Source organism: Phacochoerus africanus, chromosome 11, assembly GCF_016906955.1.
Source record: "Phacochoerus africanus isolate WHEZ1 chromosome 11, ROS_Pafr_v1, whole genome shotgun sequence".
Taxonomy (NCBI): Eukaryota; Metazoa; Chordata; class Mammalia; order Artiodactyla; family Suidae; genus Phacochoerus; species Phacochoerus africanus.
In genome coordinates, this window is record NC_062554.1 from 54,402,543 (window position 1) to 54,474,631 (window position 72,089).

Here is a 72,089-nt window from a genome sequence, read left to right on the forward strand (position 1 = left end):
CCCCAGATGTATTATCTTTCCTAGAGTCCAGACTCACTGTCTTATGAAGAAATACCTCTTTAGGAGGCTGGAGATTTCTGAGACAAAATATATATGACTACCCTCCCTAAACCAACATGCCTTTCTTGAAAAGGAAATTATAGTTGATCATACAATTTTTTTTAAGTCAGTATGTTTGGACCGAATCAAAGGAAGGGAAGTTCCTCAGAGGTTTTGGTTTCTTTTTCATATCTGCTCTGGCAGAAGGCTTCATTTTGGGCTGAGCATGTCTTTATTTCCTCATGTTGCTCACTCTGCTGAGGAAAGCCATCTTCCAAAAGCCGTTCCTCTCCCCGCACACACCCACACTCCCACTCTCTGAAGTCATTCTATTTATCCTTCAAACACTAGCCCTCCCTAATGTTTCTACCAGGTTTAGGTGTTCCGATTTGGTCTTCCCATAATCATGTGTTGATAAAAAAAAACTGTTCATGGCAATCATGTACATGGATGTTTTAATGGATGAGCACAACTGTGAGGGTGAAGACTGTGGAATCAGAAGAAGCCAGGTGCAAACCCTGGCTTCACCACTTGGTATGTCTTTGACTAAGTTCCTTACCCCTTGGAGCCTCAGATCCCTCCTCTGTTCAATGGGAATAATAATACTGACCCTGAAAGACAGTTGTGAGATTTAGGTACCGTGTGTATAATGTGCTCAGCATGGTGCACTTAAATGGGTTCAATAAATGCCAGTTATTATTAGCCTTCTGTATCATGGTTAATTGTGCATGCAATTTTATCTTATAGGCCATGAGGAGCCATTAACACTTATTAAGAAGGGAAGTGGCGTTAGAAAGGTGATTTTGGAATCCAAACTAGGGAATACCTAAGGAAATAAAGAGTTGCCAGGTGATTTAGGTAAGAAATAAGCAAAATCAAAATAGTACACTTGGTTATATCAGGGCCAGAGGTCATCCTGGTGAGCTGAGCAGGGGCTGAGTCAAAATGCCCGACAGCAGAGAAAAAAGCACTTCCCTGGATCCTTGCTTCGTTCTCTTACTCTCATTGACCATTGACTGCTCTTTGTTGATGTGCATTTACTTCCTCTTCGGCTGCCTCTGTCTGAGCACATGGCTCAATATCATTGCATCACCTGAGCTAAAGTCCTACTCCATTCTCTCAGTCTCAAAAGACAAGCAAAAAGCCAGTGGCATATGATCCACGTCTCATATTTCTAATTCTCCTTAATTTTACTTCAATATTTGTAGCATACGAAAAACAAAATCATGAGAACAGGCTTTTCTGGGTATAAAATACATGGCCCTGTCCTTTATTAGTCAACTTACAGCATTCTTTTTAGAGGGAAGAAGAAGACAGATTCGAATAGGGCTTAGCTGTTGAAGGACCGCCATGGCACTGTCCTGTTGTGAAGAGGAGGAAAGGAGGGCAGAATAAAAAGAGATTTAAAGGGAGGGATCAGAGTCAGACTTACCGGAAACATCCCAAAGGCAAGATGGACATTTCCTGGGATAAGCTACACAGAAAAGTTCCCTAGAATCTTCTTCCCAACTAGGTTGAAAAATAGGAGAAGCCTCGCATCTAAGCAGCTTCAAGTCACCAGGCTGGATGTGACTAGAGATTCTATAGGGCCCTTGGCAGCCGGGTCCCTTATGCTTTAGGCTATGAGCCTAAGAATAGAAGCTCCATTTCTAGTAGCAAAGAAAAGCCCATCCTGCACTCTTTTAATCCCCACATGGGCTCCGAGAATCCAGAGAGACATCAGGACTCGAAGGCCTTCCATCACGGGTGATGTGCTGAGGCTACTTCCATAAAACCAGCACCCCCGAGACTCCATTACTCTCCTTCCAAAATCTCCATGACCTGAGTTGGCAACAGGATGCAGAGCACAGGGAGCTGAAGTAACCCAATAACACAGGCATCTTAACCATTTTAGGAGAGTGAAAGCCACTTAACCCCCAATGTAATGGCTACGGCTTCTGTCTGAGAAAGAAATAAATTGGTTTTAACTTACGCTGTCTGGGCTTCGGAGAGAAATAAAAAGACAAAATAGAAAGGCAAAATTGTTGAGCATCTCTCGGATCCCCCGTTTAGCTGTTTGTGATTCCAGAAACAAGGAGCCCTGGCACGGAGTAAATCTAATCACATTTAGACACAGCGCCGTAGTAAATAGAAGGGAGAAGAAAGATATTACAGGACTCTAATCTTCTTGGAGGTGGAAGCAGGGAAGAAAAGTGCAGTGAAGGATTATGAAGTTAGCTGACCTGCTGTTAAACACAGAAGAATCACAGAGGTGAGTGTGGCCCCGCGAGCCCAGCGTGGACCTGGCATTAAGTGGGTCTTTAGTGACGAAGTCTGGAGGGCTGGCTGTAGCCTGCAGTGCTGCTGGAGCTTAGCGGGGACTGGAGGGAGCACAGCAGAGAGCCCTGGGCTGAATCTGCCTTTAGTGGCCACCTACAAGTGATTGATTACAAAGAAGTTACTTGAGAGAAGGCTGTCAGGACCTGCCATACTCCTTGTCCCCAAGATGTGCCTCCTATTTAGACTGTTAAAGCCATTTGATCTCCATATGCAGGCTGTAGTGTCATCCTGACATCTGGAACCAATCTTGTCTCTCGTCAGTGAGGGACTAAGAGCCATGGTTGGATCCTCAGCATCAGGGCCATCTGACTGATGATTCACCCAGATCTTGTTCTGCCATTTCAGGAGTTTGATCCCAGCCTAGTTCTCAGATTAGGTGCATTTACGATAATATACATAACATTTAAAGTTATACATATTATATAGAACAATGTCATTCTCAGATTAGTTGTGTTTATTATATGACATATACATATTAAATATATGTAATCATTTATAAATTATATATTATACATAATCATAAATACAGTTAATCTGAGAACTAGACTAGGATACACACACACACACACACACACTCAAGTAGAAGTTTATATCGTACATAAATTTCAAAACAACTAACCCTCATTCAAACAGTGGTTCAAGGAACCAGCTCATTTTTTGGCCCCGTCACCTACCATGGCTTCCAAATCTCACATTCATCTGTATCAATTCGGCAGCAAGATTTGGAGAGTCTGGGGCCAGATCCAGGAGAACATTCTCAGCCTGAAATCGGGGCCTACTTTCCTTTATGCTTCAGTCTAGTTTTCAGTAGCGGCTGTATCCACTCCCCCATATAATTTTCATGCTTTTTGGAACCACCTATGAAAGGTCTTCTTGGATTAGAACCAGGCCTACATGAGCAAGGCTTTGGTGCATTGCCATGGCTATTAATCCTGTGAAATATTCTGCCATGGTAAATAGCAAGCATTATTAACATGAGTGTTTTCAGTTTAGGTAACAGCTGGGAGCCCTGTCTCTCCACATAAAATCGAAAAGGAAGTTTCCTCGCCCACTAATTTTGCAATGTACTCTTCTGACTGTACAAAGACAAGAAGCAATGCTTCAAAATAAGATTCCAATTAGACTAAGTCTTTAGTTACACTTATTCAAACCATCATTATTATTAAACTAACACTACTTACATAGCACATTTTATTTGCAAACGACTCCGTTAGCACTAATTCTTGAATAAAGTAATGAATTAGCAGACATTAACTACAGAGTCGATAGATGGAAGCGTAGTTGTCTTGGGACTTCATCTTAAGGTTAGAAGCCCCATTCCTGTTGGAGTTTCTTTCTTTAACATGACACCATCTCTTTGAGTTTTATAATTCCTTCACCTGAAAATGGAAGACTGTAAAAACTCAGTGCATCTTCTCAGGATCAGATCCCATTTGAGCATTAAGAATAGCCCATGTTAAGGGCCTGCTACATATTCATAGTCTTGGAGAACAGAGATAAAAATATGACTTTTGAAATTGTGATTTGTGATCATTTCTGAATCCATATGTACTCATTAAATGCCAGTGAATACATTTTTAATAACGAGAAGGAATTTGACAAACGACCTGTCTGAGCTGAACAAAGATTTAACACCACAGATCTCACACAGCATGGAAAATACCCGGAGAGTGTTAAAGTCCCATTTGTTAAAGTAAATTGTATTATGTTCGAACTGTCCTTTTTAAGACTGGTTGCTTATAATAATCATTGTCATGGTGCCTTATAGTCCTATCTTAGTCACCAAAGGGGCAATTTACCCCGTATCTTCAAAATAAATAGATCTGATCCTAGTTTTGAGTGCACACATCTCCTAACAATACCTGCACAGGAAGGGAAAACCATTCTTATTGTCACGTTAAGCTCTGCCATAGAACAAAGCTTCAACATTTTTTTTCTTTTGTACTTGTGATCTCTTTATTCTCCTAGGATTTAAATCAATAGAGAAGAAGATAAGAAATGACCTTCATATAAATTAGTTTAAAAAAGAAAAAAAAAAACAAACCTCTATTAATGATTAAGGAAAGAAAGAGAAAAATCAATATTTATTGAATTGTTTTGTGCCAGGCACTGTGCTAGGGCACTTATACTCTAGGTCATTTAAATTTGGGGGTTGGTAAACAGAGCAAAGCTTTTTAATTAACTCTCCATTATTGAAAGGATACCTCTGTTAATTATTTTTAGAAGTCTTAGCCTCAACTTTCTCTCCATGAGCCTGAGTCCAGAACCCTTCATACCTCCTAGCTGGTAATTACATGGAGAATGCAAACTTTTTTTACAGCATAATTAAGAAAATATTCTTGCAAAATAAATAAAGTCAGAACGTGACCCATATCCAAATATAAATGGCTTTTTAATTTTTTATTTTTACTTTTTTTATTTTTATTTATTTATTTTTTTTTTGTCTTTTTAGGGCTGCACCTACGCATATGGAAGTTCCCAGGCTAGGGGTCAAATCAGAGCTGCAGCTGCTGGCCTACACCACAGCTACAGAAATGTGGGATCTGAGCCACATCTGCGACAACAGCAACGCCAGATCCTTAACCCATTGAACGAGGCCAGGGAACAAACCTGCATCCTCATGGATACTAGTTGGGTTCGTTGCCACTGAGCCACAACAGGAACTCCCAAATATAAATGGCTTTTAAAGAAAACAAAACAAAAAAAACCCTCTGATGTTCAAATTATCATCAATTGTGCTACATTCCATTTGTGTGTCTAAGATTTACTTGTAAAGGTTATTGTATTTCCAAAGATTTGTTTTTTTGGGAATTAAAAATATATATATAACTCTGTTATTTAGAGTTCACTTTTAGCAAATAGCAGATATAATACCAAAATAATTGAAAACTGGTATAATGCATAAGTCAATATGATAAATACAATGAAGATAAAGAAATTGGAACCTAATCCTAGGTAAATGCTTAAAAATCATTTAGTGAGTCCAGCTTGCATAAAGGTTGAAAATTCATAACAAGACATGTTAAGTGACTTTCCCAAAGTCACACAGCAGAGAATACCAAACTTCAGGCATTCTGAATTTCTTAACAGAAACCCAAGGATATTATTTCTTTTGCCACCTTTAGTAAGAGACCAGTCATTTACTAGATTCCATTCCCTCATGACAGGAAGAGGGGTGAGTATAATCTTTGTCTGCAATGACATTTATAGGTGTCTCTTGTCCCTATTTCCTTCTAAAACAAAATGAAACAAACCCAATTTGTTAATGGCATCAACCCCCTCCTGGTTACTTTATCTCATGGTTTCCCCCTTTTTTTTTTGCTTTTTTTTAGGGCCACACTCACGGCATATGGAGGCTCCTACATTAGGGCTCCAATCAGAGCTACACCACAGCTCACAGGAACACCAAATCCTTAACCCACTAAGCAAATCCAGGGATCGAACCCAAAACCTCATGGTTCCTAGTTGGATTCATTTCCACTGTGCCACAACCAGAACTCTCTCATTATCTTCTATATCCTTGAAGACATTCATTTTCTTCCTTCTCAGCACCAAACACCTATAATTATTTTTAGCATGATTGAACACTCTGATTCTTTCTTTATCAATAATCCCTCCGTACTCTTCTTCAGCCATCCAATCCCATGGTTTCCGGTCTTACACCTTTAAAATTTCTTTTTCAAGTAACCCTTTCTCTGATCTTCTCTTTCAGCTCAATTACTCTAACTCTGCCATAACCGCTCATCTAAATCTTCAACTCGTTTATATTAGTATTGCTCATATGTCTAACCATCCCCTGTGTTCACTTCCCTCTTTGCCCATCTTAGAGTTCATGATCCATCATTAGATATAAGCATCATATACAAACACCACCTTCTCTCTTACCCCTTTTCATCTATCCTACTCCAGTAGCAAAACTCTTGCTCCTTGTAATTTGCCACTCTCCGTATTTTTGGTTCCTACATTCAAGCAGCCAAATATAACAAGAGAAAATAATATGACTGGGCTGAATTAGGTTAACTTTATTTTTTTTTTGTCTTTTGTCTTTTTTGTTGTTGTTGTTGTTGCTATTTCTTGGGCCGCTCCCGCAGCATATGGAGGTTCCCAGGCTAGGGGTCGAATCGGAGCTGTAGCCACCGGCCTACGCCAGAGCCACAGCAACGCGGGATCCGAGCCGTGTCTGCAACCTACACCACAGCTCATGGCAACGCTGGATCGTTAACCCTCTGAGCAAGGGCAGGGACCGAACCCGCAACCTCATGGTTCCTAGTCGGATTCGTTAACCACTGCGCCATGATGGGAACTCCCTGAATTAGGTTAACTTTAAATTCGTAATTACAAAACTGTCATGGGTGCCAAACATGTCCTGGAAATCCTACTTTCCTGCCACCAAACCCCCACTTATCTTCTCCATTCTCTCTCTTGTTACAATAGAGGAATTTCTTACTTTTTATTAAAGGCTAGTTTCTTCATTTGTGTCCATCATTTTTCTCTGATTCAAGTTTCTTACACCATTAGTGATTTTTCCCCTTTTCATATATTCAGCCAACAAACCTATATTTCAGATTATATGAAATATAAAAATACCAAAAAAAAAAAAAAGACTTCCTATCGTGGTGCAGAGGAAACAAATCCAACTAGGAATGATGAGGTTGTGGGTTTGATCCCTGCCTCGCTCAGTGGGTTAAGGATCTGGCGTTGCCGTGAGCTGTGGAGTAGGTCACAGACGTGGCTTGGATCTGGTGTGGCTGTGGCTGTGGCATAGGCCAGCAGCTGTAGCTCTGATTGGACCCCGAGCCTGGCAACCTCCATGTGCGGTGGGTGAGGCCTAAAAAGACACAATATAAAAACAAATACATAAAATAAACAATAAAAATGTCTTTGGTTTGATGGAAGCCATTGAAAGGAATCCATATTTTGTTTCAGGTGTGAGTCTGAACAGGATAGTGGCAAAATGTGATTCACATTTTAATAAAAGGGCCATTGTGGAACTATTAAGAGAGAGACAGAGTAAAAGAGGGATACCCATTAATATTTGTTGCAACAGAATAAGGGAGAGAAGATGGTGGCTTGGACTAGGATGGTTTTAGTTGAAGTGGTGGGAAATGGCAATATTTGGAGTATATATTTTAAGCTAAAATCAAAATGACTTGTTTATAATGCAGATACAGGGCTATGAGGGGGAGAGAGGAATTATGAATGAAATCTAGATTTGAGGCCAGAGAAACTGGCTCATTTGCTCTATTTCCTGAATGATTACTCATTTTTTAAATGAATGATGAAATATTTCCATCACACAGAAAACTGCAAAAAATAATATAATAAACTTTCAAGTAACCACTACCAAGATTTACTGAGGATATTATTTTGCCATATTTCTTCAGATGTCTTCCTTTTTGTTTAAGAATTAATGTATTATAGAAATAGTTAAAGTTCTGTGCAACTGCTTCTTCCCTTCCCTCTTTAAAGGTAACTCTTTTCCGAAAGGTGATATATATTATTCCTGTGAGCATTTTTTCAATTTCATTTTTCTCTATAGATAGATACAGATTTTTCAGTACTGTACTGTGTTTGAAAATTTAGATAAGTGGCATCATATTTTGTAATTATTTAGTAGCAGTCTTTTCACACAAAATTTTGTTTGGAAATGTATTCATGCCAATGTAGATTAATTTTATGTTTTACTACTATACATATTATGGTACTGTTTGAATAATTTTTTTTTTTTGTCTTTTTAGGGCCGCACCTGCAGCACATGGAAGTTCCCAGGCTAGGAGTCGAATCAGAGCTGCAGCTGCTGGCCGCAGCCACAGCCACAGCAATGCCAGACCCAAGCCAAGTCTTTGACCTATACCACTGCTTGTGGCAACACCAGATTCTTAACCCACTAAGCGAGGCCAGGGGTTGAACCTGCATACTCACAGACGCCATGTTGGGTTCTTAACCCAATGAGCCACAATGGGAACTCCATAATAAATTTTTTAACTTATTCTCCAGGAATGGAGAGTTAGACTCTCTGCCCTAACTCTCTTACAACAGGGCTTCAGTAGACACCTCGCAGACGTCACCCCTTTTAGGTAGGTGAATTTCTCCAAGTCTATCTCTAAGAAATAAAGTAGCTGGGTCATAAAGAGAGGAATCATCTGTTTTTAATTTTTTTTAAGTATTGCCAAATTGATTTCTAAAAAAATATTTTTCTTGGCGTTCCCATCGTGGCTCAGTTGTTAATGAATCCAACTAGGAACCATGAGGTTGCGGGTTCGATCCCTGGCCTTGTTCAGTGGGTTAAGGATCCAGCATTGCCGTGAGCTATGGTGTAGGTCACAGACGCCGCTTGGATCTAGCATTGCTGTGGCTGTGGTGTAGGCTGGTGGCTACAGCTCTGATTGGACGCCTAGCCTGGGAACCTCCATATGCCACAGGTGCGGCCCTGGAAAAGACAAAAAAATAAAATAAAATAAAAAATAAAAAATGTTTTTCTAATTTACAAAGTCACCTAAAGTGTGTGAACCTTTCTGTTTCCTTGCATCTTCAACAGTGCTTGCTGGTTTGGGTTTCTTTAATTTTTCCCAATCTGTTGCATATGAAGTGATGCTTCAGGGTGTCTTTTTCTCTTTGCTCACTCTCCTCCGGCTTTCAGTCTTGTCACTCCACTAAATCTGCTGCTTTCGGCCATCAGTGATCTCTGTGTCGTCAAAGTGAATGGATGCAGGGAAACAGCACCCAACTCAGCTGATCATTCCCTGTTTGAAACACTCTCCTCTGCATCGTCCAGACAGCTCACACTCTCACCGCCTCTCTGACAGCTACTTTTTAGTCTATGTTCTTACTATCGTCTCCTGTTTCCCAAGACCCAGCTCAGGCCTTCATTTCTGTTCTATCATTTCTTTCTAGGTAACACATTCTTTCCTGTGACCTAAAAGGCCAACTTAAACAATGATCCTACCAATGATGTTGCACTGCACCTCTGAACAGCTAACTTCCATTTCTTATCTCTAGTTTGATGGATCGCAGGCATCTCAGACTCAACATATCAATAGGCAGACCCCTTTATTTCCACCATTGGGCTGCCCCCCAAATGCCCCTCTTGATAAACAGCCCTTCATCATCAATGGATTTATTAATTCAAATGCCTGGATGTCACACTCTGCACTTCTGTTCTTTTAGCCCCTATATCCCATTTCAAACCTGGGTATCTTCTTTTTCCCTCCAGTCTGTGTTCTGTATCTCTCCACTTCTCTCCTTGGTCGCTGCCACTACTCTAGTTCAAGTTTACCACAAACCTTAAGATTGTACTCCCAACCCTTATCCTCAACTCAGCTGTTGCCCCTCAATAGGCCATTTCTGCATAGTAGCCAAAGTGAGGTTTTAAAAATATACATTGGGGAGTTCCCTGGTGGCTCAGTGGGCTAAGGATCCAGTGTTTTTGCTGCTGTGTCTTGGGTCACTACTGTGCTGCAGTTTCGATCCCTGACCTGGGAACGTCCACATGCTGTGGGCGTGGCCAAAAATGTAGCTCAGTTTATGACCCTTTCCTGCTTAAACTTGTCCTGACTTCCTATTTCACCTGTGACACTTTGACTAAATCTCCATCCTTTGCTATGGCCTCAATAACTCCTTCACTGTGGCCTCAATGTCTCTGCCAGCCTCTCCAACATTATCATGCAGCTTTCTCCCTATTTCTCACTGTGCTTCCTTCACACTGGTCTTCCAGCGGCTTCTGGAACATGCTCTTTCCTGTCTTGAATTCACTGTTGTTGCTCTTCTCTTTGACCAAGATATAATTCATACAGCTGACTTCCCATCCCTCAGCTCTCAGTTTAAGTCCAAGTTCCCTCAAAAGATCTACCTGACCTATGATATCTAAGGATTGCTTCCTGCTATTGTTTAAATACATACATTTTAGGAGTTCCTGTTGTGGCTCAGCGGAAACGAGTCTGACTATCATCCATGGGGATGCAGGTTCGATTCCTGGCCTCACTCAGTGGGTTAAAAATCCAGCTTTGCCCTGAGCTGTGGTGCAGGTCACAGACACAGCTCAGCTCTGGCATTGCTGTGACTGTGGTGTAGGCCAGGAGCTACAGCTCTGATTTGCCCCCTAGCCTGGGAAACTCCATATACTGCAGGTGCAGCCCTAAAAAGACAAAAGAATAAAATAAAATAAAAAGGTAAAATAAAATAAAATAAAATACTTCAATATTTCTATACATGCAAATGTTTGCATTCTGAGTTAGATCATATATAAAATTATAGATATGTGTGTATTCATGCATACACATGCATATATGATATACATATGTGCACACACTGTTTAAGGAAAAAATGAAAATATATATTTCTGTATGCACCACACAGTTCATGAATAAAACATTACTTTTGAAGCTTATATGTTCTTCTCCTTCATTTCCTGTTTTATTTTCACATTACATCTTTAATTTATTACAGAATAATTATTTCCATACGCCATGAGGAAAAGAGGCTTGTTTTTCCTAAGAACATACATACAATTGTCAGAAGTATAAATGACTCCCATTTTCTCATTTACCTGCAGTATCGACTCTCTCATATGTCAGATTTCTGTTCATGCCTGGTTCTTCTAAATTCTCCGTTATATCTTGTTGGTCTATTTATTTAAGCTTCCATTAATTCTATAATATCTTAATTTTAATAGTTTTAAAATAATCCTTGGTATCTTTTGGGGAAAGTGTTATGTTTCAGAGATGCCTTATCCACCATTGGCACAATTTTATAATCAGCTTATCTAATTCCATAAAAATAATTTTACTAGTGTTTTTAAAATTGGAATTATATATTGAGGGAAACTGGTATTACTAAGTCTTCTACTGTGAGCAATATATATCTCTCAGTTTAGTTAGGTCTTCTTTAATGTCTTTCAGTTTTAGAGTGTTGCAATAATTCCTCAAGTCTTATACATCTTTTGACAATTATTCTCCCTAGGAAACTTCTATTGTATGTTTCTTTTGAAAATGGCCTCCTTTTAGGCCCCCAAAATAACATATTCTAACTTGTCTTTTGATCCCTGATTTTATATTAGCCTACACCAATGATTTTTTTTCTCTTTTTATAGCTGCACCTGCTGCATGTAGAAGTTATCAGGCTGGGAGTCGAATGGGAGCTGCAGCTGCAGGCCTATACCACAGCCACAGCAACACCAGATCCAAGCCACATCTGTGACCTATGCCACAGATTGTGGCAACACCAGATTCTTAACCCACTGAGCAAGGCCAGAGATCAAATCTTCATTTTCATGGACTCTATGTTGGGTTCTTAACCCACTGAGTCATAATGGGAACTCCAATTTTTTTATTAACTTTAATAAATTTACCTGTAGATAATTTTTGATTTTCTATTTAGATAGTCATATCATTTGAGAAAAATGATAGTTCTATTTCTTTCATTCCAGTCACATTACACTTACTTTACTTTGCACTGACCAGATATAAAGTTGTTCATATGTAGTAATTTAAAGGATACCGACCCTCTGTGTAGCAAACTCTACTCCTTCTGTAATAACTTATAAGGGAAAAGAATCTGACAAAGAATGTATGTGTGTATATGTATAGCTGAATCACTTCACTGTACAGCAGAACACAACACTGTAAATCAACTACACTTCAATAAAATTTCTTAAAATGAAAAATGTAGTTCCCATTGTGGCTCAGTGTGTTACAAACCCACCTAGTATCCATGAGGATGTGGGTTCAATCTCTGGCCTTGCTCAGTGGGTTAAGGATCCGACATTGCCATGAACTGTGGTATTGATGGCAGGTGCAGCTCAGATCTGGTGTTGCTGCGGCTGTGGTCTAGGCTGGCAGTTGCAGCTCAGATTCGACACCTGAGGGCCCAGGAACTTCCATATGCCACAGGTGCAGCCCTACAAAGAAAAAAAAAGAAAGAATATTATTAAGTTTTCTCACCAATTTTCAAGGTTTAGTTACTTCCTAATTTTCCTAAAGTGACTAAGGTACTTAAGAATTAAAAACACATCCAAAGAGATGCTGACTCTACCCCATGAAAGTGGCACAGGTTTGCCACTGGACTTAGAACCCCGACATCCCCTCCCACCCCACTCTCATTCACTAAAGTCACTGCAGAATTTGAACTCATAGAATTTAAGTTATGAGAACAATTCCATCAGCTTCAGCCCAGTCCCCTCTAATGTTCAGCCAAACGCATTAGAAAAGTCAAGTACAGGGATGGTATTGGAAGGAAAAGAGAAGGAATGAGAAAGAAAGAGAGACCTGAATTCCTGTATCCATTCACAGACTGACAAGGAGAAGGTTGGATTCTTTTTAAGAAGGAAAATTGTCTCTGGCATCAGTAGTGATTTTGGAAAAGAAAGCGGGTGCTCAACTGAGGAAAGGAGGCAGAAGGGAGGCAGGGAAAAATGGAAAGACTGAAGAAGCAATTCTTTCCTAGACAAGTTGTTTTTCCAGCTGTTCTCTTTACATCACTTATATCCAAAAATTCCACTATTGGGAGTTCCTGTCATGACTCCACAGTGATGAACCTGACTAGTATCCATGAGGATTCAGATTCCATCCCTGGCCTTGCTCAGTGGGTTAAGGATCCAGCATTGCTGTGAGCTGTGGTGTAGGTCGCAGACATGGCCTGGATCTGGCATTGCTGTGGCTGTGGCGTAAGCTGGCAGCTGTAGCTCCAAATAGACCCTTGGCCATGGAACTTCCGTATGCCATGGGTGCTACCCTAAAAAGAAAAAAAAATTAATTAAAAAATAAAAATAAATGTTCCACTATTGATAATATATATACATATATATCTTCTTCTTTTTTTTTTTACCCACTGCCCCCTCTGTGTACCGTTTCTATCCATTTCCAACCACATGACCAAGGGAGATCCAGGGACATTTCATCTTAGAGCAAGGAATTAACATCTTCCAGACCAATAAGTAATCAAGGGACAGCCCAGAACACACTTTGGTCCCTCAGAACAAATAACCTTACATAAATCAAAGTCCTTTATACTCAGCAATTTCAATTGCTAAATCTTCTCTATATGTGAATCTTTCAGGTAATTAAAACAATAATTTAAATATTATTAAGTGTATATTAGTCACGTTGATGGGAATATTTCTAAAAGGTATTGCAAACATTTTCCTTACTAAACAGAATATTTTTGACATAAGTTAATCTTTTCTTGATGACTCGGGGCCATTGGCGTGGCTCAAATATAGTGCTGCCCTCAGGGGCGACTGTGGGACTGAGAACTGTGTGGCCAACACTTACTGGCCATAGGCTGCCAGACATTTCCAGTTAGTGTACCTTCTGTCTCCTTTCTTCCTGACACTTGTCACTTTTCCATGTGCCTGCTTCTAACAGCTCCCTACTTCGCTGCTTCTAATTTGTCATCCACTGTAACCTGGGAAGAACTGGTGGTTGCTATGGGAAACCAGCCATTTGAGGTTATAAAATCAGTAACCTGATTTTAGCCTGAAGAGGGTTTCATTCTTTGCCTCCAGAATAGGGAAGAGGACAAGCATTGGACAATGATCTTCCTTTAGGGTTCAGAGGCCTGGTTAGGGTACTTAAAACACTGTACTTTTGAAATTGTAGAGAAAGGAAGAGACCCCTGTTATAAGGGCTTGGCGATCTGTGATTCATCTGTTGGGGAAATCAAATAAGGATCTTGTCCTGTATGAACTGTTGGTGAAAGTCCAGCAGATCCCTGACATAGAGCTTGTCCTGGGCTGTGTTCCAAATTAAGCATAATTAGTAAAAGAGGACCACATTCTATCAGGGTTCTAAAAAGGACCTACTTAGGAACAGGCTCTGGCCAAAAATATTTCCCAAAGCCAATTCTTTTTTTTTTTTTTTTGTCTTTTTGCCATTTCTAGGGCCGCTTCTGCGGCATATGGAGATTCCCAGGCTAGAGGTCCAATCAGAGCTGTAGCTGCCGGCCTACGCCAGAGCCACAGCAACGCGGGATCCGAGCCGCGTCTGCAACCTACACCACAGCTCACAGCAATGCCAGATCCTTAACCCATTGAGCGAGGCCAGGGATTGAACCCGCAACCCCATGGTTCCTAGTCGGATTCATTAACCACTGAGCCACGACAGGAACTCCCCAAAGCCAATTCTTTTAAAGACATTTACAGATTATCTAATGAGAAGAAAATAAATGATCTTTTCAATGGTTATTTGCTGCTGTTACACATCTGGAAATCTTAAAGGAAAACTAACATGGAATTTTTGAAAAGTTGCAGGGGATGGATCGAAAGATCTTGGAGATGGCAAATAATCCAAAGATATCATTCTTTGACTGATGAAACTAAGTTTTACATCTATCTGTATGCAGTTAATAACCTTTGGATATAAGTATAGGGATTTTTCTTGAATTAATTCTCAGATTCACAAAATGAGAACTCTGGAAGACAGGCAGAGCAAGCCCAAATATGTAAGATGTAGTATTTGATCCCTGGGTTGTTTTCTGTTTCTCCTTCTTATTCTTTCTACCTCTTTCTACCTCTGCCTTCTATTCTTGGGCAGAGAACAATGATAGGAACCCAGTTATTGAGACCTATATGTTGGAGCAGAAAAAGACAGAAATGTCATTAACTAGGCACTGCCTGATCTTCAAGGACAAAATCTGGAGACACTGCCAGCACATTGACTTAAACTGCGAGAGTGCTGGGATAATGTAAATCTCTCAGGCTGAAGATGTAACGGGACCTCCAGAACAAGGAGGGGGCTGCAGCTCAGGTGAGCAGCAAATGGCACGTTTCTTGTAATAAGTGCACCCAGGAGGAGGTGAGAACCAGGAGGCTGTTGGAAGGTCCTCATCACTGACGGCTGTGTCTACCTCTAGTTCAAATGGAAAGCTGGTTCGGAGGTGCCCTTCATTTCAAGACTGAAGTGGTACAACTCAGATACTCACCTCAGAGAATTGTCCCCACATCGCTGAGCGATGGGATTCCCAGACTTTTCCTAAAGATATGTCTCCCGGCCGCCACTTAACTTAGAGGCTGCAGTTAAATCTCCAAAGCCTACTTTTCTTTTTTTTCTTTTTTTTTTTTTTTCCTTGCTATAGCTGGAGTTTGACAGCCTTGACCACCTGGAGTGCTGGCCCTTCCCTTCCCTAGCTCAGATTCAGGTTACATCCTCCTCACCCTCCACCTTGCACCCTGGGAAGAGGACTTTTTTGGACTTCATCAATAGGGCTCTTTTCCTTTGGCTTCTTATTGATTTTAGCTAACTTCAGGGACTAGCAAGAGCCAAAAATAAAAAAGTGGAAGGAGAATGAAATTAGGGTGTCTGTTCCCTCTGTTCACTTTCTGTTTTTAATTGTATGTATATTTTGTTATGAGGGTTTTTAAAAAATTTATTGGAGGAGTTTCCTGGTGGCTCAGTGGGTTAAGGACCTGATGATGTCATCTGCAATGGCTCATGCTGCTGCTGTGGTGCAAGTCAAACCCCTGGTACAGGAATTTCCACGTGCTATGGGCTCAGCCAAAAAAAAAATGTATTGGAATATAATTTACTTATAATGTCATGTTAGTCTCAGGTATACTGCAAAGTGACACCACCTGCTCTTTTTATTCTGTTTCACCCCAACTTGGCTGTTCTTTTTGCTGGGAAGCCCTCTCATACCTCCCAGTCCTACTCCCTACCCCCCTCACCCTGGGCCCAGGTCTCAGTAACTGCTGGCTTCCTTGCCTTTTCAGTCATTGTGGTACAAGCTCCTCGTTCTATCAAACCCTTGGAGACGAAGCATCCCCTTTGCTTTCCCATATCCTCTCCTCCTCTTTGTACAAGTCTCTTTATTAAAAGCCTTTCTTTACCTGCTTTGAGTCATTTACTTCTGCTCAAATATCTGGCAAAGGTGGAAAAATAAAAAGGGGAGGTTCAGGGGAAGACGTAGACAGAGGCTGGGGACACATAAGTCGTGGAACTTGCTCAGGGACAGCAAGTGCTTGTTATCCCGCCACTGAGAAATACGATTTAGGACTAGCCCTCGGCAAAAAGAGAAACAAAAAATACGTCTTCACTAAAGCATAGTAGAGTGAAAAGGATATTTGAACTAAAGTCAGAAGACCCAGAGCCCAGTCAAAGCTCGTCCTTTTTATCACTGTATAGATTTCGGAAAGGCGCTTAAGCTCCTCAAGCTACTTTTTTCCTATAACATCGTTTGGCCTGAGGATCAGAAGAGATAATAATGAGAGAGCTCTTTATAAACTGTGAGGCGCTGTACGAATAGTAGTTGTTATTGTTATTCCCTTTATTCCCCATTTCCCCACATGCTTTTTATAGCACCTCCTAAGTCATGTTCTGCTGAACACTAGTTTTGATAGACCTTTTTTTTTTTTAAAGGGGGCCTAAATTCTTATGTTTGAGAAATACTGGAAACCGTCTGGTCTGCTTGGAGGTTCATAATACACCTTAGTATGCTAAAGACTCTGACAATTGTGGTATTAAAGAAACTCATTTAACGGAGTTTAATTAAGCACTTCTCAGATTGATGCACCCAGAAGCACCTTATAGCCTGCAACTTATATGATCCTTTGGTAGAACTCGTGTTTCTTGAAACATGCCTGGTAAAGGTAAGGATTTTTCTGTTTACCCTGATCTCTTGCCACTCCACACTGACCTCCTCAGAAGCATGTGTGACATATAGCTCACCCCTCAAAGCTCAAGAGATTAACTAATCCACTGATTCACAACCACATCTTTTCCACCACAAAATCAATGTAAAACATTTACATGGATATTGCATTCACATGAACTTTATGGATATTTATCCAGATCTTGGTGACCCTTCCTCCCTAAAACTTCAAAAAGAATTAAAGTGCATCGGAAGTTCCCACTGTAGCTCAGCAGTAATGAGCCCAACTAGTATCCGTGAGGAGGTGGGTTCGATCCCTCACCTCGCTCAGTGGGTAAAAGATCCGGTGTCGCCATGAGCTGTGGTGTAGGTCTCAGACTGGCGTTGCTGTGGCTGTGGCTATGGCATAGGCCGGCAACCATAGCTGCAATTAGACCCCTAGCCTGGGAACCTCCCTATGCCTCGACCCTAAAAGGACAAAAGACAAAAAAAAAAAAAAAAAGAACGTTAATTTTCTGAATGAACACACCCAGGGACCTGACAAATCATTTGATTCCATTCTTTCATTTCTCTATTCTGACCATGACTTTTTCTTTTTCTTTTTGGTTGCACCAGTGGCATATGGAAGTTCCTGGGCCGGGGATCGAATCCTAGCCACAACCCTGATGTACACCACAGTTGTGACAACACTGGATCCTTTAACTCACCACACCAGGCCACAGGGATCAAACCAACACTGCCACAGAGACCACGATGGATCCTTCACTGCTGAGCAGGAACTCCCCTGACTGTGATTTTTCAAGGCCCAGGCATATTTCACTATGTTTCTCAGTTTTCTCAAGTCCGCTATATGTCCTTATCTATGGACATGACCCTTTAGATGAAGGCTGGCCACCTTCTTCAGACTAGTATTTAGAAAGTAGTAAGAGAAAACATATCCCGAGACCAAAAGGATTTATGGATTCCTGGAAACTGTGGGTCTTCTACAATGCTCTGCTTGTGATTGGGTGAGGCAGTAAATAGAAAGAGGGTTGCTGATTTGCCATTTATTATGGGAAGTGACAAAGTGTGTTTATCATTAAGTAGACAGGAGGGGCCCTGTGAAATCAAAAGAAATTACTTGCTTGTCTTAGAAATGTCAGTACATCATTAAGTGAAAACATGGTTCCTGGCAGGTCTGGCGGGGAAGATTAGTTTAGTTTCCTGTTTATTCCCATTGGCAAAATAAGATCCTAAATATGAACATGGAGATTGGGGATCTGGGCATAATTTTACACAAAGGATGAATGGCCTCTGTCCTCAGGGGTGACTCACCTTTTCATAGCCATGTCATTTGCCTTTGGAGCATCAACGGCCAGCTGTCCCTGTAACTTTCTGACTTTGTGAATTGTTGAGTTTAAGCCCTTTCAGGAAGTGATTTTTGCTTTGCCTCATTCCAAAAGACTGCCGCATTAGAATACACAGGCATCTGGAGTTCCTGTTGTGGCACAGCAGACACGAACCCGACTAGGAGCCATGAGGTTTGGGGTTCTATCCCTGATCTTGCTCCATGGGTTAGGGATCCGGCATTGCCATGAGTTGTGGTGTAGGTTAAGACATGGTTCAGATCTGGTGTGGCTGTGGCTGTGGTGTAGGCCTGCAGCTGTAGCTCCGATTTGACCCCTAGCCTGGGAACTTCCATATGCCGTGGGTGTGGCCCTAAAAAAAAAAGAGAGAGAGAATACACAGGCGTCTTGCTTACATCATCACACAGAAACCAACTTGGGATAAAGCCTTCCACTTAAAAGTGATCACTGTTCAAGTCATAATTATAATAATTAAATTATCTTATGAAGTAATTGTTCACATATAGTCATGTACTGTTAGCAATGTAAAACCTAACTGCATTCAACTAACAAAATTAAAATATTGCCAAGGCAAGAATAGGTTAAACTGGCCCAGCTGTTTCCCTTCTCTCTTTCTCTCACTCTGTGCACATAGACACACACACACCACACACACCACACACATATTCAGGACCTTCTCATAGCATCATAGCATCCGTTTTCCTATTCAGTACCTCTAATTACATACCTAAATCTGCCCAGAAACAAGCCCCCTAGAGGCTCCTTTTTAATGATAAAATCCCAACCTTTATGGAGAGTCTCTCTTTCTTTCCTTTTTTTTTCTTTTTCTTTTTCTTTTTCTTTTTAGGGCTGTGCTTGCGGCATATGGAAGTTCCTGGGCTAGGGGTTAAATCAGAACTGTAGCTGCCAGTCCACGCTACAGCTAAAGCAACATGGGATCCAAGCTGCCTCTGTGACCTATGCAACCCACTGAGCAAGGCCAGGGATCAAACCCACATCCTCATGGATACTAGTTGAGTTTTTAACCTGCTGAGCCACATGGGGAACTCCCATGGAGAGTGTCGTTCTGATTATACATATGCCATTGTTCCTGTGACTATTAACCATGGAGGGCAGGATGATTTTTATCACTCTTGATAGTCTGTCCTTGCAGAGGGAGTCCATTTGATCTAACTCCTGGCTTCTCTGTGCCCCTTAATCACTCTGTCTAGAGGAAAGAAGTGGCTTAATCTGATAGATGAATTTGGGGAAAATGCTTGAGGCATTGTTGGTTCAGCTTCTCTCCTTTCTTTTAGGGGCCAGCTGCCTAAAGGAAGCAGAAATTAATCTCCCCTCCTCTTGAGTCATGCTCTGCTTTGGAGAAGGAGGATGCTGTGCCTGGTCTAGTGCTCTGGGAATGGGGACCATGACTGTTTATTTACAGGATTTAGTTCCTTGGTCCTTTTAGCTCTGACACTAAGGCATATCCTCCCACTTAGACTTTAGGATGGAGTGTCCCAGTGGATGTTCTATGGACAGTCTCAGAAATGCCAAAATATCAGTTTTTCCAGGAGTTAGATTTTATGGATGCTGACACTCCATACCATTCATTATTAGCTATACAAAGTCTCATCTGTTTATCCCAGATTCCATAAAAAGATTACCATTTTCTATATGTGCTCTGAGTCTAAACAACAAAAAAAAAAAGTTTGAGGAGTTCCCATCGTGATGCAGCAGAAACAAATCTAACTAGGAACCATGAGGTTGCAGGTTCGATCCCTGGCCTCGCTCAGTGGGTTAAGGATCCGGTGTTGCTGTGAGCTGTGGTGAAGGTCACAGATGTGGCTCAGATCTGATGTTGTGGCTGTGGCGCAGGCTGGCAGCTGTAGCTCAGTTAGACCCCTAGCCTGGGAACCTCCATATGCCATGGGTGTGGCCCTAAAAAGCAAAAAAAAAAAAAAAGTCTACGCAACCAACTTTTTGTCAGTAATAAAGGTGATATTTGATATTTTGATTTTTCTTGTGGCTGTTTTATCTTAACTTGTTTAGACTACAGCATAAAAGAAGGCTTCTCTTTATTGAGCTGCCTCAGAGATGTCAACCTTGGTACTTATAGAATAATCTTTGCCTAGTTTTTCTTCTTTCCTGAAACTGATGGTACATTTTTCTCCTGATGAATCTTGTCTTCATTAAGCGAATATGCCTTTTGGCTGCTCTCTTGCTGTTCAGTGCCTTCTCACCTGCCTCTCTCCTTCTTTGCAACAACTAGCATTTTCCTTATGTGATTACTGGCTTCAGCATATGCCCATGATTTTTTTTTAAATGGTGATTGGTGGAGTTCTCGTTGTGGCTCAGTGGTAACAAACCCAAGTAGTACCTGTGAGGATAGGGGTTCGATCCTTAGCCTCACTCAGTGGGTTAAGGATCTGGTATTTCCATGCCTCTGACATAGGCCAGCAGCTGCAGCTCCAATTTGAATCCTGGTCTAGGAACCTCTATATGCCATGGGTGTGGCCCTAAAAAAAAAAAGTAAAATAATAACCAGTATTTCTCAACAAAAGTATGTGGTGAATAGCATGGGCTGTGGAGTGAGATAAACTTGGTTTAAATTCTCAATCAGGACTTCCCATCATGGCGCAGCAGAAATGAATCCGACTGGGAACCATGAGGTTGCGGGTTCAACCCCTGGCCTCACTCAGCGGGTTAAGGATCCAGCATTGCCACGAGCTCTGGTGTAGGTCACAGACTCGGCTCAGACCTGACATTTCTGTGGCTGCGGCATAGGCCAGTGGCAACAGCTCTGATTAGACCTCTAGCCTGGGAACCTCCATATGCCGCGGGTGCGGCCCTAAAAAGACAAAATAAATAAATAAATTCTCAATCAAACACTGCACTTGACCTTCAACAAAATATATAAATCTTTAAGAACTTCAGTTTCTTTATCTGTCTTATGAGGATATTAATTGTGCCAATTGTGAAAATAAAATGAGATTAAGTACACATACATAGTATGTGATATAATGTGTGACTTCTAGCATATATTTGATAAGCATCAGCTATTATTATTATTGGGAACAGAGATATGAAAGAGGTTAAGAACTTGGAAATCTTAGGGAAGTCCTATGATCTCTACTAACTTACTATGTTTGATAATAACAGCTTTGTTATCTTGTTATTCCAGAGGTGACTAGATGAATTATAAACAGCATTAAAATAAAAATAGTATCATTTTCTTTGTGTCCCCTATTACTAAAAAAGAAAATGAGAAGATGACAGGGAAAAACACAAAAACGCAAAAAGATTATAAAATTCAACAATCTGAGGTCACTGAGTTGTTGGTTCACAAATTGGCTCCCATATAAGGAGGGGAGGGAGAAACAAAAGAAAGAGGCAATACGGGTGTATGTATGACTGAATCACTTCATTGTACAGGAGAAATTATCACGATCTTGGATATCAACTATACTTCAATAAAACTTTTAAAAAAAGAAAGAGGCAGCCACTCCAGATTGGTAGGTGACAGGTTTAATCAATAAGGGAATTTACATACAAAGCTTGTCTTAGCTCCACACCCACCTGCCAGAATCTTAAAAGTTCATAGAGAGGCCTTAACTGGGTTCAGTCACGTATGCTGTCCAGATGGTCTCAATAACACTTTGTTCTCTCAAGTCCGTGTCCTTGGAACAGCTCCCACTGTGGGAACAGTGGGCAGAGTATACATTCCAAGGACAGGGAGGGAGGAGGAGCCTCCAATTGTCTGGGTCCAGCTCTTGGACCAATCAGCAATCATATTCTCTCCATGACCTTCTTCAACATTCCACCCCTCGTGACAGAGCCCCAGGATCTGAATCACTGACTTATTAAGTCCTCTAGGCTGGGGGCCGGATCACTTGGGGTGTTCACTTGTGCCCTCCTGTGATTTAATAAAGATGATACAGCAGCAGACCCATCAGTTATGAACACACAATTCTGCTTGGATAACGGCACCAGTATCTCCTTGTCAGGCAGCAATTATGTCCAGGGCCATTGCATTTTGGAGGCTGGAGTCCCTGTGTGGCTCAGTGGGTTATGAACCCCGACTAGTATCCATGAGGATGCAGGTTCAATCCCTGGCCCCACTCAGTGGGTTAAGGGTCCAGCATTGCAGTGAGCTGTTATGTAGGTCACAGATGTGGCTTGGAACCAGTGTAGGGTGGCAGCTACAGCTCCAACACGACCCCTAGCCTGGGAACTTCCATATGCCAAAAATATGGCACTAAAAAGCAAAATAACAATAATAATAATAATTAAAAGCAAATTTTGGAGGCTAGCTTTTCTCATTAGAGACATATCATTGTTCAGTAATGCAGGCTTTGCTGATTATCATTGGAAGCTTGTTGGGTGAATTTAATAAGGATTTTTATGTTTGCTATAATATCTTTCAGGCCAGTGGTGTGGACATAGATGGTGGCCACACAATTGAACCAATGGAAAACAGAATGTGCCCACCTGGCCTTGAGGAGAGGTAGGTTGGTAGCTTTAGGAACTTGACCTTGTTTTATATTCTATACATGGTTCGGCTTGAGGAGTAGATGGACTGTGGATGGGATAGGCCAGACCAGGATTCTTTCCCCTCTTTCAATGGTTCATGTTCTATTACAGGATAGTGTGTTTTAACAGGTCCAGATTATAGAAGGACAATAAAATCTTTTTTTTTTTTTTTTGGTGTTTTCTAGGGCTGCACCCACAGCATATGGAGGTTCCCAGGCTAGGGGTCCAATCAGAGCTGTAGTCACTGTCCTACACCAGAGCCACAGCAACTTGGGGTCCAAGCCCTGTCTGTGACCTACACCACAGCTCACGGCAATGCTGGATCCTTTACCCACTGAGCAAGGCCAGGGATCGAACCCGCAACCTCATGGTTCCTAGTTGGATTCGTTAACCACTGAGCCATGGTGGGAACTCTGAAGAACAATAGAATCTTCCTGGAGAATATCCCCTTCAATCTGGCTTGAGAAGAAACTCACCCATCCAGGAAGGATGTCTCATTGCAAATTTCAGTAGATAACTCCCTTTCCAGGGATGATGGGCTTGGTGTTCTCAATAGTATAATCCACAATGAGAGTCAGGACAATAGCTAATTACTATGACTTTTTATGCTTTTTTAGTATTGGTTGCCTTGACAAGGGTCCTCAGGCTGGCATATGGCATACAGGCCTTGCTGGTTGATTATATAACTATTAAATCGCAGGGTAGTACCTTCGTTCAACCAGCCGAGGTGTTTTTAACCTGTTGGTGAATTAATCTGCTCCTTTACTATTTCTTGTTTCTTTTCCATTAACCCTGTCGCTTGCAAGTTATAGGGGAGAGGGACCCTCCAATCAATGTCACATTCTTTTGTATATCATGACTTTCAAAATGTGACTTCAATCACTGTCTATTCAATGAGGGTAACTTTACATAGTATGCATTTCCTTATCCTTTAACGGTGGTAGCCTGATTTGGGAGGTGAGAGGTAAAAGCTTGCATTAGGTCAGATGCAGCATCCACACCAACTGGGGCATATTTAGAGTCCTCACTGGAGGATGGACCCTAGATAATCAATTTGTCAACCCTTCACCAGTTGGGAATTCCAGAGAATGGCCAAAGGAGACTCTTGGTAATTGCCTTGGGCAAGGTTTAGAACATGCAGGACATGCTCTTATTGAACCAACCAAGTTGCTGTATTTTGAGTGCAATCTGGCATATTTGGCAATATGTCATCCTACCGAGGCACTGTGATATCTGCTCTTTCTATGCACCCCATCTGCTATGTTTACTGAAGCATCAGTTGCTGAGCTTTGTACCAGGGCTGGGCATCAGCTTCCTGGTTTTCGTCTTGGGTGTCAGCACCTTATGAACCAGGATGTGGAAAACAGAAAGAATGCAAGTTTTCTCCTAGAAGTTTCGGGATATATTTACCATCATAAGTTTAGGATGATTACCATTTTTTTTCTTTGATATTTGGTATTGAGTGGCATGGGACACTCATTTGTTTCATTGTCAATCGTCCTAATACTCTTGCCTTTGTTCTCAATTTTTCAAGGGATTCTGACTCTTAACATCCTAATCAGGCTTTGTCACAAGCACTAGGACATTAATACAAGGCAGTTTTTGTCCACCCAGCTTTGCAAAATGACACACAATTTCTCCTACTTATTCTGTTCTTGCACCTTGTTTGCCAGCCCTGAAGCTAGAAGAGTAGTGGGCAAATATAGGTTCTTCTCTAACTTCAGTTCTTCCTCCAACTTTCTTACTTGAGTTTCAGCTTCTCATTGGGCATTGGTGACCAGCTAAACTTCCCACAGTACTGGCCAACCCACTGTGGCAATCATTCATTTTCATTTTTGACATAGTGCACTCTGCATAGTTCTTCAAAATAAACACATTAAAACAGTCAGTGTCTTTGGGGGTCTTCCCATATTCACACAGTGATCCACAAACATCTAACACATGGGCCACCCTCTACACATAGAGGTTTATGGCCAACTTGCGATTTCCCCTGCAGATGCCTTTCTCAAGGCTTATATATTTGGTCTCCAGGCTGGCTTGCCAATTGGTTTGCAAACTGGCTCCCATACCTGGAGGGCAGGGAGAAAGGTACACTGAAGAATGAGGCAAACCACTCCAGACTGGGTGGCCAAAAGAAAGTAGATCTCCACACTCACCCACCAGAATCTTAAAAGTTCATATAAGGGCTTAATTGGATTCAGTTCATGTATACCATCCAGGTGGTCTCAGCAACATCTTACCCTCTCAAGTCTCTGTGTACTTGGATAGTGGTACTACTTTGGGAACAGTGGGCAGAAGGTGAGGGGAGAAGGTGAGGAACCTCCAATTGCCTAAGACCAGCTCACATGTTAACCAGTGAGCACATCCTCTCAATGACCTTTTCCAAAGTAAGGGTGAGGGGAAACAACGCTCTACATTGCAAAAGTTCTGATGCAGAAGGGTGGTGGCACCTTAAAAAATATGCACGAGTTGAAAGTTCATTTTCATTTGGAGTAAAATAAGGATTCTAGCCTGGGAGGGAGCATCCCAGAGAGTTCTGAAACACTGTTCCAAAGAGATAGGTGGAAAGGTCAATATATATGTAATTTTGGAGAAGGGGGGAGGTACATGCAACCAAGCACAACTCTTACAGAAGGTAAAACGACTCGTCTCGTGAAGTTTACTAGTACTCACGAGGAACAGACGTCACCATGAAGGATTTTAGTACTTTTCTAGATACAAGGAGATGTAAGAATTGGGCTCATAAAATCTGCTCCTGACAATATCTCACTATCTGCAGACCTGTTCTGCCGGTTTTCCCAGAGCACAGAACACCTCCCTCCTGATCTCCACCCTCCAGCAGCTGCAGCAGCTCGTGATTCCACCCATGTAGAGGCAGATGGCAAGTGCCCATCTCCAGTTCACAGTGGAAAAATTTACAAAAAGGTAGAAAGATTTACATTAATAATCTCATTCATGAACCATGAAGAACTCATTACTGTAGATCATGTAAAGAAAATTAAGCTGCTAAAGCATTTATCAAAATAATCACAAAAAATATCACACAATGGGGAAGACTTCGGTTCACTCTGAAACACTTATTTCTTAATGATGCCTGGAAAGGGGGCATTATTGGAAAAAAAAAAAGGAAAAAACCTTCCATATGCACATTGCCTTTAACTGTTCAAAACACTTTTGCATCATAGATTTTATTTTGACCACGTAATAACCTTATGAGGTATTTGGTCAGGAATTGAAATCTCCATGTGAAGAATAAAGAAATCTAGATGAGGAGAACTAGAAAGGATACTGAAACTAGAGATAGCCCTCCAAAGGGATGGCGTAACTGAGGCTCTGTGGTCTCACCTTTCTCTTAGAGATGCTATTATCATATTTATTGAATAGTCTTTTTTTTCCCAGTGACCCATATTTTATTATTACCTGACATTTCTCTTCTTTAAGATAGAATTTAATTTTATAGAGAATGATGGAAAGTGTATCTTATTTAATACAGCAGCCATGTTGAATATTTTTAAAATGATGGCATCAAGATAATCATAAAGTTTCCGCATCTTGAATGTCCTATAATAGCTATATATTAGCCCATTTAACCTTCACAATAAGCCTGCAATATAGGTATTATTAACCCCATTTTACATATTAAGAAACCACAAAAGTATGAATCCAGGTTTTTGGATCCTCAAAACCTGTTATTTTTATGCTCACACATTATCTTCCAGAATGAGTCTTTAGAGTAGCTATTAAGAATGGCCCAGAGCTTGAGCAGCAAAGAGTATTGAATTTATCTATAAATATCCTTGGCTCACCCTCAAGGAAATGTGAATTCAAAAGGAAGTATGATATGTGGAAAAGCTTGATAAAAGCTTTAAAATTTGGAAAATGTTTCAGCTTTTTCAAGAGATGCATGCAACATGTACAGAGTCTCCAAGAGCCACTTGGACTTGAACTACAGTTGTTCCCAAGAATCTAACCAGAAGTCTCTGGGAAGGTAAGAAATATTTGCAGAGCATTTTCAATGACTCATAAACCACTGCTCTTACAACTGCCATCAACCCAGCCAGAGCCTGTAAGGAAAGCATGCTGAAGTGAAATTAATCAGATTCTGGTCAACACACACACACACACACACACACAAACACACTATAAAAGGCAATGAGAGCAGGTCAGGATGAGGGTAAATGAAAACCATATCCCATCATTTTATTTCTTCTCCTTTCAAGGACATAACATGTATACATAAATTTTCTATATATTAGATATTCTGAAGTTAGGAAAGAACCAGAAACATCTTTCTCAAATTATGTCTTAGGAGCCCCCAAATAGCTACCTTTTCTAATCTGACACTTGCTTTCAAAAAGTCATAGGCATCAAGTTTTCTTACTATGAACATGCTTTCGATGAAGCCTCAGGTATGGTTTAAGAAAGACAGGTATGTGGCAACTTCAAACGAGTCAATCTTGATGTACTTGCCACCTCAGGAAAATAAAAGAGGGTTTGGTATTATAGATCATAGAGGTAAGGGAGGGAAATAAACACTTTGAGTATGACTCATAATATACTATTATTTTAGTCAGCAAGTGGTCCATCACTGTGCTAAATAGTGGGAGGAAGATGAAGGAAAAACTAAAGAAATCTTGTCATAAGTAAATTGAATAAACTTGATGGAGTGACAAGGCTTACATCAATGAAGTGATCACTTATGCTGTGGATGTCACGTGACCATCTTCTTTCCCAGGAAATCACAACCGAATTGGACAAATAATCTAAGGTGTGAAATATAATCAGAAATGCACTTAGAGGACTAGCTCCTGACATGACTACCATAATGAGTGCTTTGAGTCATAGTCAGACTTCCTTGAGTGTTTCAGCAGAACCTTTCTGGAGCAGGGGAATGCCTAAAAGAGGGAAGTGGGACGTGGGGTACAATTCTGTTACTCCTCCCTGCCCTTTTGATCTTGTTTTATCAGATGGTCTGTGGGCGCCCTTGTCCTTCTTCATCCATTGACAGAGCATCCTAGACATTCGTAATAAGAAATGCTGATATTCTAGACCTGAATCCCTTAGGTCTGACACCTTCCACTGCTCAGCATTTGAGAAAAGCCATGTCTGTGCCTGTCTCCCTGCCGGCTTTCTCTCACTACAGATTACTCCTTTTTTCTTCTTTGAGCCTCCATGCTTTACATCGCCTAAGGATAAGCCCGGCACTTTTTACCAGCGATGATCCAATTAGCAGAAAATGGAGCAGCTCAGCTTGCAACAACACACAGACACTGGTATGAGCTCCTCAGAGAAAAAGCAACACTTTAGACACTCTTTATGCATAGCTGCCTATCTGTTCTGTCTGTGATCTTAGAGCAAAGACTCAGGGAACTGTCTTAGCTGCCCAAGGTTACCATTCAAGTCTGGAGTGGATGGAAAAGAAATCATACATGGTTCTGTTGGTGCAAGTTCACTAAATACCTGCCACAATCTGGACCTTTCTAACAGCCATTTACTATTTTTTTTAAAGACTAGGCAGTAGAAAAAGAGAATTTTACATGAGGATAAAACTCCCAAGAGAAAGTGTGTTTATATACTGAACTACGACCAGTATGCATAACTTCTCACATTTTTTTATCTTGAAACTTAGGAAATTCTTCTTCCTGTATATAAATTGCCTGTGGGTTAAAGATGAGGAGACTGTGTTTCCCTTTTTGGAGTAGATCAGAATTCAAAATGATCTTAGTCGATTCAATTTTTTTTTTTTTTTTTTTAGGAATTGCTCATGCAACAGTGTTTGTTCAGAACTGGAGGAGACACAGAGAAAGAGGCTTCTTTTCCTGTTCTCTAGGGCTATATGTTTAGACGAGATACTTGACTTTTACACATTCTCAATTTGTAATTTCCAGACGTCAGTTGGTCTAGTGTTTTCCAGCAGGGTCAGTATCACCACCCACTGGAGATTTGGGGGTTTTCTTTGTTTGTGTTGTTGTGTTTAATGATTGGAATGTTACATTCTGGCGTGGGAGGTTGTAGTGATACAGAAATCATCTTAGGGATCAAAAATGTTAAACATCTTGCAATGCTCTTGAAAAGAAAATATATATATATTTAATTCAAAACGCAAAAGCAACCTTCTCACTCATAACTGAGGGAGCACTGTGTAAGCTTCTCCATACCTTGAAGTTCTTTGCCTTAGCAAATAATAATTTAAAACAACAAAGCAGCTCTTCTGTGCTGGGGATAGCATCAGCCAGTTTAGGTTAAGCTATGATGCAATAACAAACAACCCCCCAGTCTCGATGGCTTTGTATCAATTAACTTTGTTTCTCACACATACCCCATGTTCATTTGGGAGTCTCTTAAAGTTCTTATTTGTGTAACTTTATATTTGGGATCCAGGCTAAAGGTTTGACCCTGTCTTGGACAGTTTCAGTTGGGAGTCAAAAGAGGATGTTGTGGAATCCTGAGATGCCTCTAAAACTGCTTAAAAGCAGTACCTTTCATTCTCACTCCCATTTCATTGACTAAAGCAAATCATACAACCAAGTTATTAGTGAAGCACAAATACATAAGTCCTTTTTCAGAGATGCAGCAAATGTTTCAACCAAAAATACAATGTATTTTAGGATAAGTGGAGTGGTGGTTGAGGTTTTGACTATGACACAGCTTCTTTAAAAGGGCTCGAGAAAGAAAATCCACTTCTGATCACTAACCCAGAACAAGTTAATTTTCTGACTCCCTTCAATTCAAGCTTCAGAAGAAGAAGGTGAGAAACTTATAGGAAAAAATTTAAAAATCAGATCAGTTTGGTCTATGCCAAAGTATACATTTTTATTGAGACGCAATTTACATATAATATTGTGTAAGTTTAAGGTGTACACTGTGCTGACGATATATTTGTATATTGCGGGGTGATTACCATCATGACTTGAACTAAAACTTATGTCACATAATTATCATTTCTTTTTTGTGATTGAAACATTTAAGCTGTAGTTTCTCAGCAAGTTTTATGTTTGTAAGACAATTTCATTATCTATAATCACCATGCTATGAATTTGAGCTCCACAATTTATTTATCTATTGGTTGCAAGTTTGTACCCTTAAACATCTCCCCAGTTCCCCCAAATCCTAGTCCCTGGTAACTACCATTCTCCTCTCTGTTTTTATGAGTTTGTTTTTACCTTTTTTTTAGATTCCACTCTAAGTAATATAGTATTTGTCTTTGTCTGACTTATCTTACCAAATATAAGAGCCTCAAGGTCCATCTACATTTTCACAAATGATGGAATGTCTTTCTTTCTCTAGGATGAAGAATTTTCTGTTGTATAAATATATTACATCATTTTTATCCTTTCATCTCTTGATGGATAGTTAGGTTGTTTCTCTTGGCTATCATGAACAATCCTACAATAGACATAGGAATGTAGATTTTTTTTTTTTGATATCCTGTTTTTATTTCCTTTGAATATACATGCAGAGGTGAAAATGTTGAGTTATATTATTATGGCACTTCTAGTTTTTTTGAAAAAAGCTCATACTATTTTCCATGGTGGCTAAACCAGTTAATATTCCCACCAACAAGGCACAAGTGTTCCCTTTTCTCCACATTTTTTCCAAGACTTACGTCTTGTCTTCCAGTTGAGAGCCTACTAACAAGTGTTAGGTGGTATCTCATTGTGGCTTTGATTTGCATTTCCCTGATAATTAGTGATGTTGAACATCTTTCATGTACCAGTTGGTCATTTCTATGTCTTATTTGGGAAAAAAAAATATCTATTTAGATCCTCTGCCCATTTTTAAATTGGATTGTTTGAATATTTGTTGTTGTTTTTGAAGTTTTATGAGTTCTGTATACATTTTGGATATTGACTCCTTATATGATATATGGTTTGCAAATATCTTCTCCTGTTCCATAGATTTCCTTTTCATTTGTTGAGTATTTCTTTTGCTGTGCATAAGCTTTTTCCTTTGATGTCACAGGTTTTAGTTTGGTGTAGCAGACTAAACTGGTCATCTCAAACATCTTTTTTCTTCCTTTCTTTCTTCCTTCCCTCCTTCCTCTCCCCCGCCCCAGCCAAGCCAGGGATCAAACTCATGCCACAGCAGCAATTCATGCTGCTGTAGTGACAATACCAAATCCTTAACCTGTTGCGCCTCCTAATTTTCTCAGTGGTACTACTATTATCCCAGACATCCAGATTTAAATCTTTGCATTGTCTCAGTATTGAAAAAAATGTAAGAATTATTTGTATTTTTGTATTAATCCTCCTTTACCTTCATTCAACTCCATCCAAATTCTCACCACTTTCTGTTAATTATCCATTGTCATTTTCTCTTTTTATCTTTCCCTCATCATAGAGGTCAAAACCACATATTTTCCAAATGAGAAAAGTGTCTTATGCACAAGAAATAGAGTAGTTAAGTCACCTTTCCAGAAAAATTTAAAGGCTATGAACATGAATCCGGAATTGTTTTATGTTATTAATGTTAATGCTTATTGTTAAAAATTTTGATAGTTTTATTTTAAAACACTGACGATACATGATCAATGGTGTTATAGCTCTGAGATGAATCCTACAGTCATTATAGAGTACATTGGTGATGCTAAGTAGACACACTCAGCTGGCACATTTAATGATATCGCTAACATTTCTGTACACAACAGAATTTGATTAATGGGGAAAAAAACTTCAAGTCATGTTTTCTTTCTTTTTTTGTCTTTTTAGGGCCACACCTGCAGCATATAGAATTTCCCAAGCTAGGGGTCGAATCAGAGCTGCAGCTGCCGGCCCACATCACAGCTCACAGCCAAGCTGGATCCTTAACCCACTGCGCAAGGCCAGGAATCAAACCAGTGTCCTCATAAATACTAGTCATGTTCATTACTGCTGAGCCACAACAGGAACTCGTAAGTCATGTTTTCTAAAAGAACTTACTACCTGTGATTGTAAATGGGTAAATCTCAAAAATGCTTAGGAAATTATATCGACAACAGTGTTTAAAATGCCATCCCTTGTAGAGTCACACTTTATCAAAAAAATTCTTAATAAATGATGTGTTTAATTTATCCTAGTTTTCAGTTGGATTCAAAAAAACAAAATTTTCCTCATACTCTTTATATCCTTTCCTTGTCTAAGTTGAATATGATTTCTCATGGATATACTGTGATACATGGTTTGGGGATTTTTTTTCAGTCTTTTAAAATTTTGAGAGGAAATTTGAAATTCTGATTTTTACAGTATTCTTACAGGAAATGAGGAGTCTCAATATAAAAATCTCCTTGAAAGGTGCATAGTTTTGGGGTTCCCATTGCAGCTCAGTGGTAATGAACCCAACTAGTATCCATGAGGAGGTGGGTTCAATCCCTGGCCCTGCTCGGTGGGTTAAGCATCTAACGTTGTTGTGAGCTATGGTATAGGTCACAGATGCAGTGCAGATCCCACACTGTTATGGCTGTGGCGTAGGCCAGCAGCTGTAGCTCTGATTCGACTACTAGCATGGGAACTTCCCTATGCCACAAGTGTGGTCATAAAAAAAATTTTTTAATTAAAAAAAAAAGATGTATAGCTTTAAAAGAATGAAATAAGGATTAAATAAAATTCTTAATATTTTCATGATCCTAATACTAGAGTACTGACACATCAATCAAATTTAGATTTAAAATACAAGCTAGTAATATTTATTCTGTGTTAGATTAGTATTGAAATTTTACAAGCATTTATTATCTCAAAAATTTTACAAGCATTTATTATCTCATAATGTTCTTCTTGAAGTTCTTTAACTAATACAAAATCTCCTCATATTCACTTTTACTGTCAATCTACTTACTATTTCTTCATCCCCTGAAAGTTATTATTTTTTTATTATTAAAATTAATCATTTTGACAACCACTATGGTGCTTTATTTTATTGATTTATTTTTTTACATCTTGTCTTTACCCCTTACTGGCTATATGCTGTTTGGCAATCAATGAACCTCTGCCTGAGGTTCCTCATCTATTAAATAAGCAAAACATATGAAGTTCTTAGGAAAATTCCTGGCCTATAGCAGAACTTTATATATGCCTGAGGTGATAAGCTTTGTTCCTGATGTGACATGCTTAGCTTTGTTTGCATAGGTTACAGCAAAGTTGTTACCCTTATTTATAGTTGAGGAAGGCTCAGACTAGTCCAGATACTTTTGTTAAGTAAGAAAGCTGATTTTATCCTATGTCTATGAGACCCCAAGCTTATTTTGTCCATCTCATGCTCAAGACCAGCATATTTTGTTCTCAAAACTTAGAAAAACAAAAATAACATAGAAAAAATGATATATTTCTGTAATTAGGAATTTCGAAGATAGTGCTAAAAATATTCCCCATATTTTTCATTTAACCACAAACTACTTTTTTACTATTATTTATATTTCCCTGGACAATATGTCTCATTTCCCCAAGAAGGTTGTAAACTTTCTGAGGGGAAAGACTGCATTGTGTGTACTTTTTGTTATCACTTGCACTGATATATGAGTAAAATTTACTAATATTTGAGTAAAATATTATGATAATAAATTAAATACATTTTTAAGAGTTTAAATTGATTCAGTTAATCTTAAAAAAATACTGTGATGTAGACAGGAAGGGGAGTATACTTACTAATGAGAAAAATTTTTGTCTTTTTAGGGCCGCACCCATGGCATATGGAGGTTCCCAGGCTAGGAGTTAAATTAGAGCTATAGTCGCCAGCCTTCACCACAGCCACAGCAACACTGGATCCTTGACCCACTGAACAAGGCCAGAAATCAAACCTGCATCCTCATGGATGCTAGTCAGATTCGTTTCAGCTGAGCCACAACGGGAAATCCAGTAAGGAGACAATTTAGCAAGAGTGAAGTCAAAGAATTAATCTAAGAACACATGTTTCCATCAAAAAACCTGGGTCCATTTTTAGTAGTAAATCCTCAGTATATATATGTTAAATAAAGAACTTCATCCTAGGGAAGTATGGTGAGGATGGAGGAAAAAAAGAAAGAGTTGCTTATTGAATTTCCAAAATATTCAAAAATTTTAATGCTTTTAGGACCAGAAGCTACTTCAGAAAGTTTCAAATGACATTATCATCATTATAGTAATGGACAACTTGTATCTATTTAGAGCTCACAATATCCTAGCACCACATTAAATGTGTACAGGAATTATTTTATCTAATACTTATTATTCATATACCTATGGAGTAGAAGTATCTTTTTTTTGTCTTTTTTTTTTGCCATTTCTTGGGCCGCCCCCGCGGCATATGGAGGTTCCCAGGCTAGGGGTCGAATCGGAGCTGTAGCCACCAGCCTACGCCAGAGCCACAGCAACGCGGGATCCAAGCCGTGTCTGCAACCTACACCACAGCTCACGGCAACGCCAGATCATTAACCCACGGAGCAAGGGCAGGGATCGAACCCGCAACCTCATGGTTCCTAGTCAGATTCGTTAACCACTGCACCACGACGGGAACTCCTAGAAGTATTTTTTTAAACTTTTACCTACACATGCAAATTAAAAGTCACGAAAGAGTTGAACATTAAGAGCACTTCAGAATCTCTCCTCGTGTCCCCTCTCAGGCCACACCCCACCAAGAGTAACCACTATCCTGACTTCTAACCTCACAGTTTCGTGCCACCTCTACTTGAATGCCATAGAAATGGAGTTGCATGATGCTGTGCTCTTTTGTGCTTAGTTTCTTTTCAAAAGCGTTGTATGAGTAAGATTTCCCCCACATTGCGACATGTACGATAATACATCATCATTGTTGTGTTGAAACCAAAACACCTCTAACTTGAACCCAGCCTAAACCCAGATTGGGACTTGAACCCATGACTTTTTTTGGGGGGGGACTGCACCTTCAGCATATGGAGGTTCCCAGGCTAGGGGTCAAATCAGAGCCGCAGCCACTGGCCTACATCATAGCCACAGCATTGCCAGATTAGAGCCAGGTCTGCAACCTACACCACAGCTCACGACAATGCTGAAACCTTAACCCAATGAGTGAGGCCAAGGAATGAACCTATGTCCTCACGGGGCTTAGTCAGATTCGTTTCCACTGAGCCATGATGGGAACTCCGAATGCATGGCTTTTTACATTAGAATCACCTACCTGGTATCTGGACTTAGGCTCAGGTTCTCAGGTCTTGGCACAGAAGGAGTTCAGTGAGAGATGCAGTGATGGGCAAGAAGTAGATTATTAAGCTAGGATGCTTGGGAGTGATACAAGCAGGCAAGCAAAGAAGCTCTGCCCTAGGATTAGGTGGACTGCGTTTATAATCCAAGGAAAGTGGGGGATAAGAAAAAAAAGACTGCCTTCTTCCTCATTCTTTGAGTGGGCACATCAGGCTCACATCATTAGCTCCTCCTTTGTATTGGGTAAGAGAGTATTTGACCCTATGAGGTGCTTATTCAAATCGTCAGATGAGTGGTAACATATGCTCACGTATGTTGAATCATCTCAGGTTTCTGTATAATGAGTGTCTCCTACTTTGGAAGGTCATCTTTCCCTTAAATTCCTGTCCTTGGCCCTAAGGATCATTGTCTTGTTGAATATAAATGCAGGTCCCATTTTATCTTTCACATAATAACCTGAGGCATATCTCATGCTTTTATTCGTGGTTTTTATAGGCAAGCAAGCCTGCTTTGTTCTATAAGGACTTTCTGATGGCATTCTTGAGTGATTATTAACTTACAGTGGTTTCCCAGAGTTCCCTAGATTTCCCTCTCTCTCTATCCTTTTCTGGGCCTTCTACAACTACCTCTGTAAATGTCCTACTCTATCCCTATCAACATAACATTTCATTGTGTGTTTTTCTACTGCTTCATAACATACTACCCTAAAATACAGTGGCTGAAAGAACAGCCACATTGGAAGTTCCCTTGTGGTACAGCAGCTTAAGGATTCGGTGTTGCAGCAGCTGTGGCACAGGTCGCGACGGTGGCATGGGTTCGATCCCTGGCCCAAGAGCTTCCACATGCTGTGGATGCAGACAAAAAAAGAAGAAAAAACAAAAACAAAAAAAACAGCCACTTTACAATACTTAATAATTTTGTGGGTCAAGAAGTTGGGCAGAGCATGGTTGGGGAATGTTCCCTGTTCCAGTGTCATCAACTGGGGTCACATATTGGTATGTCACTGGTAGGTGAGCTGGTTTGAAGGATTTAAGAAAGATGTCTCAAGTTCTAGTCTCTTGATAGAAATGGCTTGGAGGCTGGAAATTGAGCAGGGTTTTGTGGGGCTCCTGAGCACAAGTTTTCCATGTCTCCCTTTCTTTTTTCTTTTCTTTTCTTTTTCTTTTTCTTTTTTTTTTTTTTTTTAAGGGACTAAGCCTCATTCCACCTCCATGATCCTCCCTGAGAAACAATAGTGCAGCCTTGGGGCAGAGTCCTGATTTCTCCTCCAGGGGTACGCACATCTGTATATTTGAGCTCTTCTGCAGAAATTAAACTCCCAACAAATGGAAGATGTTAACTACTTGATGAAACATTCCTCATTCCAGAAAGAAGGGTAAGCTTTGAAGAAGAATGCAAGTTTGCATCTACCATGCCATGACCCTTCCTTACCTGTGGCCCAATTTTCCACTTGAAAATTGTAGACCACCTCCTAGTCTCTCCTAAAGGGGGCACAGTCTTTAGGGCATTAGCCTGTTCTGGCCTCCTTTGCCTGGCAAACAATAGACGCTATGCATTTTTCCTCCTTTGCCCAAGATTCTCTCTTTGCATTTCTATTCTGCACCAGTGAACAGAGGCTGAGTTTCAGCCACAGGCTGGGCTTAGCTGGAACTGTCTTATTATAAAATTAAAAACTTCTGTTTTATGAAAGACATCTTTAAGAGATTAAGAGAACAAAAAGACAAACCACCAATTAGAGAAAATAAGTGCAAATCACCTATCTATTGTAAAAGGCAAGATAATGCCCACTCGCAATGTCCATGTCTAAATCTCTGAAACCTGTAATTATGTTACAAGACAAATAGAGCTTTGAAGATGTGACTTAGGGAGTTCCCTTCACAGCTCAGTGGTTAAGGAACACGTCTAGTATCTATGAGGATGCAGGTTTGATCCCTGACCTCACTCAGTGGATTAAGGATCTGGTGTTGCTGTGAGCTGTGGTGTAGGTCGCAGATGTGGCTCAGATCTGGCATGGCCCTGGCTGTGGCATAGGCCGGCAGCTGCAGGTCAGATTCAACTCCTAGCTGGGGAACTTCCATATGTCTCTGGAGTGGCCCTAAAAAGCAAATAAATAAATGTATAAGCAATTTTGATGGGAGACTAGTCTGGATCATCTGGTAAGCCCAGTCTAATCACAGGGGCCCTAAAAGCAGAAAAACTTTCCCCCTAGAGTCAAGGGGAGGGAGACTATGCAAGAATGCTCATAGAAATGTAACGTTACTGGCTTTACAGCTGGAGGAGGGGAGACATGAACCTAAGAATCTGGGGAGCCCCTAGAAGCTAGAAAAGCAATGAAGTGATTTCTCCCATAAAGCCTCCAGGAAGCGTAGAGTTTGACAGACCCCTTCATTTTAGCCCAGCAAAATTCCTATAAGTTCTGTAGAACTATAAAATAACAATTTTTTGTTGTTCTAAGTCACTAAGGTTATGGAAATATCTGTTATGTAGCAACAAAACTAATACATCTGATGAAAGACCTGTATGCAATGTATATAAAAAACTTAATTCAAGAATAAGAAAGCAGGAGTTCCTGTAGTGGCTCAGCAGAAATGAACCTGACTAGTATCTGAGGACACAGGTTCTATCCTTGGGCTCGCTCAGTGGATTAAGGATCCTGCGTTGCCTTGAGGTGTGGTGTAGGTTGCAGATGCGGCTAGGATCCGATGTGGCTGTGACTGTGGCATAGGCCAGAGGCTACAGCTCCTATTTGACCCCTAGCCTGGGAACCTCCACATGCCGAGGATGCAGCCCTAAAAAGCCAAAAAAAAAAAGAATATGAAAGCAAAAACCCAACTGAAAGATGGGCAAAAGATTTGCACAGACACTCCACCAAAGACGACATACAGAAACCCAACAAGAATATGAAAGGATGGAGTTCCTGTCGTGGCTCAGTGGTTAATGAATCCGACTAGGAACCATGAGGTTGCGGGTTCAATCTCTGGCCTTGCTCAGTGGGTTAAGGATCCGGCGTTGCCGCGAGCTGTGGTGTAGGTTGCAGATGCGGCTCGGATCCCGTGTTGCTGCGGCTCTGGCGTAGGCCTGTGTCTACAGCTCCGATTGGACCCCTAGCCTGGGAACCTCCATATGCTGCGGCAGCTGCCCTAGAAAAGGCAAAAAGACAAAAAAAAATAGAAAAAAAGAATATGAAAGGATGCATATTGTTTGCCATTAGCAAAGTGCAAATTAAAATCACAATGAGGAGTTCCCACATGGCACAGGAGGTTAAGGATCTGGTGTTGTCACTGTCGTGGCTTAGGTAGTTCCTGGGGCACAGATTCAGTCCTTGGCCTAGGAACTTCCACATGCTGCAAGCATAGCCAAAAAAAGAAATCACATTCTTTTTTATAATCCAAGGAGAGTGGGGGATAGCATTACACAACTAATAGAATAACTAAAATCCATCCAAGTGCTGGCAAGAATGCAGAATGGCATAAGCTCTCATCATTGATGGAAATGGAAAATGGTACAGACTCTGGAAGATACTTTCAAAAATAGTTTGGAAGACAGTTTTTCTCACAAAACAAAACATAATTTTATTGTATAACCCAGCAATAACATCCTTTGGTATTTATTCAACTGATTCGAAAACCTTGTGTACATAAAAACCTGCACGAGTGCTTCTAGTTGCTTTATTCATAACTTCCACAAACTGGAAGAAACTAAGATGTTCTTCCATACCTGAATGAATAAGCAAATTAGTGAGTTATAAGAGTAGAATAGTATTCAGATATAAAAAGAAATGAGCTACCAAGTCACACAAATACATCTTTTAATCTCAAATGCATTTTATAAAGTGAAAGACGCCCATCTGAAAAGGCTTTGTACTGTATGGTGCCATTTGCTGACATTCTGGAAAAGGCAAAACTGTAGAAATGGTAAACAGATTGCTGATTGCCAAAGGCTCAAAGGAGAGAGGGTACATAGCTGAATCACAGGGGATTTCTAGGGTGGTAAAGTCATTCTGTGTGATATTGTAATGGGATGTGTAGCAAACACCCATGGATCTTGATAACACAAAGAGTGAACCTTAATGTATACAAATTCTTAAATAGCATTTAAAAGTTTAGAGAATTTCAATGCTTTTATGGTTCAGGTGGTTAAGTTTTCAGCATTTGTCACTGTTGTGATGCTGTTTCCATACCTGGCCCCGGAAAATTTCTGCCTGCTATGGGCATGGCCAAAAAAAAAAAAAAAAAAAATTGAGAGAATCTTAGAATGGACTTTTGGTTGTGACAAATGATCTAAGTATATTATAATCACATAGAAATGGTGGTGAGGGAAAGATGCTGAACTAAATAATTTTGGAAGTGAGTAGAGTCTTTAAGACTAGAGGCCAAAGGAACTGTGCATAAGCTTTGTACTCTACTGATGGAGTTACTTCCCTCTGCAGTATGGGTTAACGATTCTGAAACCACTACGCATGTATACTGAGACTGAATAATGAAGTTAAAAAATGGTGGAAGGTGAGATCCAAGTTTCTGACTATTGGAGTGAGATGTTACAAATAAGGAAAGGAAGAATCTGCTTCCCTGATCCTCTGACAAACAATCGCCTTCTCTCTCCCAGACTGAATTTTTCCACTCTCTTTAACTCATATCCTAATCCAGAGTCCTGGAGTTCCTATCATGGCTCAGTGGAAACGAATCTGACTAGTATCCATGAGGACACAGGTTCGATCCCTGGCCTAGCTCAGTGGATTAAGGATCTGACATTGCCGTGAGCTGTGGTGGAGGTCACAGAAGCGGCTCGGATCTGGCATTGGCTGTGGCCATGGTGTGGGCTGTCGGCTACAGCTCCAATCCGACACTAGCTTGAGAACATCCATATGCCACAGGTGCAGCCCTAAAAAAGACAAAAAAAAAAAAATCCTCCTAATCCAGAGTCCTGATTTAAAATTTATAGTTCTAGAGACTATATTATTAGAAAATGATAAAACAGGAACTAGAAAAAGTTTTGAGTATGAAGAGAAGTTTTTTTGGTAATTTAACTCTCTCTAGCCATTAGCACTAGTTCTAAAATTGAGATGATAAGCAATTGTACAGGGTTGTTTGAGTTTTATATGAAATAGTGCATGTAAAGTGGTTTACAGGATAAGGATCCAGATGTTAGCTATTATTTTAACTATCATTAGTATCATTATTGTTACATAACCATTATTTTCCATCATGACCTTAGAAAGTTATATGGAAAAAACAGGTCCCTTATTTCCCCGAATCCCTATCTTTCCTATTTTATTTCCTCTATGTTGTTCACGCTACTGTCTTACTTCTAAGTAACTTTAAATCTTAACACACTTTCAGATTTTTTGGGGGGAGAATTATTTGTACCGATTTAATTTTTTTTAATATGGATTCCATCTTTTTAGGAAAACGCAGGGTGAGGGAAAATAAAACATTTTATATCTGCCCACAAATGGAAATTCCTGTTTATAAAACAGATAACCTTTAGAGGAAACATTTTCCTTAGATGCATGATGAGCTCCAGCAGCCTGTTTTGTGCAGAGACGGAGTCCCGATGAGGCCTGGAGAGCCTTGTCCTGTGGGTCAACTCCAAAGTCACAAGTCACCTGGGAAGACAAAGTTGTACACAGAATCCATAAGGAGTCCACTTCGTTGACTCTAACTCCTTTATTGCTAGAGGTCCTGGGGGAAGAGGATCTGTACCTTTCTGCCACTGGAAGATCCAGCAGGAAGCTGCAAGGCTGAAACACTTCGGATGGGTGAGGAATATCTCATCGTTCCTGGAACACCTGTCACACATGAGGTAAATGGGGCGAGCCAGCACATAGGGCTCCTTCACCCCCTGTGGTCCTGGCTGAGTCAGTGGGAGCTCATGGGGTTCTCAGGGGCATGTTAAGCTCAAGAGCATTTGATCGTAGTAATTACCTGGGAACCATCTGACTAATCTGCACACCTAACATACAGTGTTGAAGACATTACTTCTAGGGAGTGATAAATGGCAACTGCTTAATTGTTTGGAGAAAAGGTGGTGTCGTTTCAATTTGGCCTGGTTCCCAGTCTGGATAACCATGAGTGCCTTCCAAAACAGCATCAATAATAACACTCTGTAGACAGCTAGACCCCATTTCATTGATATTTCCTAGGGGTAGCATTTCTTGTATATTCTCAGGAGAGGGCTAGATAGTATTCCTAATCTATTTTTCCCATTAGGGAAAATTAGATATATGAAAGCAATGGCAAATGGTCAAAGTCATACAATGAATATCAATGCTAGAGGCTAAAATGAAACCCGGGTGACCAGCTCCCTAGTAAACTAGATAGCATGAGAACAAATGGCTTAGGATATTGTATTTGAAGAGTTTGGTTTTTGTTTTGTTGGGTTTTTTTTTTTTTTTTCTTAAAACAGGAGTGAAGAAAGATATTGGATATTTACAAGCACCTAGCATCATCCCTTGTACATAATGCTAAGTGAATCAATGATCTTTCCTTCCTCATCCTTTTTTTTTTCTTTTCTTTTTTTTCTTTTTAGGACCACACGCATGGCATATGGAGATTCCCTGGGTAGGGATCTGATCGGAGCTGCCGGCCTACACCACAGCCACAGCAACTCTGGATCATTAACCCACTGAGCAAGGCCCAGGATCAAGCCTGCAACCTCATGGTTCCTAGTCAGATTCATTTCTGCTGCACCGTAACAGGAACTCCCTTACCTCAGCCTTTGAATTTTCGTCTCTGGAAAAAATTATTTAAATCTCCTCTAAATCCTCCAGTGATTCTCTCTCTCCAATAATTAAACACACACACACACACACACACACACACACACACCCCGCCACCTCTTCTTTTCTCTCTCCTAACTCCACCCCCTGCATGCATTCAAGGGGACAGAGATGTTATCTGGGAAAAAGCTAACTAATCAAAGTCAGCAGATGGTGATTCATAACAGATCCAAGAGAAAGAAGAGATGAGAGCTTCCCTTTTTCCTTTGGCCTTTGGAAACTTTAAAAATAGGGGGAAAAAAAAATCATTCCTGGGGGTGAGCGTTTGATTTTCACAACTTCATGTCTCTCTCCTCCTTGGCTGGCCCCACCACCTGTGGGTACCTGACCTGGCAGAGTTAAGGTGAGCCTGACAGGAAGTGCTGAAAGGATGTCGACAGAAAAGTTGGATAGTAGGGCACGCTGTGCTCCCAGCTAGAGTTTTCTCACACACCTGTCCAATTAAGAATCTGGGCCCATCCTGAATAAATTACATGGCAGCTCTGACTCTGAAGTGAAAGGAGATGCTGTGTACTCCTGCTGGAGCCAGACTCCTCCTGGGACTGTGGCAAACCCACCTGGCCCAAAGTCCGAGCAGAGTGGTACTCATCTGCTCCATCCAGGTGTGCGGCAAGCGCAAGGCTGCCTCAGGACACGCCACCTGCTCCAGCCCATGAGAGGCCCAAATGCTCACTCCCCCATAGCTCTGTATGCTTGGAATTCTTCTTCAGGGGTCAAGTGTCTGTACTCTTCTTCATGACACCTGCAAGGTATTTCTGCAAATGTTTGGGAACCCTGCCCTAGCCAGCTGGTTCAAGTTTGAAGCTGTCATCATGTTTAGTTGTCTTCTTCAAGGAAGCGCACTTTCAGTAATGTTGGTATGGTTTGTTTGTTTGTTTGTTGTCATCATTGTTGTTGTTTTTGCTTTTTAGGGCTGCATCTGCAGCATATGGAGATTCCCAGGCTAGGGGTTGAATCAGAGCTGCAGCTGCCAGCCTACGCCACAGCCATAGCAATGCGGGATCCGAGAGCCTCTGAGCCCTGTCTGCGACCTACACCACAGCTCGCAGCAATGCGGGATCCTTAACCCTTTGAATGAGGCCAGGGATCGAATCTGCAACCTTATGGTTCCCAGTAGGATTTGTTTCTACTGTGCCACAATGGGAACTCCTAAATGTCGGTATGTTGAGGAATGCCAAAACACAGAAATTTGTATCATGTTATTAACGTCTTATGCTTTCTGGTTTGAGCACACATGATCATACCTCACATTAGCCACCATGTTCTTCTTTCTTTCTGTCTTTGTGTGTGTGTGTGCACAAACACCCCTACATGCCATCAAAAAAAAAAAAAAAAAAAGGAGGAATTCCCGCTGTGGCTCAGGGGTAATGAACCTGACTAGTATCCATGAGGTTGTGGGCTCCATCCCTGGCCCTGCTCATGGGTTAAGTATCTGGCATTGCTGAGAGCTATGGTGTAGGCTGCAGATGCCGCTTGGATCCCATATTGCTGTGGCTGTGGTGTAGGCCAGCAGCTGTAGCTCTGATTCAACCCCTAACCTGAGAAATTCCATATGCCACATGGGCCACCCTAAAAAGCAAAACAAAAACAATAGCATTGTTTTATTCACAATTAGACATGTCTTCACAGCATCGTTTGGGTTAAGGGAGAACCCAGGTTAAATCCAATTTGTGTTTATGTCCAGGATCCCGATGCTGGTTAGTGAGCTGACTGAGGGGGACGTCAACAGAAAGGAATAAACGTCAGATGTATAACCTTGGCCTAGAGACAATGCTTCAGACATCAGAGAAAAGCTAGAAATTCCTAACAAAATACAATATCTGTTACTCAGATTTGTTCACTGACTTATCTTCCATAAACTTAGAGAAGAAAGAAAAAAATACAGCTACGATTAAAAAACTGTCAAAGGTAACTCAAATCTGTGAGAGAATTAAGCAGACGGGATAATATCGCTAAGTCATCAGTTTAATGAATGAAGCACAGATGGGAGGAAGTCATTTCCCTCTGTCAAGGGGCTCAGCATGGAGGTTTGTTCATGCTGCCACTCCTGACCCGCCTCCACCCACACTAGCACATGAGTGATCATAGCTCTGGAGGCTGAAAGGGCACCGTAGCTCTGGAGGCACTAAGTGTGTGGGTGAGAAGGTCTTAGTGGAAGGGGCTTGAGCAGCTCTGGGGCCATGAGGCAGGAGCCTCCTTGATGTGGGCCTTCACTCTGACACAGCAGCAAGGACAATGAGACACCCCAAAAGTCATACCTGCCGCAGACTCCCCATCACGAAGGACAGTGGACAGTGATGGAACAGGTATCATACGGAACTTCGGAAACAGCCTGAGTATTCCTGAAACCAAGCAGGGCCCTATGAGGTTCCTGGGCACGAAAGCCTTTCTGTGTCCCCCATGTCTTATTTTTATGAAATAGGCCTCATTCAGCTTCCATGACCTTCCCTGAATTCCAAAGGGCAGGTTCAAACAGTTGCTGATCATGGAAAGGAGGGGATGCAGAGACAAGGGAGGAATAGTCAAGGAAAAAAATCTTGCAGCCTTGGGGCAGGGTCCTGGTTCCCCCTCAAGGGATACACATAACAATATGTTTGAGCTCTTCTGCAGAACTAAAACCCCCATCTAGATGGGCAGAGTTATCGTCTTAATGAACTACTTCATTCCAGAAAGAAAGTCAAGGTGCAATAATCTCTAGGACCAGCAGAACCCGTCCTGGGGCCACTTATCACCAGCCTTGAAGAAGAATACAAACTGGCATCTACTCTGACCCTTCTCTGTGGCCCTATTTTCCACTCCAGACTATAAGGCCACCTCCGATTCTCTCCCAAAGAAGGACACAGTCTTTAAGGCATTAGCCTCCTTTGCCTGGAAAAGCAATAAATGCAACTCATCTCCACCTCACTTAAAACTCTGTGTTTCTATTTGGCACCAGTGGACAGAGGCTGAGTTTCAGCAACGTTCTCAGATATGGCTAAAGGTGTTGCTTCGATAGTAGGTGGGCTCAAGTCATAAATACACACTATCACCACCACCACCCCATTTTATTCCCAAGTAGGTATGTCCTAAAGAAAGAATATTAGCCATGGAAGAGCGAAATGTTAGGGCTCAAAATCACCTGAGAAGATTCAGGAGAGAAATTCCCGTTGTGGTTCAGCAGAAATGAACCCAACTATTATCCATGAGGATGTGGGTTTGATCCCTGGCCCTGCTCAGTGGATTAAGGACCCAGCATTGCCATGAACTGCTGTGTAGGTTGCAGATTCGTCTCGGATCTGGCATTGCTGTGACTGTGGCTGGCAGCCTTAGCTCTGATTCAACCCCTAGCCTGGGAACTTCCATATGCCGACCTGCATTTAAGAAAGGGGTGGGGGGGGGCTGTTTTCAGGAGAAACACTGTGGACTATTGAAAGTTATATGGCCTGTAGAGGTAATTCTCTGAGTAAAAACACAGTAATTATGTTTCTTAGTGAATGAATTTTTTATTACATTTGTGCAGGATATTTTTCCAACCCTTCAAAGACAGCCACTTAGGGATGGCAAGGTAATTGAGTATTTATAAGCATGATCTCTGAAGGCTAACCACCTGGGTTTGAATCCTGGCTCTGCGTGTTACTGGTTTGTTTTTTTTTTTTCTTTGTATGGCCCTACCTGTGACCTATGAAAGTTCCCAGGCTAGGGGTCAGATTGGAACTGGAGCTGCAGGCCTGCACCACAGCCACAGCAATGCTGGATCCAACCCACATCTGCGATCTATGCTGAAGCTTACCAGATCCTTAACCCACTGAGCAAGGCCAAGGATCGAACCTACATCTTCACAGACAGTATGTTGGGTTCTTAACCTGCTGAGGCACAAGGGGAATTTCTAGCTGTGTGATTTTGCACAAGTCCTTTATCCTTTCTGTGACTTGGTTTCTCTCGATATAGTAATAGAACTACATAATTCTCTTTTAGAATAAAATAAATTCTTGTGAGTGAATCTTTTAGGCAGAAATTTGTATGGGTAAATCTCTTATACAAGAAGATTGAACTGTTTTTGTTTTTGTTTTTGTGTTTTTGTCTCAACATTGGTCTAGATGCAGTTTTAGAGCCATAACATTTCTAACTCAAAGGATAAACAAACAGGAACATAATGTTTGAATGACTTGGAAGGAAATAGCTACAAACACATACCATACATGTACATTTGAAGGTGACTGCCAGTGAGAGTCAAGAATAATACCTGAGAAAGAGTTCAAAATAAATCAGAACTATATGTGATCCACTGATGCTTTTAAGTAATAATGTGCCAGAAGAATGAAATAGACTTCTAAGGAAGTCAGCAAGAGTTGCTATCCTTGCCAAATATATTTAGAAAAATATTTTAAAGAAGAGGTAGAAAGTTATAATGATTGTGCTCTTGGGTGCCCAAGGAGAAGTTTAGAAGCGCTTCTTTTTTTTTTTTTTTTTAGATTAACTGCAAACCTTCATATCAATAATTCTCATTATTTAAACCAACTTAGAAGGAGTGGCAATCACTGTTTTTCGTCACAGAGTGCCTTAGAAAATTGGCCATGCAGCAGGGCATTGTCAGGCAGATTCAAGTCTCCCTTAGAAGCTTCTGTCTTATTAATTCATTTACAAGACTTTTGTTGAATTCCTACTATTTGGCAACACACGAAGGAGTTGCTGGGGACATGAGTTTACTGAAAGCAGTAAGAACCCAGCACTGAGGAAAACAAATGCCATCAGACAACCAGAGCACAGCTGGACAATTGCCCTGATGGAAGAACGCAGGAGAGGACAGCCACACCTGGTGTGCATGTGAATGGGAGCCCAGGTCAGGGGGTTGTTTCCAGGAAAGGAGAAAGCAAAGGGGACACAAAGCCTGATCTGGGTTCTCATGGATGATTGGGAGGCAGCCAGGCATAGAGGAGTGGAAGAAGAATATTGCACACAAGGGGCAGCCTATGAATTCAGGGAGGTGAGAATGAGCATATTTCTCTTCTAGGAAACTCTGAAATAGTGTGACTGGAGACTGGGTAGGAAGGAGGTGGGGAGAGGTGAGGGTGCAGGAGTAGATGCAAAGAAGACAAGAAATCACAAGATTGTGAGGAACCTTGCATGCCAGTCCAGGTAATTTGGAACTCATTCCTTGGAACCTAAGACAAAGAACCAAGAAACATAGGAAATGGTTGTGGTCAAAGCAGAAGTTGTGAGTGCTTGTTTGAGACGAGGTTACTGACCTCAGTGATGTGGGGTGAACAGCAGAGCATGATGGAACCAGACCACCTGCGGGAAAGCTGAGCCCTCTACTTAGTAGCTCTATGACCTTGGCCGCAATATCTAAGGTTTTTGTGACTCAGTGTCCTCATTTGGAAGCAGCACTTTTGCAGAAGTTTGTTTAATGGATTGAATGCGTCTGTACGCGTACAGCTCTTCAAACAGGGCGAGGCTCATAGTAAGTATTGGATGAATGCGAGCTTCACTGTTAATACAGCAACTGCTCTGATTGGACACTATGGAGCTCCCTTTGTGTAAACGGCAAGGTCAGCAAAAGCTGTGGAGGAAATATCAATTCTGTCATATAAAAATGAGGAAGGGACATAGTAGCAAAATTATCGGCATCCACAACAACTAAACATTCATCAAACCCTTGTTACTCCAAGCAAAGGACAGAGTCTGATGGAGGAATTTGGACGGTGTCAGCTCCCTACATGGCTATACGCTGAAATAAACTAGCTGTTTTAAACTTCCTTTGATATCTAGATTTAAAGCTTTTTAAAAGTATGTAATGTAGGTTTCTGAAACAAAATGTTTAAAGTATGAAGGCAATAAAATTAAAAAGGAAAAATCTTCCTCTTTTCCCTCCTCGGCTTCCTGGAGGCCTCCTTTCCTCCTGTAAAGTAACTAATTGTTATTTTGTTTTCTTTTGTTTTGCTTGGTTTTTCCATCTCCATACTCCCCTCTCTAGAAATGATGTATCATTTTTGCACACAGACAAAACACATATGACTAGCAAACATTGATTGATATTGATAGAGACATGTTTTATATAAATAATACAGGAAGGAGTTCCCGTCACGGTGCAGCAGAAACAAATCTGACTAGGAACCACAAGGTTGCACGTTGGATCCCAGCCTCGCTCAGTGGGTTAAGGATCCAGCATTGCCATGAGCTGTGGTGTAGGTCGCAGACGTGGCCCGGATCTGGCATGGCTATGGCTGTGGCGTAGGCCAGCAGCTGTAGCTCGGATTAGACCCCTAGCCTGGGAACCTCCACATGCTGCAGGTGTGGCCCTAAAAAGCAAATAAATAGATATAAATAATACACACAGCAATGTAATTGTTCAAAAAATGAAACAAGAGGGGCTGCGGCAGGATCGAGATGGCAGACAGATGACATGGAGCCCCCTCACCCTAAGAAAACATCAAAAATTCACTTACATGTGAAAAAATTTTCACTGAAAACTAAATGGAAACTGGCAGGACTCCTGTACAGGCAGGGATGTAAGAAAGACACATATATGATCAGACAAGAAAGGAAGAAAAGCAATTGGGTCAAGACCTGTGCCTCTGGGAGGTGACTTGGAAGAAAAGGAAAATGGCATGGCAGACACCCATCCTGGGGAGTCAGCAGGTCACACCACCACCTGGGTGCCTCAGTCCTAGGGTCCTATGAGGAGTAGGAGACCAGCCCCCTTGGGGTGGAGGGCTGCTGGGACAGATAGAAGGGCTGGGGGAAGCCTGAACTCTACTCAAGAGGCATGCCTGTGATGGCCAGCCTCTGAGACAGAGTGGAGAGGGGTCTGATCCAGTTCCCGCTGGGTGTTCCATGACTGCCTCGTCGTGCACACGCCAGCCCACGCTGAGTGAATGCTCCATCTCCACTTACTCTGTACCACAGCAGGGCACTGGATCTGGGGCATCCATAACCAAGGAAAAGTCTCAACTGTAGGACGAAGGTGTGACCCATTCCTGGAGTGGAACCCAGGTGGGGTGGCAGTGGCCATTGTTAGCACTTACGTAAGCAGAACCTTAGACGCCTCCCAGACTTCCAGGGCAGCTGCCCCATGGCAGTGCACCCCTAGTATAAGCTGAGTGTCCACAGTCTCCACCTGCCCTGAGGAGCAATTCTATAACAGAGAAGAGTGGTGGAGGCTGGAGATAGTGGTCAGTTCTGAGAGCCAGAGGAGACTTGCCCCCAAGGTTTCATCTGAGCAGAGCCATGGGTGCACACGGGCCCAATTTGCTTCAGGACCACTTCTAGAGCACAAGTCCCAGTGCTGGGAGAGGGAGAAAGGATGCTTTCAAAGAACAGGACCAGAAGTTCCCACTGAGGTGCAGCAGAAATGAATCTGATTAACATTCATGACGATGCGGGTTCTATCCCTGGCCTCGCTCAGTGGGTCAGGGATTTGGCGTTGCCGTGAGCTGTGTTGTAGGTCATAGACGCAGCTTAGATCTGGTGTTGCTGTGGCTGTGGCACAGGCCAGCAGCTATAGCTCTGACTTTGACCCTTAGCCATGACTTTGACTTCCATATGCCATGAGTGCAGCCTGAAAAAGAAAAAAGAAAAAAAAAAAGAAAAAGAATAGTACCAGCAGAGTCCAGACCCTCAGGGCTTCTGCTTTAGCCACTTGGGAAGTGACACTGCCCCCAAGAGGGAGGTGATAGACATTGAACACAGAAGTAGCCCTGCTTCACACTGAGCTCCAACTTTATTGCCCCCTCCCCTGCAGCCTCCCTCCCATACCAAGGTGATAACTACCAGCACCTCCTGAGGAAAGAGAGGACTATCATTCACATCAAATCCAGCCCTCCCACCAAAGGTATTAAGCATCGTATCTGTATATTGATGCCTTCACATCACAACACGCCTTCAAGACAGCAATTGGTACTGTTTCACCTAAATTCACAGAAGCAGAGAAAGTTAAGCAAGATGAAGGGGCAGAGGAACGATTCTCAAATGAAAGAGCTAGAGAACACTCCTGAAGAAATAAATGATGAAACGGGAATAAAGTTATTAGATTAAAAAAACTCAAAACAGCGGCAGTACAAATGTTAACTGAAGTAGGCAAAATAATTCATGTAAACAATGAACACTTCAACCAGAAACTAGAAAATATGAAAAAAAAAAAGACCCAAAGAAAAATGAAGAATTCAATAGCTGAAATAAGAAACACACTAGAAGGAATGAATAGCCGACTAAGTGATACAGAAGAATGCATAAGTGATCTGAAAGATAGAATAATGGAATTTACCCAATCAGGACAGAAAAAATAAAAACAAATTTTAAAAAATTAAAAAAAAATAAAAGCAGAAGTTCCCATTGTGCCTAAGTGGGTTAAGAACCTGGCATAGTGTCCATGAGGATGTGGGTTCGATCCCTGGCCTAAGGATCTGGCACTGCTATAACCTGTGGCATAGCTCTTATAGATGTGGCTCAAATACAGTATTACCATTGTGGTATAGACCTGCAGTTGGAGCTCTGATTAGACTGATCCCTACCCTGGGAACGTCCATGTGTAAAAAATTTTTAAAAAGCATTTTAAGAGATTGGTGGGGTAAGCATGAAAGCATTCACATTTTTTAGGGGTCCCAGGAGGAGAAGACAAAAAGAAGGGGATAGAAAATATTTTTGAGGAAATTATGACTAAAAACTTCCCAAATCTGAAGAAGGAAAAAGGTTTCCAGATACAGGAAACACAGAGGGTCCCAAACAAGAGGAACCCAAAGAGACCCAAACCAAGACATATCATAATTATTAATACATAGAATTAATCATATCATAATTAAAATGGCAAAAGCTAAAGATAACGAGAGAATTCTAAAGGCATCAGGAGAAAAACGAGAGTCATATATGAAGGAATCCCCAGGATGCTGACAAGCTGATTTCTCTGAAGAAAGTTTGCAGTCCAGAATAGAGTAGCATGATATATTAAAAGTGCTAAGGAGTTCCTGCTGTGGTGCGGTGGGTTAAGAATCTGACTGTAGTGGCTTGGGTCACTGTAGAGATGTGGGCTCAATCCTCAGCACCTGCAGTGGGTTAAAGGATGTGGTGTTGCTGCAGCTGTGTGGGTTGCAGCTGAGGCTTGGATTCGACCTCTGGCCTAGGAACATCCATATGTCTGCAGGTGTGACCATAAAAAAAAAAAAAAACTCTGAAAGGGAAAAGACTTACAACCTAAGATACTTTAACCAGTAAGATTATCATTTAGAATAGGAGAGATAAAGAAATTACTATCAGACAAAAACTAAGAGTTCGCCCATACTAAACCTACTCTAAAAGATATATTGGGAGTTCCCCTTGTGGCACAGTAGAAATGAATCTGATTAGTACCCACGAGGATGTAGGTTTGGTCCCTGGCCTCAGTCAGTGGGTCAGGGATTGGGTAGTGCCCTGAGCTGTGGTGTAGGTTGCAGACGCAGCTCAGATCTGGTGTTGCTGTGGCTCTGGCACAGGCCAGCAGCTGCAGCTCTAATTTGATCCCTAGCCTGGGAACTTCCACATGTCACAAGTGTGATCCCAAAAAGCAAAAAAGAAAAAAGAAAAGAAGAGAAAAAGAAAAGGAAAAGAGAGGAAGGAAAGAAAGAAAGAAAGAAAGAAGAAAGAAGAAAGAAAGAAAGAAAGAAAGAAAGAAAGAAAGAAAGAAAGAAAGAGAGAGAGAGAAAGAGAGAGAGAGAAAGAAAGGAGGGAGGGAGGGAGGGAGGGAAGGAAGGAAGGAAGGAAGGAAGGAAGGAAGGAAGGAAGGAAGGGAGGAATAAAGAAAGCAGGCAGGCAGGCAGGGAGGGATGGAGAAAGAAAGGAGGGAGGGAGGGAGGGAGGAAGGGAGGAAGGAAGGAATATTGAAGGGTCTTTTCTAAGTGGAAGTTAGACTCTATAAGAAAGGGAATGGCAGATATATAATAAAAACTGAGGATCAATAATTTACATATGCCCATGTCCATCAACAGGTGAATGGATAGACTACATATATATACATACCTACACACATATATACATACATATATACACACACATAGATGATATATGTACAGGCACTATTACTCAGCCATAAAAAGAGAAGGAAATTCAGCCATTCACAGCAATGTGGATGAACCTAGAGAATATTATGGTTATCAAAATAAGTTAGAAAGGAAGGTAGATGCTGTATGATATCATTCATATGTGGAATCTAACAATAATACAAACAAACATATATAGCAAATCAGAAATAAACTCACAGATAGAGAAAATAAACTAGTGGTTACCAGTAGGGAGAGGAAAGATGGGAGGGCCACATTAGGGGTATGGGATTAAGAGATGTAAACTACTATGTATGTATGAAATATCTAAGCAAAACAGATATATTGTATAACCCAGGGAATTACAGTCATAATCTCTTGATAACCTTTAATGGAGTATAATCTTTAAAATCGTGAATTATCATGCTGTACACCTGAAATTAATGTAACATTGTAAATCAAATATACTTCAATTAAGAATAAATAATATGCAAATAAAAGCATAAATAAAAATTATAAAATTCAGAAAGATTTGTCTAATCATCAGCAACTAAAGTGTTTTGAAATCAATATGGAATATTCTTATCCATCACATATTAATATCATATTTAATATCATGTTTTTTCTCTTAACCTTTAATATGCTAATACATTTTGAATATCTTTGTATTGCCTGAATAAAATATGCCATAAATTTTTAAAAATAAAAATGAAACAATATATCTTGTAGCTCTTAATAGCAATATATACAGAACCGTCTTATTTTTTTAAAACTACTGTTTCATAATATGGACATATGGATATGTAACAATTTTTAACTAGTCCTTTATTGATGAATTGATATGATTTTTTCAAATGATTTACTTTTATATGAAATTTTGAAATTTGTATACTTGTGTCTGCATTATTTCATATAAAATGGTACTTACAGGTGGCAATTCTGAGTCACAATTAGGTGAATTTTTATAAGTATGGTAAAAGTATGAACATATGGACTTCTCTATTTCAAAAAATCTCAAGAAGTAAAACAACATGAATGTCAACTATGTAATCAATATTTATTTCATGTAACATTTAGGTTAAATGTAAGATAAAGCACCATTCTCTTTTGCATGTATTTTATACATATTTTGCCAACCCCTTTTGCACATAAAATATTTTTGCCCATTTTTAAACTTAGAATATACTTTCACTATTTTAAGTGTGTATAGGCTTTTATAGTTATATCTTTCCTTTTGTTATATAAGTTGGCCATATCAATGAGTCATTTGGTGCCAAATACTTTTTTGTTTTTAATTGAAGTATAGTTGATTTACAATGTTGCATTAAAGGTGCTGAATTCTTACTCTAAAGTGTAGCTCCAATCTCAACACTATGTTTCTAAAATATAAATTTGGTCATGTCAGTTCAGTGCTTAAAACCCTTTAGTGGTTTCTCACAGCCTCCAAAAACCTACCAGGTCAAACAAATAAACAAACAAAAAAACAAAACAAAATAACGACAACAAAAAAAGAACAGGGCAGGCTCTTTGTACAAAGTCAATTATCCACATTGTAGCCTGTGTGCCCAAAGGGATGTTAGCACATAGCACAATGGGAATGGCCCCTCTGGAATTGCACAGCAGAAACATCCTGACAAAAGAACTCAGAATCTCTCCACTTTAAAGTGCCCAAGTGTCCAAAGGAAAACCCACAAGCATAACTTTGAAGAGGAAAGGGCATGAAATTTGAAATCACATAGGCCGGTACTTGACTCTCGTTCTGTGTTTAAAATGTCACTCAGTGCTCCTTCCCACTTGGACAAAGCAGTGAAAATAATATCATGTATAAGGAACTCCAACAGATTTTGTAATAAGTACATTAGGTAAAACCTACAAATATGTGTTCTCTAATTATTGCCCTTTCACTTTCCATCTTTTCCAGTCATGGGACATATGCCATCATGGCAGAAACCGACTTTAAAGCTTTACAGTTTGGATGAGGAAGCTGCAAACTACACCTCATAGACCAAACACTGCCCACTGCGTGTTTGGGGATGGTCTACTGCTATGAGCTGAGAATAGAGAGACATTTTGAAATATTTTAAAAGTCAAAAGAAAAATAAATTTCATGAAATGTGAAAATTGTATGGAATTCAAATGTCATTATCCATAAATAAAGTATCAGAACACACTCATATTTTCCCTTATATACAGTCTGATTGCTTTCATGCTGCAATGATGAGGTTGAGTCATTATGACACAGATAGTGAATGCTTAAAATATTTGCTATCTGGCCCTTTTACCAAAAAAAAAAAAAAAAATTCCTGACCCCTGACTTAGCCAATGTTATTATAATGTGTTTGCAAATATATATATATATATATATATATATATATATATGTAAATGTACACGTCATATGTGTTTAGTGGTGATGTAAACTATGCGAATTAGCTAAAATATCTTGGACATGCTCCATCCTTGCATAGCTGGGATGTTGAGATGCAGAGTGGCCTATCACCTGCACCTGAGGAAACACCTCAGGCTTGCTCCTTAAGTGGTCCTAAATCTAGCCATTGAATTGAGGGATTTCCATTTGGCTAATAATAACTATAAGCTAACAGAGTCTTGACTTTGGAAAGTTATTGTGACTTCCTTGAATAAATCTTTCATAGCAAACCACCCAAAACTGTCAGAGAGGCGGAAACTCACTGAGCTTTTTTTTTTTTTTGTCTTTTTGCCTTTTCTAGGGCCGCACCCGTGGCATATGGAGGTTCCCAGGCTAGGGGCTCAATCAAAGCTATAGCCACAGGCCTATGCCAAAGCCATAGCAACTCAGGATCTGAGCTGCATCTACGATCTACACCACAGCTCACGGCAACACCAGATTCTAAACCCAGGAATCAAACCTGCAACCTCATGGTTCCTGGTCAGATTCGTTAACGACTGAGCCACAGCAGGAACTCCTCACTGAGCTTTCATAACTAGTTGCTTGAATTTGTGCCTTCTTACTAATGAATAAATGTCTGTGTTAACAATAGAATTTGACCTGAAGTTTTACTCGATTACAATTTGTTAGTGAGACTGTAGATGTGTCTCACCTACTTCAAACTATTATCATTTCCAAAAAGAATCCAAGCATTACACATCATCAAAGTGACTTGGGGAGGTTTCTAGACCCGCTTGATACTTTGTTGACAGGCATTTCATGCTTAACTAGTAAACCATGAAATAATCATTGAATATTTGCACATCCTAAAAAAAAAAAATCTTTAATAAAGCTCTCTCATTTATTTATTTATTTATTTTTGTCTTTTTGCTATTTCTTTGGGCCGCTCCTACGGCATATGGAGGTTTCCAGGCTAGAGGTCCAATCGGAGCTGTAGCCCCCAGCCTATGCCAGAGCCACAGCAACTCGGGATCCGAGCCACGTCTGCAACCTACACCACAGCTCACGGCAATGCCGGATCATTAACCCACTGAACGAGGGCAGGGACCGAACCTGCAACCTCATGGTTCCTAGTCGGATTCGTTAACCACTGCGCCACGACGGGAACTCCAAGCTCTCTCATTTAAACAGATTTAAAATGTCATAAAACAACATTTACTGTTATCTTTCTGTGTTCTAAATATAGAAAGAACTGGAAAATATAGGGGATTGAATTCACTGAAGAGCCTTCAATAGGAATCTTAAAGGATTGAAGCAGAACATGAAAAGTAGTAAGGCAGGACCTGTGGGTACTATTTAAAGGAGAAAGTGAGTCAATTGGTCAAGCCAGTCATCTATTTTCTCCCTCTGTCTTCCTCTCCATCACATGTACCTTTCACTGGGTTTGTAGGCGGCACATGAATAATTGTTTTGTTGGCCTTCAAATGGGAAAAACAAAAACAAAAACAAAAAACCTTTTCTTGTTTAGAGTGATTAGTTGAAATATTGTGTCTCAATTAGCTTGATCAACCTCTTGGGTTTCTAATATTAATTCTTTATGTTTATTCCTCCATTCTGACACCAAGCCCGGGCTTGCTCTGCTTGCCTCTCTCAACAGGCCAATAAATCTGGAGACAAGTCATTGGGCCAAGGAATAATGACTTTAATCAGAAGGCTAGCTAACCAGAGTTCCTATTGTGGCTCAGCAGCAATGAACTCTATCAAACCATGAGAATGCAGGTTTGATCCCTGGCCTCGCTCAGTGGGTTAAGGATCGAGTGTTGCCATGAGCTGTGGTGTAGGTCTTGGAGGCCAGTAGCTGCAGCTCCAATTTGACCCCTAGCCTGGGAATTTTCCATATGCCATGGATGTGGCCCTAAAAAGTAGAAAAACCAAAAATAAATAAAGCTAGCAGACCAAGAAAATGGCAGACTAATGTCTCGAAGAACCATGTTCCCTCAGTCCAAATTGTTGCTCCTTTTATTCAGAAGAAGACAATGGAGAGAGACCCACTGTGAACACTGTGTTGCTGACCAGTGGCTGAGCAGGTCTGCTACTGGTGGCTCACTACCCACTGCTAGCCTACCCGACCCCATTACAATTCAACCAATAGGCATTTATTTACTGACCACAATGTGCTGGGAAATCTGACAAAGAGTAATGCCCCAAACTCACAGCTTAAAAAGATATCCCACACAATACACCACCTTGAATTTACCTTTTTATAGTCCAGATTTTCCCAGGCTCCCCCTAGCCTGTGAGAGGGAACATTAACAGAAATAACTCAGGCCCTTCTGGCTCATCCCCAGCCCCCAACATCTTGTACAGTCAAGTAATCAAGATTCCCCTTCACTCACTATACCCATCATTTCAGAGAGGACTCAATGATATGGTGAAACAAATAAAAGGAGTTATTTTTAACTCAGTGATATGATATGTTATGGTGGGGGAAAAAAAAAAGGAGTTATTTAATCTCCTCATTTGCACTGGTAGCCAGTGCCCATAAACTCCCTGGGGAGGGCTAAGTGGAACCTCAGAATTGCTTCTATCCTGATTCCTCTGGAGATGTTTACCTTATAGAATCACAGGCACGGCACCTGCCCCATTTTGTTTCTAAGGCTTCCCCTGGACACTAGGTTCTCTGTGTCTCACTTCTCACTGAGCCTTCTCCCGGCTGTGTTTGCGCCACCTCTCTCCAGGGTTGCTGACAGTTTTCATGGTAGAAAATCAGGTGCAGGGACAAGATCCAGTCTCGCTTCTCCATGCCACACTCCCTCCAGCTTCACCCACCCTTAGGTGTTTAGACACTCTTTCCTACCTTGCCAACTCAAGAGGGCAAATGGGATCTTGGGGTCTCTCCGGACATGCACTCCATTTGCAATAACCCTTAAAGGTTACTTACACTACTCTTACATAGTGTGAAGCACACTCAATGCCGGGTAAGAGCCTGAGTGATTAAATAACACATCTTTGATCACACAATCGGTAAGTAACAAAGCAGGCATTTGAGTCCAGTTCTTTTCCTTCTGAACACTTTATTTCTCAGCTTCTGACCCTAGGTCTTAAAGTGGTTGTGAGCAAAAGCCTTTGTCCCCTGACTTTTCATCTCTAGCCAAATATGAAAAGAAGAGGAGGACAAATACTCGTCTTTGTCCCCCTTTTTTTTCCTAAAAATGAGTTTCAACAGATGGCCTAAACTGAATGAATATAAATCAAAAATGGAAGAAAAAAAAATTCCAGTTTGATCATAAACTAAAATCACATCCCTTTCATTATCCCCTATTCCTCTAATAGACAATGACTATGGAAGCACATAATTGGGAAGTAAGGCTATTTTACCCCTGATCTGCCACCTGAGGCTTGAAGGAGAATAAAAGCTTGCTCTGGAAAGGATTTAGTGAGGTCAAAGACTGGTTGTCTGGATTCTCATTAATGAATGGATATTAGTTGTTTGAGTTTATGTTGGGACTTCCTACAATACCCAGAATAGCTCTTACCTTAAATCTTAACCATAAATATTACCTTTTTTAAGCACTGAAAATGGTTGGAAAAATAAAGAAGATATGTGTAAATCAGCTCAAGAGGAAAAGAATATAGTACATAATAACCAGGGGTATGTTGTTTTCTAACTTTATTTGAAGCAAAAGAAAATATCAACACAAAACCCGCAGAGCTCAAGTAGGCAGCAAGCTAAACAAAACCGATTTTTGTTTTGTTTTTCTTTGTTTGAAGTTACAATAAGCAAGGATTATTAAGCTTCTTTGTGCCATGAACCCCTTCAGAAATCTGACATAACACATGAATCACATCTTAGAATAATGTTTTTCAATGCACACAATAAAATGCAGAGTAAACCCTTCAAATCAAAATACAGTTATCAAACTCTTTTAAAGGAGTCTTCTAGTTATACATACGCTTCTTTATTAACACTTTAAAAACAAAATGAAACAGAGACAAAGTAGGGATGTGAAAATATCCACAACAAAGTTACAAGTACTGCTGATACTGTTAGAATGAAGTTGCCTTCATTACTAAAGGGAAAGAAATAGTCAATTCCAGTTAGAATTTAGTGAAAATAAAAATTCAATATTTTCTCCATCAAAGTACTTGGACCCCTTGGATTCTATCTTCGACTCTTTGGGGACGTCACAGCTCTCAGGTAAGAAGCCTCAGAATACAGCCACAATAGACTGAAGGTGAAGCCAGGTCCAGGTATGTCTCAGCTCTTCCACTAGGAGAACGAAGTGTAGGTTAGTCTTCAGCAGCTGTCCCACCTCTCTCTTTGAGGGCTTGCTTTTCCTTGACAGCTGCTACCTAGATGCTTCCCTATCAGGATTCCAGTCACATTGTCATCCTCTATGTCTTTCTAGTCCTGATGTTTAAAACACACTCCTTATATAAAAGTGTCCCTTGGCTCCCCAGAGGCATGATCAGCATCTTGAAAATATCCCCAGCAGTGATCCAGTTCCCACTTGGGGGGCCTTTAAGATATGGAAATTTCCCCTGAACTGCTTCTTTCTGAACTTGAACGAGTACTTGTTGACATTCTCTGCAGATGATCTCTGGGAGAACAAAACGACCACCCACAACGGTCCTGCAGGAAGGTTACAGGGAAACAGGGGGATTCCACCAGGCCTGGAGCACAGTAGCACAGTGGAACAGCTGCTGCTACATACACTAGGGAGAGAATGAATATGCAGTAGGGGTCGGATGGGGGGAACCCCCAAAAAATTGCAGGCTTCACAAATTAATCAAGCCAGAAACACTCCCAATGCCACTAAGAACTAGGACCTAAAGACTAGGTCTGCTGTTATGTAAACATTTCTGAGACTTATTTAAAAAAAAAAAGTCCACGAGAATGTCTTCCTACCTTTCCATATCTTCTGGAATGGTTTTCAAGAGGCTCACCCAGATAGTATTTCATATTCTAGGATATTGAACCGTTGTTCAACTTTGCTATTTACTGTTAATTCAGTGCTCTGACTCGGCAAGGTTAAGACTCTTATTTATAAGATATTTGTATGTTGTAGAGAAGCAAATGATTTTGTGTTCCATAGAAAAAGATAACCCTCAAAGCTATGGTTTTATTGCCCCAAAGGGCATTGAATGGTTTTGTTTTTAATCTTTATTTATTTATCTTATTATTATTTTTTTGGTCACACCTGCGGTATATGGAAGTTCCAGACCAGAGATTGAATCCGAACCACAGCTCCAAGGCACAGCTGTGACCTACACTGCAGTTGTGGCAATGCCAGACCCTTTAACCTACTGCGCTGGGCCAGGAACCAAACCCACTGCAGTTGGGTTCTTAGCCCACTGTGCCACAGTGGGAACTCCATTTTGTTTCTAATCTTAATTCTAACATTCCTCTTTTATTTTTAATTGTCTATCAGTGTCCAGTCGAGCAGTTTTACCATCTGACTAGCTTCCTCATCAGTTAATGGGTTGAATAAAATCTTTGACATATATTAATTTTATATTTATAAGAGCTGTGTTTCTAACTTTGGGACATTATGCTTTGACAGTATTTTGAACTAACAAAAAAAAAAACCTAACAACAGTCAGGATTCACCCCAGTGTCCACTAGAGTCACAAAACCCTTTATTCCAAGAAAAGGGGGGAGTGGTCCTGACCCCAGGTCTACTCTATGGGTCCCTGAAATGGTTGAGACTGGGAGGAATTTAAGGGAACAACGGCTTTAGGCACAGATTAGGCCAGGACTCCTCAAATTTGAGTGTATCATCATTACCAGCAGGACCCCAAATACAGATCTTTGGACCCTACCCCCAGAGTTTCTGACCTAAGCGGTCCAGGTTACAGCCCCAGAATTTGCATTTCTAGAAAGTTCTCAGGTGTGGCTGGTGCTGCTACATCAGGAGACCACTTTGGCAGACATGAGGAAACAGACTCAAGCCTTCCTTTTCAGGAGGATTCTGCCCTAACACACTAGGAAGAAAAAGGCATTAAGTTTAGTAAGTTAGCATCTTTGAAATGATTTTCTCCTAGGATTTGTTGTCTGTTCGGGTTAGACACTGGACCTATTCCCTGGCCTTGTGCTCTGGGGTTATTCCTCTCCCCTGCTTCCTTTCTTCCTTCCCTTGAACAACCAACAAGTACAAATGCAGCTTTGTGTTCTCTCAAGACTGGGCCCTCTGCCCTCGGCAATGATGCACAGATTTCCAGGGCTGCCAGCATCTCCATCATGATGGCTGAGCAGTCATGGTGCTGTGACAGCTGTACCCATTTGCCTGATGGATCGGTGCTGTCCATGTGGCAGGCTATCTCCCCTTCGGCGCCACGCAGATAGATGAAAACTTTCTCACTGACATCTAGCTCATGCCATTTGCATTTCAACGAGCTGGGGTCAGGAGGCACAGAGTGAGAGCTGTGAGAAGAAGCTTTACTATTTCTCTCCCTTAAAGGACACATTATTTCTATTTACCATCTTTGTGCCTGCCTATATATTCTCTTTTATTCATATTTTCATTAAGCCTTCCAATTACAAATCATTGTTTAAGCATTCATCTGTGCAAGTCTCCATGTTAAGTTCTCAAAGAGAGTAAATAACAGACAAATAACAAAATAAGATGTGGATCCTTCCAGGAGTTGATCATTTTTTTGAGACGTTAAACTACCCAACACCAGAGCCAACCTCAAAGTAGCAGCAAACCACTCTTGTTTGAAATCCGCCATCCTCTCCAGGCTTCTATAGTCAGTTTCCTGCTGGGGGGATGTCTGGCCACTGACCTCTTTTGTTAGCTTGGTCTCAGAGTACCCAGGACATTTTCACCCCCTATCTTCTTCCATGTCTTTGCTTTTGTCTTCTGTGATGGGGTGAAGACAAAGAACTGCACCCCAAGTAACCAGGAGAGGTCTGCTCTCTGATTTTCTTCTGGTAGCTTCTTCCTCTGAGACTAAAGATTTATCTACCTCCTTTCATCTTCTTTTCCGGTGCACACTTCCTGAAATGAGCTTGTTGGGTGTCAGACATACTTTGTTACATCTGCTATGAACTTCTCAAGTTATAAATCCAAAACATTACTTTGGTCTTGGATGACATCTGCCACTCCCCACTTGCCCCTGGCCCAAGGTCTTCTACTTCTGCCCCCAAGGGACTCGGCTTGCCCAGATTTCCTCTAATTTCAATCATCCACAGCATCTCCTCCCTAGACCCCAGGTCAACACCATGTGTAATGAATGCATCTGATACTGCACTAAGTTCCTTTGTCCCCCTTTTATAGTTTCTCCACCCTCGTTGCCTCTTCTTGGGCCATCCTGCCTCCAGTGGGAGAATGGTCATCGTTAACACCAAGTCATTCTATTTCTTTCTCTTATTGCTTCACTTGTTATCTTCAAGTTAAAGTGTTTGTGAGGAGCTGCAGAATGAGTATTTTCTTAAAGAGACAGTTTTACCTTGATGCTCCTTTCTGCTTGGCAGTTAGTTGAAAGGGCAAGTATAACTCCATCACTCAGAGAAACAGATAAAATCCATGGGAATCTTTTCAGCCGCACTCATCTCTGCCTCGTCTCCCACTTCAAAATGTTAAATTTTCTGCCAACCGAATAAACAAGGGCACTTATTAGTCCCACCTCTCAACCCCACAACCTCCTCTACTGAGTCTCCTTTTATTGCCCCTAATCTTTTTTTTCTTTTTTCTTTTTCTTATTAGGGCTGCATCCATGTCATGTGGAGGTTCCCAGGCTAGGGATCAGATTGGAGCTGTGGCCGCTGACCTACACCACAGCCACAGCAACTCAGGATCCGGGCCACATCTTTGACCTACACCATAACTCATGGCAATGCTGGATCCTCAACCCACTGAATGAGGCCAGGGATCGAACCTGTGTTCTCATGGATGCTAGTCAGACTCGTTTCCACTAAGTCACAATGGGAAATTTCTATTGCCCCTATTCTTAATGAATAATCCCTTCCCCAAATTTTGTCTAGGTCACTCATTCCATATTTAGAAACAATGCTTGCCTTTTCATTTTCCTTCTTCTAAGTGTGTCCAACTGTCTCACGTAGATTTTAAAGCATCCTAAGAATAAGATTTAGCAACTCATTTGGAGCCAACCTGACCTGAGCTTTCATTTTAGCCCTATTCACAATTCGTGTCTGTTTTGGGAGAAAGGACGGCATTTGAAATACTTCATCTGTGTCATGGGACTAATGATACCTATTTTGGAAGCATGTTGTGAGAATAAACTCAGCCAGAAGCCCTGTATACTGAATATGTCTAGCAAATTGGTATACTCTAAATAGTAGCTGCTATTATTATTATTATTATTATTATTATCTTTTATTAACTTGACCCACAGAGTTTGGGCAGATAGCACAAATTCATTCTTATGGCAAAGACTGAACTGTGGTTAATGACAAGATACAATGCCTGTATTTGTAAGCTTTGATAAGACTGAATACCTATTTAGGTGAGCTGCAGAGCTTGTCCTTGGACCAGGCAGGAAACACACTCTGGGATAATAGCTATTGCATTCTAAATAGACCATAGAGACCTGGATAAACACTTTCCTAGTGGCTTTATAAAATATGATGCAGATATCCTATTGCTATTCTGGGTTTTTGTTTCTGTTTTGTTTGCTGCCTCCCAGTATCCAGGTTATGTTTAAACATTTGGGGAAAAAAAGAAAAGGACTTGTGATTTTGCAGGGTTTGATTTCCAAGAATATTTACCACTTCAGTACAGCCAGAGACAAAAATCCTTTTCAATTTCCCCAGTCTCCAATTATTCACGAAAAATATCAAACTGAGAAACAAAGGCTTTTCTTGAAGAAAAAAAAAACAAAAGAAAAAACCAACAAAGGGTGTTTTTCAACCTTAGCAACATTAAACAATCTTTCACGTTGAGTGGTGACAACTTCAAGAGAAAAGTCTGTGATTCTGTCATTTTGCTAAGAAAACCCCTCTTTTTCCTGGTGTGCCCTTGTGTTGATAATTTAAAAGTCAGCAATTTCCAAACCAAATTTTTATTTGCTTACAAGAACTGCTGCCAGATATCTCTGTGTCAGGATGCTGCCCCAAATCCAGGGGCTAAAACATGACATGAATGAATTGACTCACAAACGTTATTGGGAGTCAAAAATAAAATAACAAATTTAGAGAACTGTACAGTGGTTCCTTTCTTTCACAGTGGTGTTTTGGTTGTATCATTCAGGGAAAAACAAAAAGTTGCAATTCTAAGAAAGATATGTTCTGGTCAACAGTGAAAGCCTTAAGAAAAAAAGAATTATTTTGTCCAACACTTACTCACCTCCCATTGAATGTCCCAACAAAGATATGCACATTTCCAGAGACAAAGTAACTGGTATATCAAACCAATATCGACAATATTTAGTGTTGAGGGTAGGCCTATTAAATGTTTGTATTCCTAAGATGTTCACACTGGCATTAGTTGATTCCTGTTCACTCAACTTGTTGGATGCATCTGAAGGTTTAGTAGACTCTGCCTGCAGAGTGCTGGCTCTGCACATGCTAAACAGCATGATCAGTTCTCTGGAGATCCCAGGTACAAAACCTGGGTCAACTCCCTACGCAAAGGTTTAAGCTCTGGGGGTTGGGGGTGCAAGAAGCAGACATACATCCAGGTGACTAAAAGATAAGTAACAGAATAAAAGTTTTCAATAAAAATGAGATGCCACAGAATTCACCTAGGGCGCAACAGGTTAAGGATCTGGTGCTGCCTCTGCAGTAGCTTGGGTCGCTGCTATGGCATGGGTTCAGTCACTGGCCTGCGAACTTCCAAATGCCAGAAGTGTAGCCAATGAAATAAATAAATAAGATGCCATGAGATGGACTGTGCTCAATCCCAAACCATCTGCTTGCTTGGTGCTATAGGTCAGAGGAAGATGAGATCATTGCAGACTGAGGTCTCCTTGGGACCACTCCTGGGAGGAAGTAGGTTCTGAAGCTACAAGGTTTTACTGCATTTTCACTCACTTTACCGAAATTAGAGGAAAAAAATAGTTCATCTTAGGGAAAACTGCTTTCCTTTTATTACAAAATGGTATATATTTTTTAAAATATATACGTTATATTTAAGGTTAGTCTAAAAAGAATTATCACCTAATTACAATTCTTGGACAAAACTGATAACTTTACAATAATTAACACTGATTCAAAAATACCAATAGAGGTGTTCCCATTGTGATGCAGAGGAAACAAATCTGACTATTATCCATGAGGATACCGGTTCACTATTATCCATGAGCCTTGCCCAGTGGGTCTGGGATCCGGCGTTGCCATGAGTTATGGTGTAGGTTGCAAACTCAGTTTGGATCCTGCATTTCTGTGGCTGTGGTGTAGGTCAGCAGCTGCAGCTCCGACTCAACCCCTAGCCTGGGAACTTCCATATGCCACAGGTGCAGACCTAAAACCAAAAAAAAAAAAAATAGAAATTTATGGGGCCTCTGAGTATTAAATCTGCAAAGAACTTTTGAGTGTAAGTAATTCTACACTTTGCTTTTACAGAATGAAATAAACAAAAAAAGAATTAAAAAAAAAAAAACCTCAGGGCTCAGAAATTTGAAATGATTTACCCAAAGACAAAAAGGCATACAGCTCATTGTAGCAGTTCAGAACCATGCTAGAAACCAGGTGTTCTGAGGCTGAACTGACTTCACGTTTATTACAGCACAGCATCTTTCTCCCTTTGGTAAAGCAGGTTATTGGTTTATCCAGGGTGGAGAAATAGCTCAGAGAAATTGCAGTTTATTCAGTCAGCAGCAGCCAGTCACTGGTTCCCAAGAATCCATTTCTTGGCATTTTGTCCCTCTTGTTTCTCCCATTATTGACCAGGATAATAAGTGAGCTCAAATAGAAAATAAATAATTATTCAGTTGCCAAGAGAAAGAGCTGTTGGGCTTATTAGAAGTAGAGGACCTGGTTTGGGGCCTTGTTTTGGTCATTTATTTGCAGAAGTTCCAAAGCCTTGATTTACTCATGGGTAAATTATAAGTATTAATATTAAGCTACTACAGGGAATACAAAGGACAGAGTACAACACAGAGTAACGCAGTACAGAGTAATGCAATGTTCTTAGCATAAGGTGAAAGACAAATGCTTTGGTCCAAGTGAAAGTCTTTCTACACAAAAGTTTATACAGAGATAAGTTCACATCTTTAAATCAGGCAAAGCAGGGAAACCAAAGACCTGTTTTGAAACTGGTGAGGGAAGATTTTATTGATTTTTTGTGTGTGTGTTCTATTTATTTTTTGTATATATAAGAGAGAAGAATTTGTGTGGCAGATACCATCCAGCTAAAACTCAAAGGTGTTGGGAGCTCCCGTTGTGGCTCAGTGGTTAACGAGCCTAACTTGTATCCACGAGGTCACAGTTTGGACCCCTGGCCTGCTCAGTAGGTTAAGGATCCAGTGTTGCCATGAGCTGTGATGTAGGTCACAGAGGCGGCTTGGATCCTGCATTGCTGTGGCTGTGATGTAGGCTGGCAGCTACAGCTCCAATGGGACCCCTAGCCTGGGAGACTCCATATGCTGCAAGTCCAGCCCTAAAAAGACAAAAGACAAAAAAAAAATTGAAAAGTGTTATATGCTTGAATCAGAGAGATATTTCTATATAACATGAAGGAAAAATAACCATTTGGGAAGAAGTGTGTTTGAGATCCAAGAGATCATACCTTCAACAAGAGAAGAGCCATTTTTGTGAAGCCCAGGTCACTTCCTGTCACCTGAGATGCCCTCCTGATGCTGTAGGTTCTTGGTAAAGCATGCTGGATGAATGAATGAATGAATGACTCAATACATGATTGAGGGTAGTCTCTCAACTTAGTAATGTTTGATACTAAAAGATTTCCATCCTCTTTGAAATGTTACATCATCCTCTCATGCTCTTTACTTTTTTGTTTTAATTCAGTGAATTTGATTATACTTACAGTTGTGCAACCATCACCACAATCTAATATTACAACAATTCCATCCCAAACCCCCAGCCCACCCCCACTCCTCAACTTGTCTCCTTTGGTAACCATAAGTTTTTCAAAGTCTGTGAGTCAGTTTCTGTTCTGCAAATACTAAATAAACTCTGGAGAGACTTTTCGCAGACCTCCAAAGACATATAGTCAGCTCACTTACTAACCATGTACCTTCCTCCTAGATGACCTTGGGTGGTCTCTGCCTATGGGTCAGCAAGTGTTCTCTGTAAAAGGACAGAAAGTAAATATTCCAGACTTTGTGCATCAAGGGCTCTCCATCACCAGCATGAAAGCAGCTGCAGGTAAAGGAACAGACATGCCTGGATTCCAATAAATGGACATTGAAATCTGAAGGTCACCCAATTCTTCCATGTCATGAATTATTATTTTCCTGATTCATTTCAAACATTTAAAATTGGAACATACAATCTTAGTACTAAAATGGGTGGGAGTTTGTGGACCACTGGTTTACCCTGATGACCTTATGGCAGGAAGAACTCTCCACTCAGACCAGCCCCCAGGCTCTCCGACGCTCTGAGAAGTCCCTGAAAGCGCCCATCCAGGGGCGTCCTTAGGAAAACTTGTAAATGATGCTGTTTTGCTCGAAAAGGGTCTGACCCACCTTGCCCAGACAAATTAACCTCTTCCCTTGTGATGGCAGTAACTCAGCAAAGTAAAGAGGTGTTTGTCTTCTTGCACCCTGAGCCTCTGCCCTTCTCCCACCTCCTGTCTCCTCTCTGGATTTCTTTCCTGTCAACCTTGAGTTCGCAAAGACTCATTCAGGTAGTGGATAGACAATCTTTAATTCTCCCGAGAAATGTTCAGGAACTGAGAGAAGACACGTTTAATGCAACTCTTTCGTATCATAGGTTGATAGGACACAGCCTGGCCCCCTCCAGCCTCAGAGCTGAGAACACAGTCCTGATTCTCCAGGAGTCCTTAGAAGCATGTGTGACATTAGAGCAACTAGAAAACAGTAAAGATATCTGGCAGCTAACCTAGTTAATGTAAAAAAAAAAAAAATTCCTGACAGAATGACACAGGGGTAATAATGTTGGTTAGTAAAGTGTGTGCATTTGTGGTTGAGTGTGTATGTGGGCACGTGGGTGTGATTTTTAAAGACAGAATAAGATCTGTAGTGGCTTTTGCTGTGGGTGCCTCAGGTGTGTCCATCTGAAGAGGAAACAGCAAATGACTTCAAGCAACGTCATTGCACTGTAGACACTTGGAGGCACCCCCCCAAGCTCTGACGTGCTACAATTCGAGTATTCTGCTGACCTGTGATTTTAGAAATATGCAGCGTATTAAACAGTGTCTCCACTTGTTCTTTTCTTTCCATAGCATCATCCAGCATTTGTAAAGAATAGAGCACCAAGAGTTCAAGAGGGGGAGTTCCCCATAGGGGCACAGTGGAAATGAATCCAACTAGGAACCATGAGGTTGCGGGTTCAATCCCTGGCCTCGCGCAGTGGGTAAAGATCTGGTGTTGCTGTGAGCTGTGGTGTAGGTCACACACACTGCTCAGATCTGGATCTGGCGTTGCTGTGACTGTGGCATAGACTGGCAGCTGTAGGTCCAATTAGACCCCTAGCCTGTGAACCCCCATTTCAATTCTGAAGGATGGATTTTCACTTATAGCTACATTTGAAAAAGGAAAATCTCTGTCTTTCAAGAGCAAAAAATATTTGTCACACTTTGAATTCCCTTGCCATGTGAATCTTCTGAATCCTGGGCCTTATCTGAAACCCCGTGTTTGGACTAGGAGTGTGTTTTCTTCACCTCTAGGTTACCTGCCCCCAAGTCTCCTCCCCGCCACCAGCTCTCCCTTTCAGTGTCTGATGGTTTCAGCATCTATCTAATCTTATGACCACATATGTGTATAGGAGAACACAACCCTTTATCACTTTCATACCAAACACCCACAGACCCTAACAGACACACATATTTTTCAAACTCATTCACATCTGTTCCACACTCTAGAAATAAACGATTTGTTTTCGTTAAACATGCTGACCTGAAGATTTGAGCTGTTAATTTTTATGGAATGCAGTAACTAACATAGCTGCATACCCTCCCCCACACATACAAAAGCATGGCCCAGATGTTCCTGAGCTGCAGCTGATGGCTGGTCTTCGATGCAGCATTTACTGATTCCACAGCATGCTCCCTTTTCTATAGTTCCTCTTGAGCAAGGGCGGTGAACTCAAATCCAATAATCACTGGGCCTTGTTATTATAGCTGCTCTCCTTCAAGGATAATAGTGGCCCCTCCTTGATGATCAGGGCTTGAAAAGAAGAATCAATTTTCTAATTTGTCTCGCCGAAAATAGATGTAAGAGTTCCAAAAAGAATAGTATCTTGGGAGGCAGAAATCCTGCTTTCTGGTTTTGTTTTCCCTCTGATGCTCACAACGGCAGATTGTGAGAATGGCAGAGTGGAAAACAATATCACAACAAAAACACTTAGTGATTAAAAGAGCAGGATTTGGAGTTGACAATTTGGATTTTACTCCTCGTATAGTTAATTATCACCTGTCTGATAGTAGACAGTTCTTTTCAGCCTTCTGTTCCTTGATTTTCTCATCGTTAAAATCAGGGGGATTATAGTACCTATTTATTTATTTATCATTTATTCAGCTGCAAGCAGTAGGAAATTCTATTCGGCTGGCTTAAGTGATAAAAGTGTTGTATTGGCTTGCGTATCTTGAAGAACAGAGGTAGGATAGTTGTCAGGGTTCATTTCAATCAGTGGCTCAGTGATGTCCTCAAGAATCTAATTCCATTTCTTCTCTTACCTGTCTCCAACTGTGGCACTTCATTCCAGGTTCGGCTTCCTTCAGGGTGACCAAATAGCCGCAGCAATTTCAGGCCTCGTGGACCCATAATTTATCATCCTGAAGAGAAACAGAACTTCTATCCAGCATTCTAAACAAGGTCACGTGCCAACCTTGAAGGCTGTGGGAATGGAATGTGATCACTGATCTGGTCCATAAAGATTTACCCTTTGACTTGGAATTGAGTTCAGAATTTGTAATAGTCAAGAAAGGCAGAGCTCTATCAGAGTAAGAACATATGGTGACATTTTAAGGGTGTAACATAAGGGAACTAATTTCTGGTTCAAGACCTGTTGGTCAAGCATCTCTCCTCTAAGTTGCGACTCAGAAACCTAGACTGTTTCAGTTGCAGATCTCTGTTTTAAATCTCCCCCTGGATCCTCCATTCAGGATTTGGGGAGGAAGAGAGCAAAGGTAGGAAAGTCACCAGATACTTAAACTACCATCATTTCTGTTCGTAACTGCAGAACCAGCCCAAACCGGCCCTATCCTGATTTTTACAAAATACTGAATTGTTTTTCAGAGACAAAAGAATAAAACTGAGAGTTATTCGACCAAAGTATGTGCAGAAGAGAACATTTTGACCTCAAATGACACCTGGAACAAAAGCTTCTCCTGCCCCATAGAATCAAAGAACAAGGCATGATGAGAACTGGAACGCTGGAAACTTTTCAGAAGTGAAGCATCCTCTGTCCAGTGTGGGAGCCCCTGAGCATCCCTTACCATAAATGGCCAAGTTCCAAAGACCTCCAGCAGAACCCTGCCTTGCCACCACTTCAATCCTGTCTACACATAAGTTACCCACAATGAATTTCATAATCACACTTTATGCAATTGCCTGCTTCGTTTGTCCAACTCAAAGTTCCTTATCAGTTTAGAGGATATTATTGAATATCTCTCTGCCCAACCAAAGGCATGAAAACTAAATGCAACGTATGGTCCTGGATTGAATCTTGGACTAAAAAAAACTAGCTTGAATTAGTGGGGCATTTGGTGAAATTTGAATAAGAGCTATAAATTAGATAACAGTGTTTTAATATGAATTTCCTGATTTTGGTAACTATACCATAGTTTTGTAAGGATAGCTTCTTGTTTTTAGGAAATACCAGTATATGTGTGTAAACTGGTATTTATGCATAATATATTTGTATGTACCTAAATATATGTTATATATGGGTATATAAATATGTATGTATATGCATTCATGTGTATTTACATACATGTATAGGCCTGTGGAGAGAGAGAACAAATCATAAGGCAAGAGAATAATATTAACATCTAGAAAACCTAAGTGTAAAGTACACAGGATTCTTCAAATTATTTTTGCAACATATGCATAAGTGAGAAATCGTTTCAAAATAAAACTGAAAGGAAAGCAAAAGTGAAATGATATATAAGGAATAGTGCTGTAACATACTTTTTTTGTAACATACTTTTTTTTTGTAACATACTTATTGAACCACTAAAAAGTACCTGATCCAAGTTCCCAAGAAATATTTTAGTTACTCACAAGATCATAAATAAAACTGGCTCTCGAATATGTAGTTTAATTGGCCCATCTGGTTCAAATTCCATAAATACACACACATACATTCTCACATACTGGTAAACAAACATACAAGCTCACACACACAGACCTTCACATACACAAGAACATGAAAACTCACACACATTATTTTTTCTCTGCAAAACTAATTGAAATGCCAATACATGTTGCAGGATGACATTTGATAATATAAACCTAGAATCGGTCAATCTGCTTTTGTGGAAAGCATAGTTAATACAACAATAGTAGCCATCACAGACAACTGCCCTGGTCTTAGAATTTAATCTTCAGGGCTTGCAAAGAAAAATGGCAAGCAAAACTACATAACAATTTTATTAATTTTGGGGTCATATCAAATAATTACAGTGGTTTCAAAAGTACTTAAATGTATCTACCTATCTTGGAAGGGACTGAGTAGGCATATTGACCTGCATGTTGAATCGTTTCCAATACAGACCATCACTCTGAAAGAAGTTGAAAGATAAAATTGAGAGTTAAAATACCTTGGTTAAAGAATCCTGGCTCCCCCTTTTATGGTATTTACCTAGTTTATTCACTTCTCTAAATCTCAATTTTCTCTTCTGTAAATGATCATAATTATACCTGTCGAAAATATGAATTAATCAAACAATATTAATTATGTAAAATATATTTCAGAACTTTAAGACCTATCTCTATGTATATTTACATTTAAGGATTCTTAAAGACATAAAGTTGCCTTTATTTATAAACATCTTGGTAATTAAAATATTGTCTTTTTTTTTTTTTTTGCTATTACATATAAGCCTTAGGATGCATTTTTTGACATATTCGGCCAGGATTAGAGCTATAACCATGACTTAACTTTTGCATGCATGTCTATTTTTCCATTAGTGAAACTTGCTCATAAAAAGCATAAGACCAGACCTTGTCCTCATTGGGACAATGCTCTAACCAACCCATTAGGTAATGACTACTCCATATTTATATTTAGATCCCATGTAAATGTTTGTTTTTATACTTAATATTTATTCTATCACATATATTTGTTTTAGTATTTGTTGTACCACCTATATTATTAGCTTCCTATTGCTGCTGTAGAAAATTAAAAAGACAGTGGCTTAAATAATAAAAATGTATCATTTTGAAGTCCAAAGTCTCACTCGGCTAAAATCGGTGTCATTAGGCATCTTTTCTTCTGGAGGGTGTAGGTGAGAATCTGTTCCTTGCCTTTTCCCGTTTCTAGAAGTTGTCCACATTCCTTGACCTGGGGTCCCTCCTCACCTTCAAAGGCAGCAAGGGAGGGGTGAGTGTAGAGAATCACCTTAAGTGTCAGATAATAAGGACCTTTGTAATTAGATCAGCCCCCCCCCCCATAATTAAGGGTAACCTTCCCTTCTCAAATTTCTTAACTAAATGCCTCACTTTTGCCACATAAATTAACATATCCACAGGCCCCAGAGATTAGTATCTGGACATTTGTGGGGGACATCGCTCTGCCTCCCACCCCACCCAATCGTTTTCTTTTATAGAATCCATCTATAATGCACCTAAACCATTTTCCAGATATTAATTTACACATTTCCATGAGAGGAGTATTGGAGAAACAATGTCATTCTCACTAGAGTCGGAAAGACTGAAATTCAGAGAAGTTAAATGATATTCACTAAGCCACTTGGTTGGGTTAAGGGCAGTTGATC